Raw genomic sequence first — 72,089 nt, 5'->3', positions numbered from 1 at the left:
TAAAACACTTCACGACGTCAGAAAGACTAGTGCTTGTTGTTCTGTTGTCATGTACAAAGCATTATTTCAGCTGTGCATATATTGCTACTGCAGATAAGATGCAGTTACTCTGTTTTATATAGCCCAATTCACTCATTAACTCACCTTTGTAAAACAATTGTCTCGAAGATGTTAGATTTCCTTGAAACTCTGTTACCCATTATTTACGTATTCTGAAGAAATTACAAGATTTATCGCTCAGTTTGAAAGTTTTTTTTGTGCAGCGCTGACACTTCGCAAATGATTCGAACAACTTTGCTGGCTGTGGTATTGTTGCGTTCTATTTGCAGATAGAACAAAAGTGTGACGTCACTATAGCTTCATTTTGCACCAATCATGGTGGCACTCACAGCGCCCTCGGAAGTTCAAAACGCCAAGCATACATGTAGTACATCTATCTCCCACAGAAATGCTCTCCGACAACATATTGTAGGGTTTAATAGACTGTCTTTCAAGTGATTAATCTTTACAATGTGTTTAAAATGGTAAAAATGGAAGAATAAAGAAATTTGTAGTGAGGGCAAATCAATGCATATTGATTTTGGGGTATTTTTATGCAGGGCGTCTTCCTCGTAAAAACAAACTTATAAAAGCTGTTCAAACCATTCTACCCCACTTCATGGTACCCATTTCATCCAACTTAACCAACTTATCAAAATGTGATTATTGAGGGCGTGGTTTAGCTCATCCTCTGATACCGAAAGTTACCGTACGACGAAACTCCATAGGTTACAGACGCAGGTGTATAATAATACCATTTGCTCATTGGATGCAGATGTTACTCAAAACGTTTAGTTTTTACCTAATTAGAGTTTTTAATTCATTTTGGTGGGTTCTTGTAAATATTTCACACGTTTCCAAATCTCTTCAGTCTTTTTCTTATTTGAGGCAGTTTATCATTGTTCACATTACCGAAAGTTCCGTGTTTCATGGTCGTTGTCGGCTTCGAACCCAGGGCACCGTACTCCTAACGGGATCTTCTGATCGGTCGAAGTTCGATAGAGGGACATACGAACACGTAACGTTTCTAGTCTATTCTTTTCGTTAAAGATCGTGACCTTTGACATTCAGTCTGATCATTCAAAACATTTCAACATTGTATGTTTCCGGCGGTTACACTATGCCCCTCTTCCAGCCTACTACCGCCCATACAACTTCCTATTCATCGCTATTGCTCTGTTATGACCTGACGTCATTGATTGTGATATTTGACACTTCAATCCTCTATTCATTCAAGTTTTTGTATTATGCAGCTATGTATATATTTCGATATAGTTTCTATGTATATATATATCGTTGCCGTGAACGACTCTTATATTGTGCGCGCCGCGGTTTCTGTATCGCCACAAGTTTTTACCTTTGAGATATCTGTCCTGTATGCGATGAATATATTGTGGAAATTTACGCGGACCAAATTTCTGTCTCTAGCCTAGCATAGCAGCAGCCATTGACCCGGCTGAGTCTGAACCTAGCATCATTGTTGTGGTAAAATACACCTAATATGTTGTTCTTACATGCACATAGCCTGTGGTTAGTTACCCCTGCCTTCCGTGAATAAGTAATAAGGGCGAGACTGCCAAGTAACAGAAGCATCTCGCCCAAATAACAGAATCATTCTTACGAATCAATGTGCATGATGCGTGCTTGTGCATATTAGTACTTATCCACACTTAGCTGTGGGTCTATAGCTGTGTTGCCCTGGTGACGGGGTTATAAACGTAAAAGTCAAAACCAGCCCGTAAAAGGCAGAAATCACGTCCGAAAACACCACAGCTATGGACCCACAGCTAATCCACACTCTGCCTGCTCAATATTGCAATGTATTTTATCATATAGAATCGTCGTCAGAGGTTGATTTGGTAATTTTATGCAATTTGTCATAAATTGAAAAGTAATATTTGGCTTATGTTTATTTTGTGTTGATCGGGCCCACACGGACACCTATAATAGGTTGTTTCATAGATGATCTGCAACTCTGGTCAATAATGATCTCTTCAACAATCTTACACGTTTATCAAAGCAGCTTTTAAGCGATAAGAATACTACAACCCCAAGCCACTTATTTTAAATCCTCGGCCTAAATCCGATAAATTCACTCAAAACACGCAAACCGTATCCTTGTTCACATCAATGCTGTCGCAAAAACGTCCATCTACATAAGGCCAAAGTAATTAAATTCTTTGTTTTGCGTCCACTCTAAATGGGAAAAGGTACGCGTCTAAGCGGCTGAAAAACACACACAAGAAAATTAACACAATGTAATTTAATTGCAGCAAATAAAAAATTGTAACAAAATTTTCGTTCAGAAAGGCTAAGCGGTCATGTCCTAAAAATTCCTATTCAAATACACTGTGTGTGTTTTTCATGAAAACTTAAAAACCTAAGAGGGTGGTGACGCAAAACAAAGAACTTAATTACTTTGGCCTAAGTTAGCCTATAGAAACAAAAGAAACGAAAGCGATTCCCCACCCAGCCTTTGACAATTTTCAAAACTCGATCGCGTTAAGTTTAATTTTCTTATTTTAAACTTAGTCATCAAATTTGAATCTTAAAAAATACGTAGACAATAGCATAACGTTATTCACGCCCTCACGCACGGCTATATCCGAGTACATCGTGTGCAGCTGAGACGCGTAGCGAGGCGTTGAGGACAACACCGAAGCGTACGACGTACGAGGACATAAATCCTGGTGTTTTGTGAATAACCTTATCATTACACATCTTTTTAGCCCAATTCTAAAAGGAAAAAGTCTAAATTAAAGTTTTTTTGATGTCCGTTGCGCACTGCATGCACTGAGCGATCGCGAACAGACTGGGAACGCGTTCAGCGCGTCCGCAGAGCGCGGAACGAAATTTCAACCCGCGCTGCGCAGTGCACGTGATAGAAATTACAGGTCAGCAGCATAATGCTACTCAAGTTCGCAGGTTTTGGATTGACCACTGTGAAGTTAATGAACCATTGAAAGACCACTGTGAACTGTATGATCCATTGAATGTTTAGGAGTATATCTTTTGTTAAAAATACATAAGCTGCATCTTTTGGAATTATTTTTATGATTTTATATTTTGATTACAGTTAGTTCACAGAAATGTTCTTACTAAGAGATGTTTACTCAAATACCATTATCCACTGAGTGGGACTGCATGGGGAGGTTTCAGTAAGACAAATAACAAACAGGTGCCGCACCCAAATATGGCTGCCTCCATACAATTTCATGATAAGCAGCGTAAATGGTGCATGTACACAATTGAATCTTTACAAATACAACATGGTTCAACCCAATGAAAGGCCGGGAAAGGGATTCACTCCACTTTGACGAAAAATTCTCTGCTTTTCACATAACACTGAAAGATTTTGAAAATGGCGGGAAATTTCAAATGAGCATAAATCTGTTCACTTTCTTGCCTATTCTGGCACAAGCAAACTTTGTTGAGGCATAGTGAATGACTATATTGTTCAATTTGCAAATTGCAATGAATATCTGAGGAAATTGGAGGTAACTTAAGGTTGGACAAATTTCGCAGAGTTACAGCTCATGGACCTTTAAAATTTAAAACCATCTCTCCCTTTTCCCCGCGTTGACGTGAAGACGTTTTGAGGTCAAAGGTCAAATAGCGTCCGATAACACCAGTCCTTAAGTTATTGTACTCCGTGTTAAAGTTAAGTTACGGCCGATAACTAACCGATAACATATCGAACCCGAAAACGAAGTAAAAATTTACCGATAAAGTATTAAATCAACCGATAACATAATAATGAAGAGATAACGTTGTAATTTTTCTTAACAGATAACGTAGCAAAAATTTACCGATACACAGTAATTTTTCTAACCCATATCGTGTCAACAAATTTACCGTTAATGTATCAATGAACAGATAACGGATTAAATCAACTGATAACGTAGAAAATTCAACCAATACCGCATCAAAACAGCCAATAACGTATCAATTCACTGATAACTTATCTGATCAAGCGAGTCATGGGGAGCGATAGATTGATCTGTTTATAGATCGAAGAGGGTGGGTCATTCCGGGGGAGGGCAAACCTTAGATTCAGATTTTATACTTGTCATCTTTATTCTGCGTCATCAATATCGTTTTGGCCGAATTGAGGACGGGTGGAGTAATTCTAACCGTGATGGGCACATAGATGTTTACAAAGAATATAAACTGAGGCAATATTCATTCTCAATCACCGTTTATTGACACGAATGAGAACAAAAGAATATTATCATTGCAGAAGATAATTATAACTTAAAGAATAGACGACGGAATAAATATTAAAGACTTGAACTGCTTGACATCGGGAATTTCATCATGGTCAATGAATAAAAAATGTCAGTGCAAATGTCTTAAAATTCTCTGCTATCTTAAATGTTTATATCTTTTATCATGCAGTCTCTGAATCTCTATTTCTACATGTTTCCAACAAATGGTCGAAGTCAAATCTTATGTCCACACAGCCGCTGACTGTTTTGTCAGTTTATTCCTTGGAAACTGACACCGACCGTGCCGTGTTTTGTTACGTTTTCGATAAACTTGAACTTTGTGCAGTTTCCCAAACGCTGAACAACTTGGAGACAAAACCTTCCTGTGGAGATTTTGTTTGTGAGAAGGGAACCCTTGAACGTAATCTATTCATAACCTTGAATCGCAGGTTCTTGTTGTGAAAATTTTGCAATCATCACGCGATTACAACACGGAGTCTGTCTAAACTTTCCCTCTCACTCGATCTTGGCCATGGCTTTTAGTTTAGCGAAGTAATCTTCGAATGACCTATCCTTTTGGATGGCAGCTCTCACTTCTCTTTTCTGTGCACTGCGCATCCTACTCTGAGTGATCTTCTCCCTTCGTTCGGCCATCTCACGTTCGATGACCTCATCCTCGCCCTGGCAAGCTTTTCTTTCCTTGATCCATTCCTTGCAACTCTCAGCCGCTTCTGTCTTTTCAATGTTCTCAATTTTCTCCTTGAGACTTTCTTGTGCGTCTTCTAATATCTTTCTTTCGCGCTCTATCTGCTCCATCGTCTCCTGGTTTTGTATTGTGTCATACGCCACCAAGCGGTTTTTCTTCATCTCACTGACCATTGCATCTCTGATGTTCCAGACAGCGTCAAGAAATTGCTGCTGGCGTTGGATTTCTTTTTTCGCCTTCTTTTTAAAAAAGAACCTCTTCTTCTTGCTCTTTTTGTCAATCTTCTCCTCCATTGCAACAAGATGATCTTGCAGGGCTTCCCACTTCTGTAGCAATTCTGCGTACTTCTCCTCTTCGTCTCTAAAAGATGAATTTATCAAGAATTATATATATATATATATATATATATATATATATATATATATATATATATATATATATATATATATATATAATATATATATATATATATATATATATATATACAATAATATGAGATCACATCAAGTATGTTTGGTACCTATTACTCGGGTTTCACGCATACACGCGATCGTCAGATAGGTAGATTACAATAAAATCTACCTATCTGACGATCGCGTGTATGCGTGAAACCCGAGTAATAGGTACCAAACATACTTGATGTGATCTCATATTTATTGTAATATTGCTCTGCATCCTGCATCGAGCACTTTACCCCTCTGAGAAGATACAAACAAGTTTTGGTATATATATATATATATATATATATATATATATATATATATATATATATATATATATATATATATATATATATATATATATATATATATATATATATATATATATATATACATACACACACACACACATATATATATATATATATATATATATATATATATATATATATATATATATATATATATAGATAGATAGATATAGATATAGATATGGTAAAGTAGTACCAGTCGGGGGGGGGGAACCCAGATCGTACTACCATTTTTACCCGACGTCAACATTGTACTCCTAAAGTCACCATCGATTTGCTGCACGCCATGTTAATAACGTGTACATTGCGCAACGCCGAGAAAAATCATACGAAGGGACGTGCCTGTATTATCTTTCTTCAATTTGGAACCATATGTTTCATGTGTAAGCCTTGCAGAGCATCCCTTGCAGGGCATGAAAACGCCGCAGGTAAGCCCCAACACACGTCTCTGTCTTATTACAATCAATTAGAATTGAAACGGTATCCTCAAGCACTATGTCAAATTCATATTAGGCTTATAAAACTTGTATCTTTTCCACCAGACCGTACAGTGGGTTCCGCAGTATGGATCAGAGAGATGTAAACGCCAGATAACAATGACTGAATGTCGGGTATACTAGCAATATAGGTTATTTAAAGAATGCACTTCTGCAGAGAGAAATTTACAACACTACACGAAGTCTGAAAGACTTGTGATTTTGTTGTCATGTAGAAAGCATTACTTCAGTTGTGCATATATTGCTACGGCAGATAAGCTGCAGCTACTCTGGTTTGTAGAGTCCGATTCGCTCGTTAACTCACCTTTGCAATACAATTGTCTCGAAGATGTTAGATTTCCTTGAAACTCTGTTACCCATTTTTGACGTTTTCTGTAGAAATTACAAGATTTATCGCTCAGTTTGAAAGTTTTCTGTGCAGTGCTGACACTTCGCAAGTGATTCGAACAACTTTGCTGGCTGTGGTATTGTTGCGTTCTATTTGCAGATAGAACAAAAGTGTGACGTCACTATAGCTTTACTTTGCACCAATCATGGTGGCGCTCACAGCGCCTTCGGAAGTTCAAAACGCTAAGTAAACATCTATCTCCGACAGAAATGCTCTCCGACAACATATTTTAGGGTATAATAGACTGTCTTTCAAGTGATTAATCTTTACAATGTGTTTAAAATAGTGAAAATGAAAAGAATAAAGAAGTTCATAGTGAGGACAAATCAATGCATATTGACTTTTTGGGTATATCAATGCAGAGCGTCTTCAGCTGAAACGCTTGTTTCGACGTAAAAAAACGAAATAAAAACAGTTGTTACCTTCCGGCCCACTTCATGGTACCCATTTCATTCAAAGTAAGCAACTTATCAAAATGTGATCATTGAGGGCGCGGTTTACCGCGTACCTCTGATACCGAACGTTACTGTACGACGAAACTCCATAAGTTAGACGCAGGTATCCTTTGTTCAGTGAATGCAGACGGTACTCAAAACGTTTCGCTTTTACTTAATTAGTGTTTTTATTTAATTTTGGTGGGTTCTTGTAAATATTTCACACGTTTCCAAATTTTTTTAAGTCTGTTTTTCTCTTTGAGGCAGTTTATCGTTGTTCACATACTGACAGTTCCGTGTTTCCCGTCGTTGTCGGCCACGAACCCTGGGCACCGTATTCCTCACGGATCTTCTGATCGGTCGAAGTTCGGTGGAACATAGACAATAGAGGGAGACCCCATCTACTGTCTATGGATGGAGGACATACCAACACAGCGTTTCTCGTCTGTTCTTATCATTAACAGATGGTCACCTTTGACATTTAGTCTGATCATTCAAAACATTTCAACATTGTATGTTTCCGGCGGTTACACTATGCCCCTCTTCCAGCCTACTACCGCCCATACAACTTCCTATTCATCGCTATTGCTCTGTTATTATTGTAGATGACCTGACGTCATTGATTGTGATATTTGACATTTCAATCCTTTATTCATTTTCGTATTATGCAGCTATGTATATATTTCGATATAGTTTCTATGTATATATTTCGATACATATTTTGTAGTCAAATTTCATATTGAATAAATGATTTGTCGTACTTCCTGCCTTTCTGCCTATGCCGATGATGTTGAAGTTTTCGTTACTAGAAATGAAGATTTTGGTAACTTAAAGTCCACTCTTGAGTTGTACGAAAATGCGTATTATTTCTTTGTCTTAAAATATATTTACAAGGCTATTCCTGTTCGTTAAAAATCCGACATTGAAAATCATTTTTGTAACAAGAATCCAAACAATGCGCCAGATACTGTGTATTCTTTTCAGCAGCAACATTTTACAGAGCACAATTATTTTCTGTGTAAAATAGAGAAAGGTGCAATTTACAAGTACTTGATAATGGTTCATCATTATGCATGTTTACCAGACAGATTAGACACCATCTGGAGGGACATTTTGGGCATTCCACATTCCATCAAAGCAAACTTTGCTTCATGTTATTTTGATCCCATCATAAAGAAAGAAGGGGATTTACAATGGCGTATTATACAAAGAGTCTATCAAACTAGTTCTTTTTTGTTCCGTGCTGGTTTTCGTTCAGATGCAAACTGTTCTCTCTGTAATGACATTGATTCACTTTTACATACTTTCCTTGAGTGTACAAACATTCAACCGCTTTTAGATGTTATTTCCACTATAACGCCTCTTTTAGTTTTACCTGGACAAGTTGCAAACATTGCATGGTTTTTCATTAATCCTCCTGGTCAAAAGTCTGTATTTATTCATAGACGTGCAATGTCTCTGTTTGTTTACATTTCTACAATGGCTAAGTTGTCTATTCATTTAGCAAGAAGAAATGTGTTTAGGAACCAAGGTTCTGTTGATCCTTTGGACATATTTAAAAGTAAGATTTTCTCCAGATTAAGACTTGAATTTTGAGTATCATAGTCTTAATGAAAATTTACATTCTTTTAATATTATTTGGGCTTTTGATGATATATTCTTTGTTGCACTCATGAGTCTGAAATAAATAAATAAATAAATAAATTAAAATACTACTACTACTACTACTACTACTACTACTACTACTACTACTACTACTACTACTACTACTACTACTACTACTACTACTAATAATAATAATACCAGTCGAAAATGTTGATGAGATGGAAACCGACAAAAAAGAAAACATCAGTACCAAAATCTTCAAACAAACAAATATGGTTACACCAGAGATTATCCCTGCCGATAAAAACTGTGTTAGTGTTGAAGAGAGGGTAATAACCCCTCCTTCACCTCCCCCTCTCTCAGATTGTTTCACTTCCTCCGACTATCAGCAATTGAGTTCCATTCAGCTTTCTGATTCATCTCTTCCCGGTCTATCAACCCTCTTCAGTGAGGAGGGACACCCAGTCTCAAGATTTTTTGCCACTCCTCGTCAAGAAGAAAATCATGATGACACTGCATCTGTGAATTCAGAGCTATCAGATATTTTCAAAACATTTGAAGTTAACCGTCAAATGACGTCCTGTCAATTAATCGAAGAGTTCCTTGAGGATAGTCTTCACTCAAAGAAAATACTTACTTGCATCGACTTTTGTCCAGATCTTAAACTTTGCTTTCAATAAATATCGTAAATCCCAATCTTTGACTGGAACCCAAAAAGCACGTGTTCAGAAAAGTAATTCTAATAAGAAGCAGCACATTAAGACTTCGGGTAAACTCGTCCATTAATTTTTTTCGATATGTGTAGTCTTTATTTCATTTTACTGGCCGCTATGGCAACAATTTCTGGGTTGATATTAAATTTCGAGGTTGCCGAGAAACGCTCAAAAGATAAGAATTTTTCGATTATCTGAAAAATGAAGTTCCAACTGATTTTCATCTCCCCTAAGAAGCACAGACGTCGGCAGTTGACGAAAAAGTTTGGCAAGTTATTTTGGAAGGGAAATGTTCTTTTTTTTCATGGAAGAACCAATCAAGGAGAAGCTGCGATACTGTTCTCACCAAAGTAGGAAATTGACATCCTGATTGAAAAAACCTTTCATTCACCTGGAAAGGGATGACGATTCACTAAATGAAGATCAAAAGGAAATTAGGAATCTTACGCATTCGTTTTATCAAGATCTGTATACTCCGGATCAAATTGATAACATCTCTGAAAATTTTCTACACGATAATTTGTCACAACTTAAAGGATCAGTAACGCTAACGTTTGATGATTTTTTCATTAGTTTTATTCTGTATGTCAATTGAAAGTTCTTATTCTACTCCCAAAATAATGTTGAAAAACCCCACTATTCAGTTTGTCAACATATCGTCCATTTGTGTAAAATGCACAGTCTGTTATTGTTGACATTTGAATTCTAGTCCGGACCAGGATTCACTTGCCAACAATAACAAAGCAGTTTACGCATGTGCAGGCTGAGGTGACAAGATGAATACTATGTATATCAACATTCTTTTGGAAGGAGAACAAGAAATGTTGGTTGACATGAAAAACAAAATCAATGAAAAAATCATTCAAAGTTATCACTACCGGCCCTTTAATGAGACAGACTAAGAGATTTTAGATAATCCAATCACATGTGACGAACTCACAAATACAGTTAAAAACCTTTCTCATGGTCGCTCTCCCAGGATTGATGCTTACAAAATAAATTTTACAATACTTTCTGGTCAGTCATTGACAGAGACTTATATGAAGTTTTTGTCAGATCTGTTGGTGATGGGGAACTGCCATTGTCTTGTAGACAAGTACTGATAAGTCTTTTACCGAAATCTGGTAAGTTAAAAACTAAAATCCTGGTGGCTGGTTAGTCTTCTTTGCAACGATTACAAAATACTTACCAAATCCCTTTTATTTCGGCTTAATAGTGTTCTTGGTACCATTATTTATAATGATCAAAGCTGCAGCGTCCCTGTTTGGCAAATTAACGATAATATTGCCATACTCAGAGACTGCCTTCAATTTCCAAACACTAGAAATATTGCTGTCACCATAGTTTCTCATGATCGAGAAAAATCATTCGACAGAGTGCATCATGATTACCTTTTAAAGGCTTGAGAGGCTTTTGGTTTCGGCCAAAATTTCATCAACTACATTAAAATTGTTATACATCTATACAGAGTTTAACCGTGTCAATAACAACCTAGCTGCCCCTATTTCTTATATCGAGGAATCCGTCTGGGCTGTTCTCTTTCTTCACAACTTTACATCACTGCTATAGAGCCTTTGCTCAATAAAATCCGTTCTAAAAGTGACATCAAGGTCATACATTACCAGACCCCAATACCATTTGTACTTTCTCTGCGTACGCAGGTGATCGGACTTTGAATTCATAATAACCCGTAATGTTGATTTTATTAATCTTCACTTCTGGCTTAACACTTCCAACAAAGCATCCAACTCCGAGACAAAGTTTGGTAAGGCAGAGGGTCTTTTGGTTGGTTGATGGCTGGGAAGGAAAGACAGCCCTCTCAACATCACCTGGAATAATAACGGTCGTAAAAGCCTTGGCATTTATCTTGGTAATGATGAGCATTTTGAAAGCAGAAATTGAATGGTGCAGGTTGTTAACTTTATATTGATATGGACTACTGGAATCAATATGCTGCAAACATATTGTATTGTGGGAGTTTTGGTTATCAATAACTCTCTCTCAAGCAATTTGTGTACCGTTGTTCCTCACTTTGCCCTCCTTCTAGCACAGTCGCATACGTTCAGTCTTGCCTCATTGATTTCTTTTGGCAAGGAAACCATTGGATCCCAGCAGAAACATTATACCTTCTTGTCATTAAAGGTGGCTAAGGGTTTGTTCATTTACCGTCTTCTGTCAAGTCATTTTGTCTGCAGTTTGTTCAAAGATATCTCAATTCCGACTATGACCACCCTATTTTCCGTTTTGTTGGTTATGATTTCAATCATCAAGTTCAAAGCTTATGTTACTCTAAAAATCTTCTTGCTCTTGGAATTTATACCCCTTTCATTTGCCTCCCAAAAATTCATAATGACTCATTGAAATGTTGGCAATCACTTTCAGAACTTCGCGAACCGAACTTCTAGAGACCTTTCTTTACAACAAGAAAATCATTCACGCAAATACGAGAGAGATGTTAAAAAAGATTATTTCATCAACTCTGGCATCACAAAGATCGACAATGTAATTAATCATCAGCAAAAAATTATAGTTGACTGATACAGATATCTATTCTAAGACTGATATCCATTCTCATCGCAATGCTAAACTCATTTACAATGATTGAAGGCAATTCCAAAATAAAACACGATCACATCATACTTTTAGGACGCCAATACATTTCTGTTATGAAATTCACCATTCATCCAATACCTGCTTTACAACATCAAGAAAGGTGCTATTTACAAATATCTCATCAAAGTTCTCCAAACAGAATGCTCTGATACATGTTGGCGGAATATTTTACAATTCCCTGTCAATGTGATTCCAAATTTCAACTTCATGCTTTTTATTCTCTTTCACTTTCATCAAAAGAAGAAAACTATTTGTGGAGATTGATCCATGGTGAATACACAACAGGCATGTTGCTTTATAAAATGAGGTACTGTCCAACCCTAAATTGAGTTTTCTGTAGAGAGTCATACCTGTTACATATTTCCTTTCGGTAAATTTCCCTCAAAACAGGCAAACCGTATCTTCGTAATGCCGTCTCAAAAACGTCTATCTTCATAAGCCATAGAAATAAAAGAAACAAAAATGATTCCCCACCCAGACTTTGACGATTTTTAAAACTCGTGTTACGTTTAATTTTCTTATTTCAAACTTAGTCATCAACTTGAAATCTTCAAATCTTCAAAAATACGTAGACAATCGATAATATAAGGTTATTCACAAAATACCGGGATTTATGTCTGATCTTCAATTAAGGACAATACCGAAGCGTACGATGTACGAGGACATAAGTAATAACCTTATTATTACACAACTTTTTAGCCCAATTTTACAAGGAAAAAGTTAAAAAAGAAAGCGTTTTAGTGATGTCCGTCGCAAACGGCACTGAGCCATCGATCGCGAACAGACTAGGAAGGCGTTCAGCGCGTCCGCTGAGCGCACACAGAACGAAATTTCAACCCGCGCTGAGCAGTGCACGTGATAGAAATTGTAGGTCAGCAGCATAATTTCACTCTAATTCACAGGTTTTGGATTGACCACTATGAACTTCATGAACTATTGAGTGTTTAGAAGTATACTTTTGTTAAAAATTTAAAATCATATTTTCCTTTTTCCCCCGCGTTGACGAAGAGGTGTTTTGAGGTCAAAGGTCGATAGCGCCTGACAACACATAAAGTTATTGTACTTCGCGTCAAAGTTATGGTTACAACCGATAATGTAGTGACTAACCGATGACGTATCACACCCGATAACGCAGTAAATATTTACCGATAACGTATGAAATCAACCGATAACGTAGTTACGAACCGATAACGCAGTAATTCTTTCTAACCGATACCGCAGTAAGCTTAATTTCTCCTTATCGATAACGTATCAACAAATTTACCGATGACGTATCAAATCAACTGATAACGTATTGGATCAAGTGATTCACGGGAATAGATTCATGGGGATAGATCTATACCCGATCGCTAGATCAATCCATTGATTAATCGATAGCTCGACCTCTTGATCGGTCGATGCATTTGTTCTATCGATCGATATATATATATATATATATATATACGAATATATATATACATGTATATATACACATGTATATATATATATATACATGTATGTGTCTATCGATGGATAGATAGATCGATCGACGGATAGATATATAGAAAGATCGATAGCGTATCAAGTCAACCAATAAGCTTAACGTAGCAAAGTCAAAAAACAAAGATTCAAATCATATGATAATGCATCAAGTCAACCAATACAATATGAATCAACTAATAAAGTATTAATAAACGGAAACTAACTGAACATAAATGAGTCAGTAGTATATGAAAATGACAATAAGTCTTAACAATGTAACTCTTATCCTGGCACACTGAATTACAGGTAAATCTGGATTCATCGTTCAATTGAATTCTCTAAAATCAATTTTGCAAGTAACTCCTGTAAGCAAGCTAAGTCAATAGATTAAGTAGACAACATATCGTTTTTTCCCTTTTTATCCTTTCTGTCGCGAATCTCGTCAAGTCACATCTTATTATTACGAAAAAAAAATTATTCAGTAGTCGTACATAGTATAGTGCTGATAGAAAAAACGCCTACAAAAGTTCACTCATACATTTAAATTAGGTTCCCGTATATTAATCAATTAATCACTGATATGCTTACCTTTTTCAAATACACCCGATGGAGATTTCGACAACATGAAAAGTCGTCAATTGTACGAATAAATCATTAACATTTTGGTTAATTATAATACGCAGATATTTCTTTCAGGGACGTATCTAATATGTGTACGAAATTTGCGATGTTGGCTGTCGGTGATTGCGGCATTGTAATTGGTCTGTTAGAGCCAGAAAACAGTCCCAAAGGCAAAAAAAGGACTTTCGATTTGAAGCTAGTCCCATTAGATTGTTAAAATAGCACGACATTTTTGTGATAATCACATCTATAGGCTGCGTTCACAAATAACGATTTTGTTTTGGGGGGGGGAGCTGGAGGAATCGCGATTGAAATCTTATTTTTTTCAGATACCCCTCAATACCCTTAAAAAATGTCAAATATGATCAACATTTTTCAAGTCCCCCCCACTATCACAGGCCCACATATTTGTAAAGGATGTGCGCGCAGAAATAATAAACACGTATTGCGCCGTTCTGCTCACAGATGTTCAACACTACCTGTAGCTGTTATTAGCACTTTCTGTGGTAATATTCCCAAGGCCATAGTTTTCTTTCTCGGTAGAGTTCTCTGTGTAAACCAACAACCGCTTATTACCCTGCCGTTGTTTTATCAGTACTTGTACTATCTCTTTGAATTTTACCCAACTATAACTGAACTGTATAGCTACTATAGCAAGAGTAGAAACAACTTCCCAAACCTATTCCAGTTGTTTAACAACATTTAGATCAACTTAGTCGTTCGTACAACCATGAATGCAGTCGAAACACCATTGATTGGCCGCAGAAATTTGTAACAATTTACGCTAAACTGAAAAAATAAACAGAAGAAAAAGAAATTAAGTATTAGACAATGTGATCTATCATGTGACCTAGCAGTGTATCGAATTGATAGATTCATCGTTATGTCTATCCCTCTACCCAGCAATTTATAAATCGATAAATTGATCGATCGATAGAGCTATCGATCGATCTATCGATTGAGTGAGTGAGCGATCTATCTATCTATCTATCTATTCATCTATCTATTTATCTATAAATTGATCGATCTATCGCTCCCCATAAATCGCTTGATCAGATACGTTATCATTTAATTGATACGTTATTGGTTGTTTTCATGCGGTATTTGTTGACTTGTCTACGTTATCAGTTGATTTAATCCGTTATCGATTCATCAAATTGAAACCTGAGATTTTAGATTTTATACTTATCATCGTTTTTCTGCGTCATAAATATCATTATGGCTGAATTGAGGATGGTGGACTAATTCTAACCGTGATGGGCACATAGATATAACCAGATGCAATATTCGTTTGCGATTACCGTTTATTAACACAAATGAGAACACGAGAAGAAAAGAATTATAACTAAAAGATTAAACATCAGAACGAATATCAAAGAATTGAACTGCTTGACATAAGGAATTTCATCATGGTCAATGAATAAAAATATCAGTGAAAAGTTTCTTAAAATTCTCTGCTATCTTAAATTACTATATTTTTTATCATGCAGTCTCTGCGTCTCTATTTTCCAATATTTCCAACAATGGTGTCTAAGTAAAATATAACTGGTTTCAAATCCTAAGTCCATACAGCCGCTGACTGTTTTGCCAGTTTTTCCTTGGAAACTGACACCGCCCGTGCCGTGTTTTGTAACGTTTTCATTATAACGATTTAAAGAAACTTGAACCCTGTGCAGTTTCACAAACGTCGAACAACTTGGAAATAAAACTTCCCTTTGGAGATTTTGTTTTTGAGAGGGGAACGCTTGAACCGTATTCCATTCAAAAACTTGAATTGCGAAGTTCTTGTTGTGAAAAGTTGCAATCATAATATGCAATTGCAACACGGAGTCTGTGTAAAGTTTCCCTCTCACTCGATCTTGGCCATGGCTTTTAGTTTAGCAAAGCAATCTTCGAATGACCTATCTTTTTGGAGGGCAGCTCTCTCTTCCCTTTTCTGTGCACTGCGCATCCTACTCTGAGTGATCTTCTCCCTTCGTTCGGCCATCTCACGTTCGATGACCTCATCCTCACCCTGGCAAGCTTTTCTTTCCTTGATCCATTCCTTGCAACTCTCAGCTGCTTCTGTCATTTCAATTTTCTCAATTTTCTCCTTGAGACTTTCTTGTGCGTCTTCTAATATCTTTCTATCGTGTTCTATCTGCTCCTTCGTCTCCTGGTTTTGTATTGAGTCATACGCCACCAAGCGGTTTTTCTTTATCTCACTGACCATTGCATCTCTGATGTTCCAGACAGCGTCAAGAAATTCCTGCTGGCGTTGGATTTCTTTTTTCGCCTTCTTTTTAAAAAAGAACCTCTTCTTCTTGCTCTTTTTCTCAATCCTCTCCTCCATTGCAACAAGATGATCTTGCAGGGCTTCCCACTTCTGTAGCAATTCTGCGTACTTCTCCTCTTCGTCTCTAAAAAGATTAATTTATCAAGATGTTATATATATATATATATATATATATATATATATATATATATATATATATATATATAATGTTATATATATAATGTTATATATCTAATGTTATATATATATATATATATATATATATATATATATATATATATATATATATATATATATATATATATATATATATATATATATATATATTAAGTGGTACCAGTCGGGGTGACCCAGACCGTACTACTAGTTTTACCCGACGTCTACATTGTACTCCCGAAGTCACAATTGATTTGCTGCAGGCAATGGTAACAACGTGTATATTTTGCAACGCCTAGAGAAATCATACGAAGGGACGTGCGTGTATTCTCTTTCTTCAATTTGGAACCATTTTATTTCATGTGTCAGTCTTGCAGAGCACCCCTTGAACGACATGAAAACGACGCACGAATCCCCCAACAGTGCAACACACGTCTCTATCATATTGCAATCAATTAGAATTGAAACGGTATCCTAGAGCGCTATGTCAAATTTATATTAGGCTTATAAAACTTGTATCGTTTCCACCTGACCGTACAGTGGCTTCAGCATACAGATCAAAGAGATGTAAACGCTAGATCACAATGACTGAATGTTAGGTTCTAGCAATCTAGCTTATTTAAAGAATGAACTTCTGCAGACAGGAATTTAAAACACTTCACGAAGTCAGAAAGACTAGTGCTTGATGTTCTGTTGTCATGTACAAAGCATTATATAAGCTGTGCATATATTGCTTGTTGTTGTTGTTGTTTTATTTATTTAAGTGTCCTATGTGGACTTATTCACCATTTGCTACTGCAGATAGGCTACAGTTACTTTGTTTTATAGAGACCAATTCACTCGTTAACTCACCTTTGCAAGACAATTGTCTCGAAGATGTTAGATTTCCTTGAAACTCTGTTACCCATTTTTGACGTTTTCTGTAAAAATTATAAGATTTATCGCTCAGTTTGACAGTTTTCTGTGCTGTGCTAACACTTCGCAAGTGGTTCGAACAACGTTGCTGGCAGTGGTATTTTTGCGTTCTATTTGCAGATAGAACAAAAGTGTGACGTCACTATAGCTTTACTTTGCACCAATCATGGTGGCGCTCACAGCGCCCTCGGAAGTTCAAAATGCCAAGCAAACAAGTAACACTAACACATCGATCTCTGGCGGAAATGCTCTCCGACAACATATTTTAAGGTATAATAGACTGTCTTTCTAGTGATTAATCTTTACAATGTGTTTTAATTGTGAAAATGGAAGAATAAGGAAATTTGTAGTGAGGACAAATCAATGCATATTGGTTTGGGGGTATTTTAATGCAGGGCGTCTTCACCTGTAACGCTTATTTTCGACGTAAAAAACGAAATAAAAGTAGTGCTTACCATTCTACCCTACTTCATGATACCCATTTCATCCAACGTAACCAAATTATTAAAATATAATCATTGAGGGCGCGGTTTACCACATCCTCTGATACCGAAAGTTACTGTACGACGAAACTCGAGCTCCATAGGTTACAGACCGGCAGACGTATAGTGATGCCCTTTGTTCAGTGAATGCAAATGTTATTCAAAGCGTTTCGTTTTTACCTAATTAGTATTTTTACTTCATTTTAAATGAGTTCTTGTAAATATTTCACACGTTTCCAAATCTTTTTTAGTCTGTTTTTCTCTTTGAGGCAGTTTATCGTTGTTCACATACTGACAGTTCCGTGTTTCCTGGTCGTTGTCGACGTCGGCTTAGAACCCTGGACACCGTACTCTTCACGAGATCTTCGGATCGGCCGAAGTTCGAAGGAGTTTCTAGTCTATTCTTATCATTAATAGATCGTGACCTTTGACATTTGACAACCAGCAACTCATAGAGTTTGCAAGTCACAATGTCAAACAATTACTACTACATGACTGCAAGTGCATTTCTTTAGATTTGTTTGTGAGGATTTCTTTTCTCCATTGGTACAAAATGAAAGGCTAGCAAGCTGAAAGTTTGTGTGTGAATGAACGGATTGCAATTTATCTTCTGAATAAAAAATATTAAATGTTCTTCTTTTAATATTGTCATAACACTACACTCGACACTATGATGCGTAGACTGGGGCATCCATTTGATTACTCTTATTACATCTCTCTACATTCGAATCCTTCAGTAAGTGAGTATCTTGTCAGTGAGCTGGACGACACGGGTTTGGACAGAACGAATGTCTTCATCAGTCTTTATAAACCTGACGGTGAATTTAAAATGGCCGAAGGAGGAATTTGACCTACACAAAATTGCAGCGGGTGAACCAATAATAGTGGGGACTGCGAATACATGTGGTACGATGTAACTGAAATCATAACTAAGGTGCAACATCTTAATTATAAGGTTTTTTTTCTGGCAAAGCGTCTTCTATCGATGAATCTTTCAGTCTAAGCGATGAGTGCATCCTGTGAAATTGTAACTGATGTTTACGGACTTAATAGACAAATAATACTCGTGAAAGTCACTGTTTTACCAGATTCATCTTGATACAACTACAGCGACCGACCAATGTCTTTCATGTTTTTTTACATCTGCTTGTCTTTCGGAAACTTTTGCACCGAAAATTTATTTCCAGAATAATAACATTGATATCGCTTCAATGTCAAGGCTACTTACTCCTAGCAAGGCAAACATATTTTTTCCTTTAAAGTATATTAATTGTTTTTAAAATTGTAATAGAAGGGGCTGTGCAGTACGAATCCTTATTTCGGCGTGATGAAAGTGATATCAAATCAATAACGTCCAATAATTGCAACAACACACACTTATTGCAGCTAAGGATAGACCATTAAACTTTAGAGCGATGATATTGCAAAATTGGTTCGCGTCTTTGGGAGCGCACATATTTCATCATCTTTCAGTTGAATTTTGTTCATGTTCCAGTCAATGAATATGTTTGTCAAAAGCAGCAGGGATGTGCTTGTTTAACAACGGTTTTGCTGACAGACTTGTACTCACTTTTAGCGTCTCTACTCATAATCTAACGGTCTGTCCTCTTGTTGATCAAATACACAGGAAACATATGTATTTACTTCGAGAAAAAACTTTTACTTGACAAAATGTTTTGTAAATAAACGTAGAATTGTATAACTACTCTACCATTTGCTAACTAGATTATCTCATTTATACAAATAATTTTGAATCCCTTCCTATCTGATCCTTTTGTGAGAACGCTAATTGAGGCTTAACGGTTTTGTACACCGACAATAATGATAAGGTACAAATATGATTCATTCAAGCATTTGAAATCAAAATGTTTTAGAGTACATCACTATTACGAGCCAATTATTGAGAAACTTTCTGTAATTTCAAAAACTTGACATTGCTAAGAGTAAACATAGCTGACGTGGATTTTCAAAGCATCAATAAGAGAATACAAACTCTAACATGATTTTCAATATTAATTGAGAAATCGTGGAAAGAGATGAAAAGCTAGGAAAATAGAGATTGAATATGAATGATATGAATCATTAAGTTTGGATGTTTTAATCCTCAGTTTGTATGTTAATAGGCAATCAATTTTTATCGTTAAACTGTGGTTTGAGACACGAATTTTCAAAACTGCTTTGCTGAAAACGAGCCCTCTACGGTACATGAAGAAGTTTTATACTCGTTGGGAGAAGAATGCTTCAGCGTCTTCACTCGATAATACTGATGCTCATGGCAAATTCTGAGAGAGAGAGAGAGAGAGAGAGAGAGAGAGAGAGAGAGAGAGAGAGAGAGAGAGAGAGAGAGAGAGAGAGAGAGAGAATAAAGTGAGTTGCATGTGTCGTTCATTGATGATTGGGAGTCATAAATGCCCTCCTTATCGTTTATCATAATGATTTTAAAGCCGTTGTCTAGAAATAGCCTTAGTTTCACCACGTTAAAGTTGTAACGGAATAATCATTTCTTGGCCTTTCTATGGCATGCCTTTCGCAATCCCCCCCCCCCCTCGGTGAAGCCTGTAGCTTGTATGACATCGGCAAATGTTTGCTCTGTTTCAGGGTCATACAAATGACGATGAGAATTATTTTTTCATACGGAGATTCCTCTAAGTGGTATTAAAATATGTTTAAATGCCAGATACAATGTCAACATGACATAAAAATGATAACGAAATTTATTTATGAATGTATAAGCTTACTTCAAAGTAACCCTATGAATTTAATATCCGCCTTCTTGCTACAGAAGATTATCAAGTTCCTTAAAAAGTGAAGTATGACCTCTGAGTTGAATCTAATAGAGATACTTTACCGTTGAGGTCGATGGCACCACTGCCGTCAGTGTCAGCCACTCGAAGGATATCGCTGATTTGGTCATCAGTCAAGTCTTGGTCCACGATCACTGCCATTGTATCTTTGATTTCGTCAAGCCTAATGAAGTATAAGTGATCGATTATATTGTATTAAGTCACATTCATTATTTTCCGTCGCCCTTTCCTTGAGCTAGAGGGTCTCATCTGCATGTTTTTGTGATACGAGTTGATTAGGACAAAAAATTGTTTCTGGTCCTTGGCATTCAGCAAAAGTGATGCGGCGACGCGGTTTTCTTTCTTTACTTTCTTCCCTCTTTCATTTTTTATTCCTAACAAGGCACTATTGGTGCAACAGTTATTGTCTTTTATCACTGGCTGCATAATACTTCCGTTTTCTTTTTAGCATTTTTGGACATGCAAACAGGGATATCAAGAATAGCAGTACTGATGAGTATGTAACCCCCCCCCCAAAAAAAAAAAAAAAAATAAATAAATTAAATTAAATTAAACAAACCAAAAAATACGCAGGTTCTGAAATGACGCGTGCAAGGACCAGAAACGGTCTTGTTTGGCCTTACAGAAATTTGAATCACAACATTAAAAAACTGAAACAACCGACACCCTACAAAATCAGATTTAAATTGAGTTCGGGAGCTATGGACTAAACCAACGAGTCTCTATCTCGTGTTTTAAAGATATTAGCAATCCGCTATTTTGCCTTCCCAAATAAAATCTTGTATTGACAATATACTTTTGTATCGATATCTGTCAATTTGCGATACAATTATCTCCTTTTCAGTCTTACGTACATCAAACTGAGACACAGCTTTTCATAGAAAAACTTCCTTCGTTGCCCTGCATCAGATATCGATTTAGTAATAGTGCATTTCATGCTGTACAAAGCTGGAGATGTACGGGTTCATTGCAAGGTTAGTGAAAGACCTGTGTTGGCATATCAAGAGATATGCATTCTCTGGACGAGGAATTCTCGACAAGTCTTTCTCCTTTCAGGTTTCATATTATTATTCCCAGAAGTATGGACAGCATGTCAAAATCAGGTATTATTCATTTATTTACTATATTTATTGTTTACGCTTTTATTGAGCGCCCAAGTTACTTTACAGTAATTATCACTGGGGCTCATACAAAAATATGACTACAAATCACAAAAAAGTACGAGAAGAAAGAAACTACGGGAGGAACATTTGTTTTGATATATTTGTTCAAGTCACCTGGAAGGTATATCGATTAGCTCTCTGTGCGATTTCTGCAGGTAAGACATTCAAAGACTTTGGTATTGTGCGCATATTGTCCTTGGTCTTATTATGTTAGAGTAAATGGATAGACCACTAATAATGTTTTTATTAATATATACTTTTGAAAGACGTACATGATAAGATAGACCTAAACATCGATGGAGAATCTGGAAGCGTATCTCTTAAAAGGATACAGTCGTCGGAACTGCACTCAAAGGTCGTATGGGACCCATATGACCAATGTAAACACTGTATCCAAGGTACGATGGTGATTAATGAAAGTTAACACATGTCTGTCATAATCTACATCGTATAATTTAAATGTTGCAGCTATGATGATGAGGTGCATCTAGATATCGTGCACGAAATACATTGTTTGTAAACAAGAAACTCGCACAGGCGCAGTTCCGACGACCGTTTCCCTTTAAAAATAACAACAGTAGCATTCTTTGTTGTAATCCCAATGAAAACCATATAAACACAGTCTCTCCATGTTGGGGGGAGGGGGGCTGTGATATAAACTACTTTCATACTATAAAATGCTGGGTAAAAAATTTGCGAAAAATGTCTCATCTATAGGCTATCAAAGCTACATACCTTATCAAACCATCCTTATCGGCATCAAACATTCCAAAAACTTCTAGAATTTCTTCAAGTGAAGGTATCTGTTGTTTTTTCTCGCGGAGGAGTGCCTTTAAGAACTCCTCTAGATCAACCTTACCGTCCCCTGCGATTCAGTTAAGACAGGTTTAATGTGAATAGAGGTGTAATGTTGTAATGCAGCTCTGAAATTTGACATTTGACAGACATATGACTGACAGTGAAGTTATAGAGCAGATCGATAGGCTGCATTGAAGAGTGATTGTCATTGTCGTCATCAGTCACGTGATGTTCACTATGGTATTCAGGATTCCAGCAAGTCGGTGCACTGCGTTCAACAGAGCATTCAAAGGAACAGAAATATTCAGATATCTATAGTACTTAATAATATTTATTAATGTATAAGAAATGACACCGTAAGGTGATCAACTGTATCTAAAGTATGCTTGCTATCTAAAGTTTTAATTGCGGCGTCTTTTCACACTGTTTTCATGATATTTGTTTCCAATAAAGGTTAAATCATAGTGTTGTACTTCCTGAGAGATATTTATAGACAACATATCCAACTCATAACAGACATGAAATTTCAGTGCGTCGATTATAATTTACTTAAACTTTAAAAGTATGGCTGTTGTGTTAATTATTGTTGAATTTTTTTAAGTATTATTAAAAAGCTGAATAATAAAGTCACCATTCGATATACATTGTCGAAAATGAGTAAAACAAAACAAAATAAATCATAACAACATGCATAAAAACATGCCCCTCAAATCAGAAGCTAGGAGGGAATGGCGTAAGGAAGCAAAATTGATATCATGCTCATTGTATTCATTTCTATTGTCAGTAATTTACCGATCAGTCGTTGGTGGCGATAATCAGGTATCGATAACTTTCTTGATTTTTGTGAATTTTTTAAACAAATCATGAACAGCTCATCATCAGTCAATCAGCAATCGGTCAACTATTCACTACAGCCACATAATATATTTCCTTATTTCACGCTTCTCCAAGCTTCTGCTTTATTACAAAATATTTCTTATAAGATCGTCATACTCTCAAGTACCATATGTTTGCCACATATTGATGCATTTTTATACATACATACATACATACATACATACATACATACATACATACATACATACATACATACATACATACATACATACATACATACATACATACATACATACATACATACATACACACATACACACATACACACACATACACACATACATACATACATACATACATACATACATACATACATACATACATACATACATACATACATACATACATACATACATACATACATACATACATACACACATACACACATACACACATACACACATACACACATACACACATACATACATACATACATACATACATACATACATACATACATACATACATACATACATACATACATACATACATACATACATACAAACATACAAACATACATACATAAATACATTTCAAACTCACAGAACGTATATATTCTGGAATTTTCAGAGTGAACTCACACTCACCGTTACTTTCGTAAGTTTTCAGCGTATCCCAGACTATCTTCGGTTCACTAAACTTTTCAACAATAGCTATTTCTGAATGTGTCAATAAACCATCTTTATTCAGATCCAACCAACTGAAAAAATCTGTCGACATCAATAAAAGCAAAACATGTGTGAGTACAAACAAAATGCTGGATTCGACAATGCCACTTTAAGGATAAATCCTATGTCAGAGTAAAGCTTGACCTACAATACTGAACACGTTGAACGGACAAACTCGCCCTTTCTTACTTCACTGTGATAGGCCTACCAAGAGAACGTGAAAAACTTGCATGAAGTCACTCGGTGTACAAAAAGACGAGGGTACATGACTGCAAAAGTGTAAAAAATTACCCCTTTGCTAAATGGAACCAGATAATTTTGAGACCTTTCAATAGACAAAATGGATTTGTCCCTTTTCGACTTGCTTTCCTTTGACAAATCAACATTACCGAACTGTAAGGAAAAGCTGTTATCATTATCTATATGAAACGCACCGTCAATTAAAAGTTCATTGTAAAGCTTGCATGAAGTCCAACCTTCATGTACAGCCATGCATGCTGACAGGGAACGTGATTTTTTGGTACAGACCGTAAGATGTTTCACTGAACGTTTAATCTGCTTTGGGTGCAAGCAAAGTTCACAGTAAGTGACGCTACCCATAATTCTCCATGATCTGTACACACGGAGATCACTCACTGAACTGAAGCAAATATCTTCTGTACACAGAACAACTCGGTACATATTTCAAAGTTCTGGCAACATAGTTCTGATAATCATAATTTTTGATTTCTCACTGTGAATAATGAGAAGATCAACCTCTTTTCCGCGGAGGAGATAGCAATTTTGTAATTTTGTCGACGTAGATTTTTGACAGCCATACACAATATTTTCAAGGAAACTAAGGGAATAAGTTGCATCTGTGTTGGCAAAAGAAAGGGTATTGATTTTTTTAATGTTCGTAACAAAGGAAATTTGCATGTCTGACAGGTGGTATGATGTGACCATCTTAGTTGCTGATAACTTTATCTTGAAAAGTGTGCAATTTTTACCACTTCCAAACATCGACTTCTCATTCAATTTACTCTTGAATTTTAAATATAATCAATAATTTTGGAACATAGTTTCAACAAATAATCCTGAACTTCAATTGTGAGTTAAACATTCTTAAGAAACTGATAAAATTGAAAAAAAAAACCTTTAGCAAAGAATGTCTGAGTGAACAAATCAAGGGGAATTGTGGGTAGCCTCACTTACTGTGAAGTTGAGGTTGTACACAGTTGATCAGTATTTCAGCATGTTTCAACAAAGTCAAACAACACAAACTACTTTTCATTTCAAACAAAATTCATTAAAGAAGGTAAAAAAGGGCGATCTTCTGCATAAAAGAGTTTTTCAATATAAATTAAGGTGGTCAATTATGAGTTTATAGGGTCACAGAAAACCAATTTCTCTTCCTAAAATTTTGGTGGCTTTGATTTAATGTAATGTATGACCGTGGTAAAATCATTGAATCCAAGTTGAGATCAGAAACGAAAATTAATATTTCCGCATCAATAACATTAAAAAACCCAAACATATAAGATTGAGACAACCCTACTGTTTAGGAGTCAATGAACAAGTAACAAAAATAATCGTATTATATGCATATATATATATATATATATATATATATATATATATATATATATATATATATATATATATATGTGTGTGTGTGTGTGTGTGTACTGATTTACTTTACATTATCAACATGTAGAACATAACCACATTAGTGAACGATTGATAGTGGATTAGATTGTAGTATTTCCAAACTGCAGAGTCAAAAGTAGCTGTTTATGTGGTTGAATTTTCCCCGTAGCTGTCACGACATTGTCTCTCATTAGCTGTCACGACATTGGCTCTCATTGGAGATTCTTTCAATAACAGTCAGGTGACTTTATAATTGCATAACTCAATCAATTATCCTATCAAGTATGAGTATATTTTCAAACTTGACAACGTGATTATAGATGTTTTCGTTACAACAACATTATTGCCCTAATTGAAGCAATTTACCCCGTCTTAGTTTGACCTTCAAAAGTACGGTCGAAGCAAACACTCAAACAACCTATATCACTGATATCACTTTGTCGTTGCCTTATAGCAATGCACTCCCATTTAATAAGGGTGTTTCATATAATTAGTGAATTTGCGTGGGAAGCAACACATTGATTTAATAATGATGTCTTAAAATAAGATTTTACGACGTTTTGCACCATTTTTGGCCACTAATTTCGTTTTACAATCATTCACACTAGCTAATGATTTTGTTTTCTTGTGAAAAGATTATAGACATTGACTGAAACAAAATCCCAGATGTCAGTGTCTCACAATATAATAAGCCATGCATTGTCTGAGATTAAAAAGTTCATAATTGTACCGGATGAAATATATTTTGACACCATGAATAACAGATGAACGACAACGACTCGTTGTCAGAGAGCATGTAGTTTAAGAGGGTTTGATTAACATTTCGCCGCATTGTGTCATCACAAAATATGAAGTTAAATGTTTGAAATTCTTGCGCCGCGATAAACATATGATGTTGATGTTGGTTCGTTGCAATAAATTTAAATATCACACGAGTACACGAATAGTCAATCGTTTTTTGAGATTTCGAGGTAATCGTGAATGGCAAAAGTTCAGGATAGGCATTGATTTTATCAGCGTGTTGGCAGCATTGATCCGCGGTTACTTCGTAAGTGGTGCGTCGTGACTTTGAACACTGACTCATTCACGTTGGAAACAAAAGTGTCTTGTATCATCTCCCTGGAGACAGACAAAATCCAACTCTATCGATTTCACATTCTCCTCGGGCTTTCATCATTTGTGAACAGTTAAATATGAAAGTATTATGAACTCTTCATTCAACCAGTTCAAATCTTAAAAACTGCCTACGGCAGTGAACAGAGTTTTTCGTTTGGGTTACATTATACACTACCACATTTACATGCTGTCAATGACGCAAGTAGATGGATATATGGCATTTTGTGAGAATCATCGGAAATGTTGAAAAAGCAGTAACATCAACGGAACACTGCAAATAAACAATACAAACATAGAGTATACCAATGAAGTGACGTCAATATGGATGTAAACTTACCGATGAGCTCCAAGTAATCCATATTGATGGAATCATCAGATACCAACTTTTCAAATTTTCCTAAAAGGATCAAGACGTGAAGAACAAGGTGAAGATTTTGACGTCATCTTAGCATTCAGTCTTAGAGTGTACAAAACGGAAATTGCGTTGTGTTGACTATGCAACCACAGCCATTATATTCACAATTCTTTTCTTTTCTAGAAGCGATTTAGCAATGATGACTCGTTTGAATTTCTTTACTTTCAAAAATGATGTATGTCTAGTTTTTGGAAAGTAAAATTCAAAATAAAGTGCGATATTGAGAGAGAAAGCTAAGGCGTTCTAACAAATGCTCTCGTATTTTGCGTTTCGCTCACTTAGTGTTTGCATCAGCCATTCTTTATTCTTTTCCTCTAATAATCGAGTTTTGGCAGTGATGACTCAGCAAATACTAAATGAATGAAACCCAAATACGAGAGCATGTCTTAGAAGTAGCGTATATACGTACAGTGATACCCAGTCCAATTATCAATCGTTCGGTATAAATGGATGCCAGACTTGCATTTCTTCACTTAGACAACCGTATGCAAATGATAGCAATTCAGAAATCATAGTCTCTGTAGTGATATTTCTCTATCATCTATCAGCGAATCGTACCAAGGATAGTTTACTTTAAGGCACTAAATTCTTACTAAGTGTTCTCATATTAACAGCCATCTCGTTAACATACCCTGAAGATTATGCACGTATTTCTTCATTAATCACTTGAAAGTTGTTAAAACTATTTTAGAAAGGTATAAAATATAATGGTATAACATGAGCGATAAACGCGGCAAGATGGATAAAATTACTCACCATTTATCGCATTTTTATCATGATGGTCACTTGGAAACGTCTCCGAGTCTTCCCTTTTCCAGTTAAGTATAGAATTAAAATCAAATAAGTTACTTTGTGTCTGTTGAATCAAACAGAAAATAGCTAGCGATTGAAGTGTGAAGACAAAAACTGAAACCCTGTTCATGTTGCTAGTATCAGATGAAATTTCAACGCTATTTCTTCGAATCCACTTTAAAGTGTTCAGTATCGGCGTACAGACATTTTCCCTTTTATAGCTTATGCTACGTCACAAGTAGGTAGTGTCTGTAAGATCAAACAGGTTGTAGGATTAACAATAAGTATCAAGGGAACGTTACTTACTCCAACTGGTAAATATCACACTGTCAATTTTACAAAGGAAAAATGCGGAAGTTTGGTGATGACGTCATTGTGACTAGCCCCTTAGATCAATACTCTCCACCAAGAGTGCAGCAAAACAGACTAATATCTTTGTTTCATGTCCACCGTATGTTTGACACATTGACAAATTGAAAGCGGCCAAATTACTTGCATTATCAATGCCTGACAGCAAATTTCAAGGTACAACTTCCCACAAATAGAAGTATTTCAGAATCCTGCAATACAAATGACACTAAAAGAGAATTTGATTGAGCTGTTGCATGTAAGGCCTAAATCATTGAATAGTGTGTCTTTAAAAACAAGTTGTTAAATTAGTATGGCCAAATGGAAAGACGTTCAAAAAACGCATAACATTTTTTTCTGTACGTCTATGCCCAATTGATATCACAATAGTTAGGAGATGACTGGATAACTTAGCCCTGTATATTTATCAAAGCTTAACCTACCGAAAATATGTGGTACTGTGATGGAAAGTTCAAAACCAAAGCTGCCATCGGAGACACAAATCCTTAAGTGCAATGTATGGCCTATGTGACTCAGCCCCTAATTGTGGCATTACCTGAACACGACTTTTCAGGAGTACATCATTTACAGAGACCGTTATCTATTCAGTCATATCAGAATACGGAGTCGAAATGTGCACCTAGAACAAGGAGTTGAGATACGTACCAACTTAAAGAGTGTAAATTGCAGTTCAGACACGCAAAATGCCACAATCATCGTCCGATAAGCTTTAGGTGAAATTCTAGCGTAATATCTCGTACATGCCTAATTATCCAATTCAAGTTGGTTGACTACCAAAGTGGAATTGTATTTCATTGAGGATATAGGCCTACGATTTGTAAAACGAAGTTTCCGTGGCATTTGAGTGCTATTTTAAACACGAATGTTGGTTTCAATAAACTGAGAACAAAGGGGTTTATAGAAATTATCAGCGCCCCTAGTGTTTGCACATAGGACCAAATCGATTGTAAGCCGGGGCGACTTTGATGAGATGGCTTTCATTTATGACCCAGGGGAGACAGTAATGTCATCTTCGTCAAGCCATAATATGTTTAAAACCTCAATGGTATTTCAAGAAGGAATTTAGGCATTCATTAATTACTATTCTCCTTACAGGAGTTAGGGACAAAAAGCTTTCTGTACCGTGATCTTCACCTGACTGCATACTGTATTTCAATGGAGGATAAGATGAATGGATGGCTGGAGAGGTAGAATGGATGGATACATGGATTGATGGATGAATGAATGAATGAATGAATCAATGAATCAATGAATGAATGAATGAATCAATCAATGAATCAATCAATCAATCAATCAATCAATCAATCAATCAATCAATCAATCAATCAATCAATCAATCAATCAATCAATCAAATTTATATAGCGACAAAATGCATAGTTTGATAGAAGTTGGATAGTACATTACTGATTGATACGGTTGAACCGTTGGATTTTCCAACGAATCAGAATGACTTCCGTTTTGTCATCATTGAAAGGAGGGGGTCGTCGGAAATCTCTGCGACTCTCTTGTCTTCCAACAATGTATATCATGCACGGTATCTAGATGCATCACCTCAACATAGCTGTAACATTTAAATTGGATGATGTACATTAATATAGCAAACCTCTTTTAATTGTCATCAACAGCGATTACATTGGTCGCATTGGTCCCCTCCGACCTTTGAGCGCAGTTTCGAAGACCCCTCCCTCTGGGCGAGACTTTATTGTACCTTATGCAGTACGTGATGTAATGATTGAAGACAGTCTACGGCGTATTGCGATAAGAGAATGAAAGATACACCTAGTTGTCATCAGAACATTGGTGGAACTGTAAGTTGTATCTGTGAATTTAGTTGCGGGGTGGAGGGGGACAATGCAAATGGTGCAGAGGAGATGGTCAAGTACAAAACCTTAAGTGGCACCCAAACACAGAATTCTTACGATTCATGGATGAATGTATGGATGGATGGATTGACGAATGAAATAAACAAACAAACAAACAAACAAACAAACAAACAAACAAACAAACAAACAAAAAGAATCGAAATTTTATCATTGGATAGAAAATGTTAAAATTTATTTAAAATGAATCCCTTGACACGGTTCATTTTTTTGGTCATTCCTCAATATATGATCTCTATAGTTCAAAACAAAGATTCAAATAACTTTAAGAAAGTGATAATACATTTATTTCTTTATATTTCAAAATTTCTCTTTTGCAGTGAAGATATTTAGATTCAGTTTGTGAACGAAAATGAATTTCAAGACAGTAACTACATTAAGTGATCTGAATACCAATGCGCAAAACGCAATAATGACGATTAGATCGCAGAATGCACCATGATAAATATCAGCTACTGGTTCTACACGTTTGAACAATGTTTTAAAAACTCAAGATCGATTGTGATAAAGATTACTTACAATGGAGCAGGGAGATGAAGTGACTGACTAATTAATACATCTCTCAACAATACACACACGCTGGATTCTAAGTTGCGAATCAAAAATAACTGTTTTCGTAAATTCGGAATTTCTGTTCGATGAAAAGTCGATGGTGTTATTTCATCTGGTATTATCAGATCGATAAACTAAATTGATTGATGTTTGTCTCGTCAATGCTGAATGTGTCGTATTGTCCACTGTAATGTACAACATATCTTACTTACAGTTTTGTTTTAGATAATATTTTTTGAACAATTTTTGAAATGCTGTAATCTTTATCCCAGAATCTATAGTCGTTGGATATGATATTAATTTCGTGTCAGAGAATAATCTGAAAACTATTCAATGGTTTATGCAAATTTACTATAATATTCTTATAATGGAACACGAACAAACGCTATTTTAACATAGTAAATATTTTGTAAAATCACCCATGTACATGCTATCTGAGTAAAGTGCGTCCAAGCGTTGAAGTGATCGCCCATAACATTGTAGTGAATGAATATTACATGTCTATATATGCGATTGATTAATAGCATTTGGGTTGACGATTTAAATGCTTGGAACCGGCAGTCGTTGCTAATGCTTGAATTTAAGCCTTTGCTTCCGACTACCTCGTATAGTAAACATATTTAAGGCAATTGAACTTTGGTCGTCTTGGTTATTAAAATAACGTGGAAAACATAGCTTTGAAAATATTTTGTCGGATAACAGGTGTTTGGCTGACGTAGAGAATCTTATGAACTAATAAGGATAAGTGTAAAACCCTAGTAATTGAAGGGGTTTGTAAACTTAGTGATGGACCATACTTATAGCGTATGTAATGACTTTGTTATTTTGGGTCACGTGCAATTTCGTTGATGATGGTATCACTCACATCTGATCGCCTTAATAGGAAATTCCTATCACTTGTCACTAGCGCTGAGGTGATCTTGAAAAAATATGATTTGTATGTTTGAGGACAGGAGTAGTCCCTTGGTTCGTATCCTATGTTGACGATCAAATGATAGGATTTAAACCATCCCTGAGATATTAGACTATTGACAAAACTGAATTATTTCAATTAATCCTGAAACAAACCTTTGGAAAACTGACCAGGCGAAAGCTATGCTATAACTTGATTAGGGAATGAAAACTAGTATGTTCACGACAAATGAGAAACCTTCACTTCACTTCTTGATGCCATATAAAATCAATAGCCTTCTGAATTTCATCACCATGGTAACAATCAACGACCTTTCCCTGTTTCTCTGTTTATGAACGGTTTTTACTTATATCACTCCGTATGGCTTGCATCCCGCAATCTTTCTCTCTTTTTGTGTCTCTCTTTCTACCTCACAGTTTGTGAGTCTCTTTCTGTCACTGTCTGTCATATTGGTTTCTAGTTCCGTCTTTCTGTTCTTCCGTCTTTGCCTCCCTAGTCTTTCTAATTATCTGTCTGTCTGTCTGTCTGTCTGCCTGTCTGTCTGTCTGTCTGTCTGTCTGTCTGTCTGTCTGTCTGTCTGTCTGTCTGTCTGTCTGTCCCAAGAGCACTTCTTAATTGTTGTAAGAATACTCTGCGGACTTCTTTTTCAAGTGTGAAGTAATTCTAAATGTGTGATGTAAATGTAGGTCCCTTCAAAGAGATATTCTAAAACTGACCCATGAACGTTTACATCGATCAGAAATCTAAGCATTTGAAAGACAGCCCGTTATCGGCGGATCAGCCTGTCTGCCTTACGTTTTATTGGATGTTCATGTGGGCACGTAAGTGCATTTACGACTTGGAATAAAAACGTGATTGGACTCAGCACTTTATCTCGTTTCTTATCAGATGTCATTTATAGATCAACAGGTGCTCTCACGATCATATAAAAGTGCTCTTCAACAGCATTGATGTTTTTATCTGAAAAGAACTGACGCAAGTGTTTGACGACAGTTAAAGGCAGCGAGACTGCAGCTGTAGATTCACATTAACTGTGCATAGCTGTAGATTATCGATGTGTCTGTCTGTCTGTCTGTCTGTCTGTCTGTCTGATGTATGTATGTATGTATGTATGTATGTATGTACGTACGTATGTATGTATGTATGTATGTATGTATGTATGTATGTATGTATGTATGTATGTATGTATGTATGTATGTATGTATGTATGTATGTATGTATGTATGTATGTATCTATCTATCTATCTATCTATCTATCTATCTATCTATCTATCTATCTATCTATCTATGTATCTATGTATCTATGTACTCACGCACGCATTACGTATTTATGCATGTACTCGTGTATGTACACTGGAATCCATACATGTAGAAATACACATTGACACACGCGCGACTGCAAGAACAGCAGATGTTATGTGATTGAAATTACAGTTTGTCGCACAAAATATATGATTTTTAAATCTATGATTTCAAGATCATTAAAAACGACAGAGAACGGCCATATCTTTGAATTGCTAATTGCGTGGAAATACATTTACAAATGTTGAGTCTTGGCAATACCTTCCTTGCTATTTGCAATAAATGTAACTTGGTAAACCTTCGGAGTAATTTTGTCCCCGATATTCAAAGGCGAATATTGTATCTTTGAAAGTCACAATGTATTTCACGTCATCGTTATTTCAAGCCATTTCATTTGTGTTTGAATTATCTTCAACTCACAATGCTTTCAATGACAAAAAATTGACAAAGTGATTGGTGAGTCTCGCACAGGACACCATCTTCACAGGAAGTGCAACTGTTATCAGTGAGAGAAATCGATAAAGCTGTATAGTCAGAAAGAATACACAAATGTTAGGTAAATGTCATGAAATGGATGCCCTAACCGAGGCATCTAATTCTCTCTCTTGAGTCAATATTTTATCCGTGAGACATTTTTCTATCAGGAAACATTTTACAACTGAAAGGGCAAAGGTGATTAAACAGAACTTTATATTCCTACACTACCTGCGGAGTGTCACTTTGCAAAGTTAACGGTTTCAGTAAAATAAAATATGATGTAATATAATTGCAAGTATTACGTATTTACCCTCCGGTAAGAATTGGACTTGAAGTGTTTAACTTTCGAAAATGGATGAATGAAAATGCACGTTCGATAAGGCTTAAGCGAATATCAAGTTGGAGAATGATTCGTAGCTGTCATCTTTGACAGTCTGCTTGACAATATGTCTGTACTTTATGACCTGAACTACTCAAACATATGTTCGAATTTCTCAAGGCAACCACTCCCAAAGCATGAACTTTTTAAATGATTCCGAAAGACATATTACATAACGACAGAAATGAAATATTTGCATCTGGGTGAGAAAGGCTGCATTTGCTGCGATAACTGGGATTGCTAGGATATGTGACGATGATTTCCGAATGCAGGCATTGTCGTTAAGAAACCAGGTACTCTCACTGTAATACAATGTGTTATAATGAAATGAGGTATTTTGTGATTGAAAAAAGACATCCCTAAAACATCCTGACCATCTCACAATGAAAGTTTATTAGGACTGGTCTTACAGTCTGGCAGATATTTTTCTAGAATTTGTTTGTTGTTTTTCGCCTTGGAGAATGATTCATTGAGATAATTGTCACCGGACAATCGAAACAGAAAGAGACACAAAAATTGCTGATCTATTTTACCATGAATAATGAGTGTAACAGTCACTTCAACTGCATTCATTCAGTTTCAACATTGCTGCATTGACTGACGACCGGTAAAATTACACGCTTTGTTTCTGAAACTCACCATAACCATAACCTGCTAGTTAGGGGGTACCTCGTCTCTTTTTGTAGTCCTTGTGTAACATCTTTATTAAAGGGATGGGCGTTGGAACTGCGCTCAAAGGTGTAATGGGACATATATGGCTATGTAAATAACGTATCCAAGGTAAGCTGGCGATCTATGATCGTTAAACATGTTTGTCACAATGTACATCGTAAAATTGAAATGTTTCGGCTATGTTGACGTGATGCATTAAGATATCGTGACTGAAAATAATTCGTTGGTAAACAAGAAAGTCGCATAGGTCTAGTTCCAACGACCCCCAACCCTTCAGGTAGAATGAGTCGTAAAGGTCATACTGACATTGGTTTCTGATGACCATTTTCAGTAACATCTACTTCGACATTTCAAACTGTTAGTTAACGCCTACACAGTTTACATTTGAATAATATTTACCCAAAGGATTTAAGAGCAAACGTCTTCATCTAACCACAATTGACAATGTGTCTTCCCATAGTGTTAGAATATCACTTTGGTGAATGAACAGTAGCAATGATTGAGAACCCTTGAGACTTTGTCCATAATGGCAATCAATTTAATTTGTCATCCATTTAGCATTGACCTTTCCTGACTCGCATGTGTGCAAATATGTAAGAAGTGGAAAGACTTGATGTAAAAGGCTCTAGTTTTTAAGGACCTGTCTCTGAATATTGAGAAAAAAATAATAATGATTTCGTATTATTTTCTGTATATGTTGAATCACTTAACTATCATATGTGTAAATCGGATAATTATGATCTCCTCAAGACTAGTTTTATGTGAAATCCTAAGATTGTTTGCTCCGAAAAATGTTAAGCTTGGATACATATACCTTTTTAATATTTACATAAGCTTAACCAGTAAACATCGGTGATTTCCCATGGTGCATCTGTACTCGCATGTATACGGCACCTGATATGTCGACGGTTTCGTTAAATGTGTACTGTCATTGAAAAGAGTAAATACTTTGCTTTAAGTTAGGCAAAAAAAATAAATAAATAAATTGTGCTGTTCCGATAACATGGTTTTCAAAAATAGGGTAGGTAGGTCGGCAGGAATTTTTTCCCCCAAATATTTTTATTTTAAATAGGCATGTTTCAGGGGTTCAGGGCGGTAAAACACTGGCCACAACGTATACATATAAAAGGGAAAAAAAATAAAAGACGTCCTCATTTAAGCAAAAATCAAACGCCACGTCACGAACCCGTGATTTTACGGGTTTCTTTATTATTTTGTTTCTACTTCCCTGTTTACGTAGCTCTAAAAAGTTTAGGGTCACCACGTAAAAAATAGAGTAGATCGGGTTATCGGAACAACGCAATTTTTTTGTTCGGCCTTAGTATTCTTCGAAGAGGTTTTTCTGTGGATGTAATGTGAATGTTTCGTCGAGTTTGATATAAATTCTCGTCTTTCCAGCTTTATAGAATGTCACCGCTTCCACCTTCATATTCATAAAAATGAACCTCTTGCAAAATCAGATTTTGAACTTTAAACAGAATGATTCTGTTACAGATATTACAACTTTAGAGTGAGACATCTGCTATATTATAGATGTCGGATATTACGTAAACAAATTTGTATGAAATTAAAAATGATACTGCCACTTCCAAGTTTGCTACCGGATGTTATCGACTTTGGTGTATCAACGATACACCGTACTTGAGTCAAATACTAACCTTGTCGACACACTTTGTTCATGTATTGCAAGTATGGATGTCGGTTCGAATTATATACCATGAGCTTAATTTCAACTTTAGAGATGCACTTTGCAAAGAAAGACATATTGACGACTTTATAATGGAATTTCAGTATTCTGAGACAGAGAATGATAAAACTGTGATTCACAGAAAGTATAGTGAAAAAATTCGGATAACAAATGTCAAAGATCACAGCTCAGGTCATAGAAATTTACACTACAACTAGGGCATCCACAACAGTGTTCAGTTATAAGAAATACATCAAAAGATTTAAAGCCCCAATAGGTGCGAATTTTATGCATTATTTCATGATTTTATTTTCAAACCAAAGTTGGTTCGTGTAAATGTGCTAACTGAAGGACATGTACAGAAAGAAGTATTACTGCTCGCTGATTTGGACCATGCCTACGCGTTTTTAACAGGTTATAATAATTGGGTGTTCCATTTAAAACTGCAGTATTTACTGCACATACACACCGTGATCATACAAGAAACAAGCATGATACTGTTTACTTGAATGCACAACACACGATGGCCAACATCTTTATTTTTCTGTAATATTATTAGTTTTTGAAAATGTCGGGAAATCTAAAATTATGTTAAAAAGTTCGCATTTACGTGCCACTTTTGACACTTATGACAGTGTGATACACTTTTTCAGTCTTTAATGGGTCTTATTCAAACAAACTCTTGAAAACTGAGGATATTTTGAGATCGATCGATACACATTTACAGCTATTGGGGCTTTAATGTGAAACGGCAGAAAAAATGATCCAGATTCACATTCAGAAAACTTTATTATCTCCTCCAGAGAAATTTACATGTGGTTCTCAACACCAAACACTCAATGTAGCACAAAATTATAAAACATACCATAATACGCAAAACAAAGAAAGCTAAACTCATTTAGAATGACTTGGCTAAGTTGGCTTATTAGTAATTGAGCCTCGTTCTCACATATCTCCACTTTGGAACCCGTAAACGACGGCCTGATTGCAGGTTTTCATAAAATCTACTTACGACGAGATTTTTATCGTTTATAACTAGTAAAACAGCTTTTGCGCCGGATGTATAGATCACCGAGATTTAACTGTCTCAGATATCAACAATCTTGCTACATACATTCATAATTCTACCTAGAATAATTTTGCCACACGAACGCAAACCATCAAACCAACCTAAAATGAAAATGTTAAAACAGATGCAAGAAGACTGCGATCAATGCTTTTAAGATTGCAGAATTGACACGTACTGAGTGATGTGAGCTTCTGAAGGCAATAAATTCTGGACTGACATTTTGAGTTAATGTAATCAATGTCTGCTTTAAAATTGAGTTTGCCGTCTAAGATAGTATCTAAATATTTGTATGGAGTAACCCTTTCTACTGCAACATTATCTATCAAAATACTAGGAATAATTGTTGGTTTTTCCTGAAATCAATAACCATTTCCTTTATCTTTTTATATAAAAATCGAGATAGTTTTCCTTGCACCATTTTGAAAAATTCTCAACTTCACTGAAGTAGGTGGTATCTACTAACGCAGAATCATCGGAATAATTGATAAGTGGAGTGGATTCATACGGTTAATTATCGTTTGTGTAAAAGTGTTAATAATAATGTTTATTCAAAATAATGATGAAATGTCAAAGGTCACTTAATAATCAAAAATTGTGATGTGATGAAGACACTTTCTTTTAATGTTCCGTAAAGGTCACCATGTTATCATGGACAAAATATTCTATTTTGATACGAAAATAGTTGTATAAACGAGAGTGTTTGCTTTTAAATTATGTAATTTCCACTACGTGTGAAATACATTGTACATTAATTGAAGTATACTCCTTGAAGTTATTGATTCGTTATCTGATATATTTTCTTACCGCACAATTTCCGCTAATTATTTGCTTACCCTTTCCACTTAATTATTCTAACATTATTTACGGCAATATACATGCAGTAAAGCAAAGTTTAGAGTGGAACTTGAAATTACAAAGTACGTTATCAAAAACAAATATATATCATTACTTTCGATATGACGATATTGTGGCCAAATACGACACCTCGGTCACTCAATTAGCGACAGCATTGCCGGCTTTGACTTATAACAGTTATTCATATACTGTATCACTTCAAACAATTTAGACAATTTTTGGACCAATCCTGACGGGTGTAGCATGCTAGCAGGGTACGCTTACCCATTCCAGATACGTGGTATACCACCACTAACTATCAATGGTTCAGGATGGTCCTACTTAAATTTGTAAATCACAAATGTCCCATGGACCTTTTAATGTATTACCTTGAATGAAAATGATTATTGGACCAGTTTAATGTCATATCAATACGGGAACTCATCAGAAAATGAATAGTTCTGTTGTATAACTTTTTTCAGTTTTCAACTGAACAGATTATCAGTAGCTGTATTGTCGGGTACAGCCCTTCAGGGGGCGCTACCACACGAAACGTTTTCACATATGTGCCAGGGGTTTGGCCCCATTTTCGCCTCATATACACTTGTGATTCAGGAAAATTTAATAAAAAGTTGTGGCATTGGCCAGCGTTTTTGTTTCCTACATGATTGTCATCCATTTTTGCGGCAAACACAGAGTTTTGACGTCGGTATATGGACGGAAATGAAGACTTTTTGACCCGCTATTTTTCAGAAAAATGTAGATTTTGCCGAGATGACTAGAATGGCGCAATACGCATGCGCAGGCATAAAATGATACAGTGTATACACTTTAATTTTTCATCATTTAACAAAATCAAAACGGATGATGCATGTGAGTGATTAGATCAATACACGCTAAGATAAGAAACATAACCTGTGTGTGACCTACACTGCTACCCGGCGGTGGCAGTCCCCGGGTTGGTGGGTACCCATGCTTGTTACCCAAGTTTGAAAAGTGGCCCTTTTCCTAGAATATTTCTGAGAAAAACACCCCCTATTTGTGGCAAATCTGGGAGAAATTAGCTGTAAAAAACATACCCTTATTTTCGAAATCTAGGAGGTTAGTATGTTGACTTCCAGGGTTGACCCTGGAGGTTGACTTTGTATACATGTACATACATCACAAATGTTTGTCCTCACCTGATTTTAGTCACATTCATACACAATCATCTTCCTTATCCATTTGGATCTGGAGTTCTCTGCTGGCTCCTGTGTGACAATACACCTCCCATCATCTACTGTCCCTCGTGTTTCTAGGATTCTTTGCTTATTCTTCACATTGTCAGTCTTTTTTCTGGATTATGCATTTAGGGATTATGAAAGGACTACCCCTAATCTCGGAGGTTACTCTGAAAAAATACCCCTTTTTCTCGATTTCACGGACCTAGAATCTCCGAGATGACTGAAGAAAAACACCCCCTTTTCCGTGAATTTGGTAACACGTATGGGTACCCACCAACCCGGGGACTGCCACCACCGGGCACTGCTATGATATTTATTACCTATACAGGCGGGGGGTGTGAGAATACAGTATGTTTTGGATCGGGTTCGAACCCACAATGTACGGCACCCAGTCACCTTGAGTTCAGTGATCAGTATGGTATGTTGACTTGTCAAATTCAAACCTGGGTATGATAAAAAAATTTTGCCAACAATTCTTTAGCATATTCATCTTGTATTAATTATTAGCTGAACTGCTAACATAAATTGCAATCGCTGAGTTATCACGACGACTTCAGTGATATTTTTGTGTGTAAACGTTGCATTTTCTCGACTTTTATAAAGTGTACAGAGCTCAAGTTTGCTACCTATCAGCTCAATGAACAGAACCAAACTCGTGTTTAAAACAGCATTTTCCAGCAGTAAAGTACCATAAAATCTGTTGACGTCAATCAATAACAAAGGTTGCATTTAGAAAGTGAATCGTAGTACATGTAATTGTAAATCAAATTAACCGCGGGTCTTCACAAACATTTTAGGCAACAATTCTTGAATTTTTAATATAGTATAATTCTATGTTTTTATTAAAATCTGCTGACATCCATCAATATTATCAATTAAATTAAAAGTTGCACTTGAAAGCGAATGGAACGTCGAATGACGACTCTCTATGGCTATGCCCGCCGGTGGCTTTACGAAGGCCACTGCCTTTGACCATTCGGCTCTACCGGGAATCGCGCCACCAGCGGCTGTAAATTTTGGACGGATTTTTACGTTTAAAAGTCAAATTTCATAGCCTTTTGCATAAACATGATGACAGAAAACACTCCTCTATAGTTGGCCTGGTGTCAGACATGATAGTAAAAGTAAGCCAAAGTTTGTGCGTTGCTTTGTAGGCTTTAAATCTGACCTTGCGTTTTGAAAAAATGACATTTTGCTGATCGTTCATCTTTACCTCAAAATTCACCCCGATTAGGCCTCTGAGAGCGGTTTTCGAGAAAAAGTGCGCCTGAGACGCTTTTAAGGGAGAGTCATGACTTGAACAGAAGGATGTGATGATACTCGAAGTTCCAAACTTACTACAAAGTTGTTTAAAATTTTGATAGTGTTAAAACAAGTTATAATACCTGTTGACCAACATAACTAAGCTACTTCATATCGCGCCACATGTATTTTGATATAAATTAAGCAAATTCAGAATTTTTACTTAAGTAAGAAAGTAAAAGTGTCTCTGCTAAAAGGCCCATGAAACAAGACATATAATTTACAAAAGCAAAACCTTTTTTTTCCCAGAATTAATATCGGTGTTCCCGTGGTAACAAATAACTTCTTTCATTTCGTAGATTGCATCAATTTATTTGGAAAGCCAGATAATTATGTCATTTAAAATGAAATTCATTATCAATATACCGTAGAAGTTTCGAGGCTAAAGATAGAAGAACTGACTACCTGTTCCACTCTTATAGCAAAGGATTGTATAAAGCCACGACAAGTAGTCTCACTGTTGTCGAGAAGTGAACGCGGTGAAACAAAAAAGACAATATTCTTTCTGTCAATTCAGAAATTGCTTCTATTCAGGTCAAATAAATCATATTGTTGGTAAAACAATGCATATGTAAATTACTTACACAGATGTTCTATTGTACCAGTGAGTTAGTTTCAGCAAAGTTCAACGAAAGGTCATCGATTTTCAGGCTTGTATATGGTGAATCCGAATAGGGCTTGGCAGAGCCCTCTTGTTTTTCGTTCGGGTTTTAGTGACGATATTATTGTCATTGTGGCTTTTAGGAACCATAGAATTCATATCGATCATAGAATTGTAAAGGTATTCTGCGTTTCTTGACTTTAGATCTGCTTTTTATACGGCACAAAATGGACGAAATAGTCCGTAGATGTAAAAATACATTTCGTTATAATTTACTTGCCTTTGAGTGTACTGTAATAAGAATTATAATGCAGCCTGTTCATTTCCTGCTCTCGAAGTGCAAATGATGTACGAATGTAAAAGGATTGAGATACATTTATATCGTGTCTATCATATTAAAATGTGCATAAATAAATTGCAAGATAACAATCATTTGAATCACAAAGAAATAAGGAAGAGTCTTTTTGTTAATTTTGGAAATCTTTCCACTTTCTTGAAAGTCAAAAACAGGAATGGATTTTTGAATTTCTATAAAGGTTGCCTTTTACATATGAAAGAAAATCGAATTGAAAAAAGAATAACGAAAGTGTCTGTACCTGCCAGGTGCTTTTGTTCTGATCGTGAGCCTGGTCGGGAATCGCGCCACCAGCGGCTATGGATTTTGGTAAGATTTTTACGTAAATAAATTAAATTTCATGTACATTTTCTTTGTGATAACGATAGAGCACGCCCCCGTACAGCGTCAGACATGACATTAAAAGTAAACCAAAGTTTGTGCAGTGCATGGCAAGCTTTAAATCCGACCGTGCTTGTTTTAAATTGAACATTTTACTTTTGCTTAATGTTCGACTAAAAATTCACCTCGTTTGGCCCTTTGAAAGTGGTTTTCGAGCAAACGTTAGTGTACCTGAGACGCTTATAAGGGAGACCCATAATTTCTAAATAGCCTGGGGTGCGATGATCGGGAATGTTCAATAGTCACATCCAGGTCTACACAAATGCTTTGTTTCACATTGTGCTGTCTTTATTTGATGTAAGTTAGCCATATGACAATATTATATATTTTATCACATGAACTGGCCCGAATCTCCATCTTTGTAACGTAGAACAGGACGGATAAGAAATCCGAGTTACCCGTTGTGCGTCATCAACCGGAACTTTTTTCCTGCATGGTACCGTTCATACATGCAGGCGTCGCGACACAAACAGATTTGCCGTGCTAGCTCGCACGTTATTTTTACAAAAAGGTGACCCGATAAATCCAAACATGGAAGCATGAAATGCATATTTGTCAAACGAAATTCCAAGTCGCTAAAACTATAGCTTTTCCCGATAATCGAATGGAGATACCGACGATCGTTTTATTTTAATGGCTCAGTAACGTCGCGGCTCCAGCCGAGTCGTGTAGGCTCAATGTGGACGTCGTACCTGGCGATCTCGGTTGGCGATAAAACCGAAACCTACACCTCAACGTCAGTTCAACTGAATCAATGAGTACAGTATAATCTTCGGGGAAAGCGACATAGGAGGCACAAGCCTAAAGTCATTCGACTAACAACGATCAATTTCCTTAATCACACAAAAACTCCGTAAATTCTCGCTCGAAATCAAACTTGCAGCCCTGGGCTTGCAGCGCGGCATAAGCATATAAGGCTGCAGCGAAGACATAATCTGTCGAGCTGTGTGCAGCACTGTGGAATCCGATGTACTTCGAAAGTTGACTCAGACAACACTCAAAACGGAGTTTCTGTCAAGTAACAAAATTATGATATATCCACGGGCGAGATACGTGTCACTGCAAACATCAAAGTCCGTAAGACGAAAACATTGAGGACCGAGATCGGCACAGGCGCTTGGCACATTGCTTGGATAATAATCGTATTTAATATGTAGAATGTCTATATTGAACCTGATTATTCAATAAAAGAATCACCCTACGCGATATTAGTGTAGGCCTATAGGCCTACACGTTGACTGGCATTGTACCTATGGCTGCCTGGCTCGGGCACGGCGAACGCACTGCATAATCATCAATGTGTAGAATGTCTACATGACTTCATTATTTATTAAAGAATAACGGTGCGTGATATTACTGTACATGTCAGCTTGCTTAACCGAGCGGCTGTAGAGCTCTGCAGGGCTTTGGACCGGCTTTGGCCTGTTGTCCACTGCTGCACAGACAGGAAGTCGTGTCTGTGCAGCAGTGGACAACAGGCCAAAGCCGGTCCAAAGCCCTGCAGAGCTCTACAGCCGCTCGGTTAAGCAAGCTGACATGTACAGTAATATCACGCACCGTTATTCTTTAATAAATAATGAAGTCATGTAGACATTCTACACATTGATGATTATGCAGTGCGTTCGCCGTGCCCGAGCCAGGCCAGCACATAGGTACAATCGCCAGTCAACGTGTAGGCCTATAGGCCTACACTAATATCGCGTAGGGTGATTCTTTTATTGAATAATCAGGTTCAATATAGACATTCTACATATTAAATACGATTATTATCCAAGCAATGTGCCAAGCGCCTGTGGAGATCGGGATTGACGAGTTGACACCGGCAGAGACCGGTGACGGCGGCGTTAATTTGGCTTTCCTCTCGCCCTTGCCCATAAATAAACGTTAATGGTCAGCGCGTCGTCCGTTATTTCTATAATATCATTCCGAAAGAAAATTAACATTGCCTCTCCTCATAGGCAAAACATCCTATGAATCGTTTGCGAAGCTAAACGTGTTTCTAGAATCATGCGTCTTGTCCGATCTTATTGTAACATTAAACCTCTTTGATTTCCCGTACTTTATGTCTATTTATTTGATAATAATATTAATCATATCATCTATTACCAAATTAGCTCCATCTTACATAAATGGGACTTGGGAGTTTCAAGATGAGAAATGCCCGCTTACTGCTCCAAAAGACTGACATCTATGACTTTTCCATTGTTTTGCTGTGCACGTGTAGCCAAAGAAATACCACATATAACTGCTCAGTACTCCCTTGAAAGCTAGTGAAGCTGAGCAAAGACAAAGTATAGAGCCGTCAGAGTATGGACATTATGCAACCAGAATGGTATAGTTGATGAGTACCATTTTCAGTTAATTTGTCCGTTTAATGATAACCTCTGATATTACCCAGAATGCAATAAATGAATCCGACCTTAGCAATTTCACTATTTTTTTGCATTCGACAGTTTCGAATGTGATACTCAGTAGTTCAACGTGAACTCAGAAGGAAGACTATCGGATTAAGATTTTGTCCGACTGGTTAAAACTTTATCCGACTGTTTGTATACTGCAAACTTTAGACGATTTTCCCTGTCTTCCTTTCACTTATCTGTATTTTGGATCTTCATAATGAATTTCAATAAGCAAAGTAACGCCCTTTACGTACGGACCGGGAAACTTTAGAATTAAAATAAAACAGTAAAAAAATGTTGTTCACTTGTGCAATAATTCACACTTAACCGGAACTGTCGATCAAATCATCCGACCAAGCGATTTGAACAAAACGGAACAGGTGTTATTATGGTCCAGTATTTTCATGCATTAACTCCGAAATTTAAAATGTTATGTATGTACCATTACATTCCTTCGGCAACAGCTTGTATCAATATGCAATTAATAATTGGTCGATTAAAATTCAATTTTAACTCTAAGTGAAAATTGCATTATTTTACCTTTTATGATGATGACAAAAGAATGTAAACACTGATGAAACAATTGGATTTTGTCAACGCATGATCTTTTGTTTTGTCCATTAAATTGTGTCGAATGATATGTTCATGTTGAAGCAATGGGTTTTCTAAAGACCTGTATATCGAGTCGCAAGGGAGGCAAACCCATTATCTTTGCAAACAGGCTGGATGGTGAACAAAAATAACGAAATTAATGAAATTCACACATTCTCGCTTCAAACAACGAATTCAAAGTTAAGCATAGCTTTGCTCCGCAATTGAATTAAAGCAAGATTTTACGGTAGACACTGTTATCAAATATATTTATTCAATCTCGCAGCGTTAATTCAGCATCAATAATAGTCAACGCCTTCAGGACGAATTCAGGTTTCATGTTTTGAACTGAAAGACAGAAGAGAAATAGAACAAAAAATGTTGAAATTTGCGTAACGTTTTTGTTCTATATCTGCAAAACCAAGTTTATGCTGAAACCGAAGCTACATCAAATTCTGCAACTGGGACCTTCCAGTGCACTAAATGTACAATAAGGTCGACATTGATTCTCGATTTGAACCATACAGGATACTCTTTCCAAGTAAAGTTTGATGCAATGACGTTTACTTGTTTTTCTGTATTTTGCAATACGATAGGATCCGTATCAGTTAGGCGATGAAGATCGGGAGAAATCAGCGTACACGATGAAAATAATGAAACTTCACATAAATATCATCGTAGAACACTTCCCTTACCATTGCGTCAGTCTGCGTAGGTAATACGTGAACTGAGAGGGCGTACTTCAAACCATGCGACGTTAATGTCATTCTGCTATGGTAAATTTGAATAAAAGTGCACTGGACTGGAGTGGAACGGGCAATTAGTGTTTTTGTTAATGCATCGTTTTCTCTTCTGACAGATTGTGGATAATATAATTATTTAAAGTAATTAAACGCCTTAACTTGAAAATTTCAACTTTTGACCTGTTTGCTTAGGAAACTTTTGACTACTCTCTGTCATAATGAAGAGTAAAAATATTAGATCACCAAAAAAAGATTAGGGTTCGAGAAATAAGGTCCTTTAATTTCTATATTTGAAGCCCATAACGGCCGCTAACTCGATCTTAATTTTAAAGGGAAAAATCAAATTCTTGATTTTTACAAAAACCAGGCGTTGTAGTCTGCATAAGCTCCGCAGGGATAAAAGAATCTGGAGAAGTAGCAGCCAAAATATTACTGTGAAATATTGAGGATGTAGAACATTAAGACGCATTCTCCCTTTAATGAAATAAATAAATATTAATAATTTCATATTAAGATTAGTGTAGACTAAAGATGACTTATGTATCGTTGTTCAGTTCATAGCCAATCACGACCTCTCTTAATTACTTTCACAAGAGAGAAATACAAGACCTATTTTCTCTGGCGATCAAGATTTCCTACCAGTGAGTCTTCAAGCAGTCCATGTAATCGTATAAATCTGCAGAGTCAGTTTTTAACCCACTAACCTGGAAGAAGCGTTCAAGAAGCGGAAAAAACGACATGAAGTAGCTAGCTGTGAGAGGAAACGTCATTTATGATTTACATCGCCTCAAAATGCCATTAAACCTAAACGGACAATAGCGCTCGCATTAAAACTAGTAAATGTATTCTTAATTTTTCAAAAATATATTAAAATACAGATTAGAAGTCTTGCCGCACAAGGAACTATGCACGATTATCAATAACAAATCACTTTTGAATTGTTTCGGACCAAATTCACTTTCCAATTTCAACGTTGGACACAGGCAAGCTGAATACTGAGTAAAGGAAGAGAAATTTCATCGTCGTACAGAATAAAAGTATAGGAAAGACATCAAATATTGCAATTGGAGTCTGTATTTTTCTCATGGAAATCATAATGCACACTCACACACATATAAATACAAAAATCAACGACACAGCTGTTTTTAATGGTAAAGTTGTACAAAACTCTTAACATTGGGAAGTGAACAGCATGACGATATCGGACAAAGCCCTGCCTGTCAACCTGGCCCTGTAGCTGAATACATTAGCGACTTATTAAAATATTAGTGTCATTTACTGCGACGTGTCATGACCAATTAAACTGTTTATTTGAGAAATTAACACGTCCGTCACCTCACCGAGTCTATAATTTGCAACTTACCTAATGAATAGGTCATCATCAAGAAATATTAGTTTTACGATAAAGATGTGGCAAATGGCTTAACTCTGCCATGTTAAAAGTCCAATAAAAACGTGAAAAAGCTCAGTCTGATAGGGTAAAAACAGATCGGATACAAAATACATTGCTGACTTTAAACGGACTGATTGACCATATCATAAAACGCTTTGGATTTAAACTTTCTAAAGTTCAATATTTTGAAATCTTATAGTATGAAAGATCTAACTTTTATGAGTAGATCAATTTATGAGTTAATCAGAAGAGGGCAGGAAAATTAAAACAGAAGGAGAAAAGAGTCCTGGTTTGGCGGCTTTTTAAACATCGTTTTTGGAAATGATAAAGGCATTGAAAGTTTCTATAATATACATATTAATTTTCATTTCAAACTGTTGTATGAAGAATTGACGTAAATATAAATGTTAACAGCAAACGTTTTGTATTGTTTGAATTGAAATATGACAAATACAGAAAATTTCACTGTACGGGAACACAGAAATCCCAACTGAGAAAGTAAGTGTAATTTTATCTGCAATTACAAAATGAGAAGTGATCTTTGAGCAGACAATTAATTGTTTTTATTATTTAATACAACCTTACAGATCAAATGAACATTATTGAAATAACAGACGTTGAAAATTTCAGCTATTCCGCATGCTTCAAAATGAGTCTACAAAAGCAACATACAATAAAAATCATTAATTCGCTAGTCCTCAATTTATTACTCATTTTCAGTTTAAGGTAGCATGCGCCCCGGGGACAGATATTCGGGCTTTTAAATTCTGTTGATTCTAATCCGATCTATCATTTGTTGGGGCTCATTATAACCTCTTCACCACAATTCCCTGTAAACAGGTTCCCACTCACCGTTGATAACAATGGATTTGGGCCAAACCATGGTGTTGAAAAAGTTAAAGCTCTTGGTGGAAGAAAGTTTTCACCGTCTTAGTTTTTCGGAAGTCAAAAATTTTATTTCCCCATAGAGTCAACATAGGGATGGCGGCCATTTTGAATTTTAAATATCGGGAAATCTCAGGTAATTTGTCTCTCTAGTACAACATTTTGCACGGTGACTCTTGAATGTTATTGTTGATTTGGTAAGAGGATGGTGGAAAGAATAATTGAGGAAAATTTTAGCGAAAATTTACGTCTTTCACTTATGAGACGCTTACTACCTTAAGGCAACAAAGAGTCTGACGTAACTTCTTACTGACGGCGTTTGGTTGTAGGCTTTTTGTATTCCGAGTAATGGTGTAAGAAACAATAGAACTGTTTAAATAAGATAATTTTGAACACCTGTGATATTGCTATACAAACGTAAAACAAGACCGCAAACGTTTAAACAGATTGTGATATCGTTATACATATTAGTAAAGATAAAATGACATAACGTATATTGACTAATTACAGCGTAATTAACGTAAATGTAATTAACCAATCATGATTAGTCACGTGAATTATTCTTTCAGATCGTTTATATAAGAATGCGCTGAGCAATCCGTCACGACAAGATATCACTGTATGTTTGATGCTTCTATACATTACTGCAAGATTGGACATACATGTAAGTATTGAAATTATCATTACATTTCTGGGAAGCGTGATAAGTTAAAAGGTCTGGCATCGGAAAGAAAACATGTGTTTGACTTGATCGAGGGACAGGTCAAAGGTCAGATTTATCATTGACCGTTTTCTAACAAAGTCAATAGTTTCCCCTTGTCTCTTCCGTATATACGTCGTTCCTTTATGTAAACGATGTATTAAAATGGCTTTACCTTGGCAAAATTTCATTTGATAAAACTATGTGGAGGATTATTTGGAAAATATTTTTCATCTACGACAGTCAAGTAGTTAGCAGCAAAGTAAATAGTTTCACCTAAAATAGTAAGTAAAGGACATCTCCAAGCCAACGGACGCGTGCAGGGACGGGGCATGCTTTATTCCAATGTTGATATAGTCTCCGCTTGTAAAGGACATTAAATACATGTATATTTTACATCTGAGACAGTCGATAATTGGAGAATCATGACGACTTTATTTGATGATTATGATGGCAACAAAATGTCTAATTAGATACAAAAACAGTGATCTGGTTCAGCTTATCAAGAAATTTGAAATGAAGGCAATACTCATGTATATAAAAAGCGGAAAATAAGTCCATGCAACTAGTGTCAGTCTTAATATTCAGGCCAAGGGATGTTATGTATAAGCATATGACACTAGAGGTTACATATACATGTAACTGTATTTTCAATTCTCTAAGTTTAGTTTATCAACGGACAATGACACAATACATTCTCTGTATCTGCATAGCACATTGCTTTCACGGTAGAGGCATGTCGTCTTTTGACCATCATATGGTCTCTTAAGAAAATAAATCAGGACTAATTAAAACAGTTGTGTGGTCAGAATTGTACGTGATTTTTCACAGAAATTAGCGTATCTTTGACACTGCCCTAACGTCTGTTTTCACCGATCTGAAACAAAAAATACAATATTAGGAAACGATATTGTTTTGAGTGTATTTTCATCTGATTTCTTTGTAGATATTAATCAAGGATGAATATGAATTGGTTGATGATGGCGTTGGGCGTTATGTTTTATTGTCGGCCCTCTTTGGCAGGTACGATGTTGCATCATTTCGCAGTATATTTGTTTGCACCATTGATGGTGAGAATTCTTCCTTTTCAAATGTACGTTGCATTTCTTCCAATTTTTTCAAAGTTCGAACATATTCTTGTAGACTAATGTGGAGATTGTAAAGTGCTTTGATGCGAAGTCTTATAATTGTCTAGAAATCCATCAGATAAATCCTACAGAGACAATGATGATGGAACTGAAACAAGAGAAAACTGTTTCCAGAAATCTTCGTATCTATCGATGTTACAGCAACTTTCAAAGTTGTATTTCCTTCTTATGTTACAACGTGACAAACATCGCTCTTAAGGTAGTAGGCACCTCCAAACTGAATGACCTAAACTTCTAAGTAATAAAATTATTTCAAACTATTAAGGTAACTATTTATCATTCTTTGAATATGAAAAAATCAGGGGACACAGTGCAAATTTCGGTAAATTAATAGAAAGAAATTGCATAATAGTTTTACACTTAAATTTGAACATTCAAGTTTCGACTTACACAAAAGTAAGACAGTGAAAACCTCATGAAGTCCACGAACTTGAAAACGCGCCAACGCAAGCAGTGCACCAGAAAAGAATTGTAAACATTGAGAATCTGAACGTCTGTCTTTGCGGTGCAATGGACTTTAACACGCCAACCATATACCATTTTGACTATATCTTTTTGATAGTGCAGACGTCTAGAATTTTGGTTCTGAGCTTACGCTATCAATAACAACTCAGTTTCAGACAACCTTGCTTTGGATAAGCCAGTCTCTGGCATTAACCTGGTTGGCGGTGGTGAAGATACTTATCAGTTCCTGGTAGACGGCAATAAAGATACTTGTGCGGATTCTGGTAGATTTGTGGTCGGTCCGGGTTTCCGAATTGACTTGGGAGATGAATACCTAATCGAAGGAGTCCAAATGACATTTGCGTCAACGTGTGATTCAATTTCAAAGTATGGATGTAAGTTTTGTTGTTTATCTTGACCTGCCTTGACATTAATATCTCTAAAAATGCAATGCAATGCAATGCCTCTGACGTACGGACGGACCTCCTTTCACATATCCCGGCAACTGCTACAATTCTGTTTTTTTTTTAGTTTATAGAGGTATCGGTACTCTTAGTATAGGACTTATCAAATCAAAGCATAGAGGTTTCCATGTCAACGTCTCGAAACCCTGCTCTCGGGGCTTATAAGCCATGATTTTTAGTTTGTTTCTCTCGTGGAATACTCCTTGTCTGATTTATCAATTTTCTATAAATGCTAAAAATAGTTGCATGTTTAAGCAAGTCGATAGCAAAGAAATGTTATGCATAATCATTCAAAATTGCTCATGTTATTTTTAGGTTACTTTTTTAATACCGTGGTCGAGGTTAGTGAAAGCGATAATTATGACGAATCCAAAGAATGTGTTTTCCTGGAAAGTACTAGGGGGAAAGAGAATGGAGAATTGTCCCTGGAGTGTTCCGATGGTCCAATCACAGGCAGATACGTCACACTGAGGAAGAAAACAGAGGGCCTCCGAACGATTTATTTGTGTGAATTACAAGTTTATGGTCAATCCCTCAACCCAGGTGAGTTGGAAAATGAAATACATCAACAAACACGCACCCAACGAAAGTATTAACAACGAAATGAAATAACAGCAACAAAGGGAAGGAGCGTACATAAATACAACGGAAGATAAAATGATTCAACATGACGCAGTATACCTCAAATCGCAAAAAAATGTTTTTTGCACATCTCTTTTACTTTATGAAATTCTATGCATCGATCTTTAACGTCTCTTTAACCTTTCCGTTCCTTGTTTTTTCTACAACGCATGTGCAATGAACTCCACAAACTAAAAGAGGAAGTAACCGAAGTAAAAGCAAATGTTGAACAGACAACCTTAGCAGGTATGGAGAATAAATAACATGCAGCTCATAGAGTCTGTGTAACTTTCAAATGAACTGTTTACTACTTTTCTGACATTTTCTATATATTGGAGATAATGCTTTTGGACGTCGGTAATGTACAAAGTTTATCTGGACCGTTTTGGCCTTTAGGAAGTTTAAAGCTGTTGAAACAAAATGCATTAGTCACATAGGCGTTACGTTGTCATGCAATATATCGTGCAATATTACGATGTCGTGCAATATATCGTTTATTTACGTTTTTATCGATAGAAAACTAATGAAACAATATATCAAATATTGCGTAGGTTGAATAAATATGATAATTATTTTACACTGAATCGTTATTAACCGTAATTATATGGTTCAGAGAGGGACAGTATGACATCATTTTGACGTGAGACCCCCGTGCCAATTTTATTATGTTCGAATTGCGTACGTCATAGTTGTAATCAGTTTAATAATTTTGTACACAAAACGTACTTTACAAGGCTAAGTGACTCCCTACGGCAGTGAACATGGCCATGTGGAGTTACTCTTTTCAACTAATGTATTTTAAACATTCCCAAAGGTAGGATTGTTTCAGCTATAATATTCCATGGATAATTATGCCTCTGGGACTTTACAATGAACTCTTAACTTTGCTACGAAACCACATATTGAATTGCACAAAAATGTCACAAAATGAATAAAAATAATTTTCGAGCTTTGAAAGATAGATCTTGGATCTGGTCAGATGCCTGCATTTTAGAATTAGAATGAGTTGTATTGCCAATATGACAACTTTACGTGCGCAATACGTATACCAGACTTATCTAATTTTACAACTGTTTAACTGCATGCAATAATAATCAATACTTTTGCAAGTGTGAAAATTTATTGCATATTTCTTTAACATTATTCAGAATGCGAGTTAACAAAGACTTTGGTCAACGTGGCTCCGGGTAAGAAAGCAGTTCAGAGCTCCACTGCAGGAAGCGATACAGCTGACAAAGCCATTGATGGAAATAAGGATAGTGACTTGCAGATAGGAAAATCTTGTATTCGAACAAAGAAAGAATTCCAGCCATGGTGGAAGGTTGATTTAGGATCTGCGTATGACGTATACCAGATTATCATAACCAACAGACAGGATTGTTGTCGTAAGTTTATTTTCCAGCCTGCATTTGTTTCTCCGTTACTGTCAATTTCTGTCTCTATTTCTGTTTGTCTCTCACCATCGCTGAACATGAATTCTGTACTTTCGATGTTGTATCAAATGTAACTACGCAGCACATGCCAGTCCTTATCACCTTTACCATCAACAATAGATTTTAATAGCTTTAAAACGGTAGCCTTCCATCTATACAGAACACTCAGTATTGGGTAATTCGACAGAGATTTATACTTCGGAACTACTATCTGGTACTAATAACTTACTTTATATGGAGATGCATCAGAAGATCTCCTGATTCTGATACAAAATTTGTGGTATTCCTGTCACCATGAAACGAGTAAAATCAATGAAGGTTTTTTGTATTAGGTAGGGTAAATTCTCTCTTTTAAGTCGAATAATATCGATCAAATAGTACGTCAAAGTTCATAAGCTTTATCGAGTCTCGACCTGGCATGATAAGGTGCAGGAACACTGCTGTAAAGCTGGTATGGATATACAACGGTATTATATTCAGTAAGACAACATTAGATATATATTTTGCCAGGTTATTGTAGTTAGCAGTAAACAGGAAATCACATGACGACGAAATACTAATAGATGTATTCTATCATAACAGATTTTCGCATCAAGAACGCTCAAATACGAGTTGGTAAGAGTCCAGACTTTGAGGACAACGAAATCTTTGGTCAAGTAGACACTGATGCTGGCGCTGCAGTGGAAACCATCGTTATCACGCGTGGATGTTACACTCCAATGACTGGCAGATACGTCAGCATACAGTTGGTTGACGTAAAACAAGTTCTTAATATTTGTGAAGTGGAAATATTGGTCGCTTGATTTGTAAAGATCAAATACGATTGTACAATACAATTGTTGGCAAAGTCGCAACAATTTAAAAAAAATCCACTCTGTGCAATATACCATCACTGTATTCATGAATCATTTTGGTGAAAAATCTGTAATGCTTGTTCTAAATGTATGGGACAGTTGTAAACTTGTATGCATACGTGTATTGTAGCTATTTTCATTCATATGATTTACGGATACACTGCTCTGTATTTAACAAATATTGATACAATTTCAAGCATGTATTTTAGAGTTGCGTGTCATCAAAGCCACCGTTTTACTGGGAAAATCAAAGCGTTCAGCAGCTTTCCACAGATGAGTTTCTTCTATTTGCGAATAAAGGTCGTGGTGAAAGTAACTCCATTAATAGTGTGACTCTTTCTGAAGCAAGTTTGTGAATATGTGTTTGGTCAGTTATCTGACATTGTATGAAAGCAGCGATGTTTCTTACTTAAACAAACCAAAGAGGTTAATTAGAGTAGTGTTAGGAATGAGTCTGGCAGCAATTATGATATTAAAGATGGTGCCGATTTATTTTTTTTATTGTTGCGATCATCGATGCATCTCACAGAATTAGTTGATTTGACTCCTACATGTTGTCTTCGATGCCTTCACATAGATCAGTAAAAGATTGACTGACTCAGTCATGCTCTCTCTCTCTCTCTCTCTCTCTCTCTCTCTCTCTCTCTCTCTCTCTCTCTCTCTCTCTCTCTCTCTCTCTCTCTCGTCCATTAAGGAAAGCAATAAAGGTGCTACGAATAGAGTCACCTTAAAATCACATTCTGCCGATAGAATTACACAACCTATGAACGTCATGGTGAAAGGAAAAATCACAACGCATGATTGGAATGATTCTGCAATGTCGCTACGGCAATTTTAGACTCAAATGTATCTGTGGAGATGCGTATGTAAATAGACAATGTCAACGACATACTATGATTCTCATGTCATCCTTACGTCATTAATTAACCCATTAACTCAGTAGATGAGAGTTCCCCGCTATTTTTACCGATATTGGCTAAACGTCAGACATGTACTGTGAAACGATGAGTTATATTGTTGCCAGTTATATACGGCAGGTTGCAATTCAAAGTCTAATTGTGCGTTTCTATAAAACAGTTTTGGACAAGATGACAGTCGATTCTGGACTAAAGTATTAACAACTTAAAAATTAAATTTCGTCCTAAGTAGTGGTGTATCGGCACAATAACGATTTTCCGTCACGTCCTCTTTTATTATAGAGAATACGATTTCCCAAACAATATTCTATCAGGTGATAACAGTTTTCTTATTTGTCAAATTGGAAATCATTCATCATGTTTTTGTTTTTCTTGATGATATTGGCTAGTGTAATGTTTATACTGTAGAGTAAATTCGTTCAAGCTTCGAATGCGTCAATGGGGTAACACATATCAGAGTGAGAGAAATAAATGGTGACATGGTAATTGATCGAGTCGGAAAAATGGACTCATCTTGTTTTTTCACGAACATGTATTCATTAGCTTGAATACTATATATGTATTTTATAGTAAAATCTTGGAAGTGTCAGCTGTGACGGTGTCAATGGTGCAACGGAAAGATTAATTTTGACCGGGACAAAACTCTTTCTAATGAGAGCAAATCTATTCAAATAATTTTATTGTTCGTCAGCGGTAAACACTACAGACCTCATCGGAGATCATAAAAATGCAGTTGTTTACACCAAAACAATCTTACTACCTGAAAAACATTTTGGCTTCCTCGAATTGGTTCGATAATTTCGATATAGGTATTTCATGTCAAAACCCAACACAAATGCACAAAGGTCATCCCACTTTCTAAATAATCCTCATGAGTTCCAAATATGTTGTCATAATACCAAATCAATAAATAGTAGATCAAGATTTTAGAGTAAGGAAAATACTGTTCCAGTTGTTAACTTTTGGTCAAGACATTTCACTCATTCAAAGATAAGATTCACCTTTGCGTCCATATCTTTTTGCGACAATTAACATATGACGTCATCATCGAAATCGACATTGTACCAACGTTTTTTCAGTAAATTTTAAAGTCGTAAAAGTTAAATTTCTCATAACTTAACACTACAATTAGGGAGACAGTGTTTTAGCAGAGGCGCTACTGACTGCAATTGTTTACTCCGATTGTATGCATATCTACCATAATTCGATAACAAGCGACAGCTGTCGTTTCTAATTTTACAGAATAATGTTGGTTACCCATCGTGGTGTTTGCGGTTTCTGAAAATATTAAACATTTGACAAGCATAAACTGCTTTTTGCGAACGATTTAAACGACAGTAAGCTAAGTACTTACATGTCAGCGCAGCCATTATTCTATAATGCGTCATTCTTTGATATTGTTTACGTTGAGTACCTGCTGTCACTCGTTTAATTGAAACCCTGTTGTAAACTGCCATCAGTGAATTGAATTGAAGAGTTAATTGAATAAATTGCAATATCAAAGGAACTTGAATGCTCGGAATACAGCTTGCAAAAAATAAAGTGTCATTGGAATTATGTCTGGCACGCAAAGAAATGTATTAACACCATATTTTGTTGTCTTGGTGTTTACACTTGACAAAGCGTCTTAAACACGATCAATATTTCTGTAGTGCAGAGCAATGGATAGCTCATTTCATGATGGATCCATGGGGAGATGCAGTTAATTTTGGCTGACAACCGCTATTACCACTTCCCTTACGACATGATTATTACCAATAACGCTAAATAAAGAAAAAGTATCTTGTTATTGGAGCACATTTACAGCATTATTGCTAGATGGCTTCAAATAGCAGTAACTACAAATATCTGGATCGTATTACTTTCAGTAAATGAAGTCAACACACCAAGATGTTGATTGTAGCTAGCACAACTTTAAATTTTTATTCAATACGGCAAACGTGACACTCCACGTCTCCAATCTGTACGTCAGTATGTTTCTGGTGTAAATTCTCTACAAAGTTATGATTACTCTTCTTAGCTTACATAACTACAAAATTATCATTATTATACAATGGTCGTCGCGTGGAAATTTTCCCGCCAGTCTTTGATTGTTTTTTAAGATTAAAAAAGAACATGAAATATCCCGTCTCGATTATTCTCATTAACAAATAATTAATTAAAAGTATGACGCTATCTCCTATCTCCTTTTGGCACGATTTTGAACAAAACTCCACACGCCTTGGCCACGTGAGGGACGCTTTGAGAGAAAGTCTCTACAAGGGAGGGCGTTAGATTCTTGTAGTTCCCCTAACTACGAGCGCATCAATAATATTTTGTGGAAATATTTCAAGTGCGTCAAACTCTTCAAATACCAGAATTGAACTTAAAATATATCTTTTCATATCTTTATCCGTTGTTACAATGTCTTGAGCTAGCAAGTTTGTAGGATCAACACAGTAAGTTAAGTGGTTCATTTTATCAAATATACGCACTGTTGTGTCTTTCTCAAGGTGCTAATATTAATAGATCTATCATTTTGTTTCAATCAGTTACAAGGCAATTTAAAGAATGTTTCATCTGAATAATTCCTGTCACTTCAAATTTTTGAAAAGGGCCAGTAGCGGTTACTTTTAACTTACGACTGTTTTGTCAAAATCTATTCTGTATTGTCAACTGGAGTTTATTGTCCTACTCACCAAGCTTAGTTAATTATGTTCAGATATTCAACTCAGCCTGTACATGTATAAACTGCATGTTATTGTTAACAAGTGAAATCTCCTGCGGACATAAATTCAAATGTTAACATTTAAACAGTGCATTGCATGCATATAGACACTGCGACAACAATCTAAAACTAGCTGCTTGGCATTTCAACATGCTTTGGGGAGTAGACGAGAATTTGATAATTAGTAAAAATACCATCGAAAGTTTTGGCCACTGACCTTTAAGTATCTGAGGTTTATCGTCTATTCCCGTGACAATTTTAATATTGACTACATATACTATAATGCCGATACACAGTTGTAATCTCATTCAAGATCCAAGTAACTAGCGTTCAATTGCCATTAATACACTGGGGAAGAGAAGACATTAGCAACTTGAATGATATGATGGTCTTTATGAGTCTTTCCAGCAAATTCGAACTAATTGTTTTTTTAGGATTGCTTCTTTGGGTATTAGTCCGTTTGAAAATCCTTTATTAATTCGCACTGAATTTCATAAATGCATTTAAGTCATCTAAACCGGCATTGTCGTTTTAAAATGCAAATCTAAGTAACTAGACGACCCCAATGTGCTTTTGTTGTTATGCTAATGATCACGAGGTGAAATGGGCGAGAAAAACAAACAGATGACGGATGCACTTAAGGTCTCGTTATATGACAATTAAGATAAAAATGTGACTAATTACTGTATACGTCTGTCCTTCTAATTACTTGATTCATAAATTATCGAATTTGGTCTATATTTTACTTGGTCACTTAATTTCATTTGGTCACTAAATTTATCTCAAATAAAAAAAATCATCGTAGTAATTTAAGCAGGTAAGATATTGTAGATATCAATCTAATGAGAAAACATGGATAAAAGTCTTGCAGAACCAAATTTTGGATACAATGTTTTCACTTTTACCTCAACTTATTGTATTTCATTAAATACGACTTTATCAGGGTAAAAAACGGAGATCTCATAAAAGTATAAACGATAAGGATTAAAAGATGTAATCTTAAACACCAGTTCGGAAAATTTTTGGAAAATGGAACTGCAGAAATGACCAAGTGAGCAAATAGTAAAAAAACAAAGAATCACTGTACTCACTAATTGGATAGCAGAGAGAAACTTATCGAGAATTGAAATGTACTGATGATAAGTTGAAAGACTAACACGTACCTTGCATAAAATGAAAGATGGGGAAAGTTACACGAGTGATTTACACACACCACACTGGCAAAGAAAAAGAGACCAGAAAGATTAAAAATCATTTACAATATACAGAACTTGTGAATTACTGATGAGGTAAAGTGTGAAAATGATAAGATGAGAAAATCTATCTATCCATATATCCATCCATCCATCCATCCATCCATCCGTCCATCTATCTATCTATCTATCTATCTATCTATCTATCTATCTATCTATCTATCTATCTATCTATCTATCTATCTATCTATCTATCTATCTATCTATCTATCTCTCTATCTATCTATCTATCTATCTATCCATCCATCCATCCATCCATCCATCCATCCATCCATCCATCCATCCATCCATCCATCTATCCATCCATCCATCCATCCATCCATCCATCTATCCATTTATCTATCCATCCATCCATCTATCCATCCATCCATCCATCCATCCATCCATCCATCCATCCATCTATCCATCCATCCATCTATCTATCTATCTATCTATCTATCTATCTATCTATCTATCTATCTATCTATCTATCTATCTATCTATCTATCTATCTATCTATCTATCTATCTGTGTCTGTGAGAAATTTGTTTAATCTTACATCAAGTAATTTTATCGGCCGGGGTAGACTGTTTTTTAAAAAGAGAATACTGTTTTGAACAAGGGTGTCTTACATTACCTATACATACGTACGTTTAATAGCTGCAACAGCTACAACTAACATAAATATTTATATTATGTCACATTTAAAACCATTACTGAATAGAGGAAATCAGACACCGTGGGCAGCAAATCCCATCTTTGAACACCGTAAAAATGTTGATGTTTTCGTAGATACAGATACATAATGCGTACACATTCTGACCGCTGTCAATCATTTTAATTCAATTAAGTGGCACATCTACCAATCGTAAACTGCCACACACAATATCACCTCGATAAATGGTGTATAAAACGGTGTTGCAAGATATATTTTATCAACCAGACGACCATTGTATGCTCCAAACCGTCTAATATTCAAGGCCCGTACGTAAGTATCAACTATGTTAGTAAATTAGTCTTACTTTACTAAGAACAGTTATTACGTTAACTCTGCTGCTATTCATTCGGAAAGTATCTTGCTATTTCTGACCTGTCTCTTTAGTGTTCTCATATAGCTAGTATGACCAGTATTCGCTTCATTACGTTTCTAAAATCACTAGTAAAAGCATGATACACCGACTAACCTAATAATTGTTCAACGTTCATCGAATTGAAATACATAGATTAAATATCGACAATGTTCATCATCTCCTGCCCCTTCTATGTGATCATTTCTTCAATGAAAAATCTTGGCGAAAGAGTTTCCTTTCTTTTCAATTTCTGTTTTCAAACACTACCTAGAGTAGGAAATCGGTCTGGCAAAAGACTAGATAGAAACACGTTTTGTACTACTGTTGAAATGTTGTAAACACGCACTGTAATTCCCTTGACTGCTAACAAAAAGAGTAAGTCATAAAACATGTGACTTCAAACTGTCATGTCAATGAAGGAGAGACTTGATGCCAAAGATAGGAAGGTAGTGTGTCCTTATGTAAATCGATTTGTAGACAAGCAATTAGACACACAAAGAATTCAGCCTGAAAACTAAAAATCTCTGATGCCAAGCTGACTTTAAGGAGAACTTTCCTTTTATAGTCCAGTGGTTTTACAACATTTTTCGATTCCGACTTTACTCTTCTGACGAACGCTAAATACAAAGAATAGCCACTACAAGTATAGAAATCCTGCCAAAGGATTGAATCTGTTGTCATATTTCCTGATAAACAATGTAAGGTCAATTATTTCAGAGTCCTAACGGGAGGCAAACAAATCATACAAGGCATTTGTTTGTTTGTAATATTTGTTTCAGCTTCATATCAACGATGGATCGTCTTAGAATCATTGTGAGCGTCGGTGTTGTACTTACATTTTGGCTTGCAACCTCTACAGGTATTATGTTTTGTTATATTGTATTCCATAAGTCATAGTTGCGAGAAAGTATGGAGCCTTTGTTGTATATTTTAAACTGAGGAAAATACTGAAAAAAAGGTTGAATTTGCATTCTAGTTTGCTGGCAGAGAATTTACTGGTAGACAGGACGATACACGGCTACGAATATCTAAAAATTTACATTTCGAATCGTCGCCGATGAATATTTCTACGTATTTTTAAGTTTTTTCCTGACAATGTGCAAATCATACAACTGCGATTGCCAGTTCTCTACTTCCGTAACAATGTACGTTGAGTAGGATCTGAAAGCAACGAATTTAAAAATGGTTCCCTTCTCCATTTTTAACTTTTATCAAACGCTTAAAATGTTTGAAGGGTGTAAAATTGTTATTGTCTACTATTTTATTTAAGCCAACGGTGTCGTAAACTGGGCTTTGAATAAAGAAGTGAGAGGAATTCACGTAACTGGAGATACTCAAGACACTTACAAGTTCCTGGTAGATGGTGATACTGAGACATGCGCAGATACTGGTCCCTTGATGGTTGGTCCAGCTTTGGAGATTGACTTGGGGGGCGAGTATCTCATCGAAGCCGTCAAACTGACATATGCACCAATATGTGCGACATCGATGACAGGATATGGATGTAAGTATCGTTGGCTATGTATGATGGATGGATGGATTGATGGATAGATAGGAATAGACCGTTTTCTATTTATTTATTTATTTATCAATGGTTATTTATGAACCAACAGGTTGCCTCCAGTACAGGTACATTTCATAAAGAAAAAAGAGATAAAAATGACAAAGAAAAACAAAAAATATAACCACGACAAAAATAAACAATAAAAGCTAAAGATATACTAAGACAAGAAAAAAACAAGTGAAACAAGTTACACCATGTATAAATCAATTATTAGCTGATGTAAACTGCATTTAAATATAATAAAATTACCAAAAATTAATAAATTTTGTCCATGAAAATAGTCTCATAGAAGTTTTGGCTCCGTGATAAAAAAGCAAATTTTAAAATGTTCTTACGATAAGATGCTGATCTAAAAAGAAGAGTACGACGCAGAGCTATAGGGGGAGTATGAAAAGTAATTTGCGCAAGTACATCAGATGCGTTGTAATAAGAATTTACAATTTTGTACAGGAATGAAGTATCTAAAAATCTCCGTCTGCTCTGCAATGTGGGCAGCTGAAATGTTTTACAAAGGCTGTAAACAGTTATATGTTTCATTAGAATAGGTATGTGAGGATCGGTAGCAAAGATATTTTATTAATTTTTCTGGACTTTCTCAAGTTTCATAATCGAATACGTTTGGTGAGGAGATCAAACATATATATGTGCACTTTATATAGTCTTCACATGTTTACAGCACTTTTACAAAAATGAACGCTTGCTTTATATGCATTCATCTCCGAATTCCAGGTTATTTCCATACTACTGTGATTGAGATCAAAGGAGGTGATAAGTCCGCCGAAGTCAAAGATTGCGGACATCTTGAAGATGATCGAGGAATAGAAGCTCAAGGAGAGGCATATCTAGAGTGTACACCTGGTCCAATCCTTGGTAGATATGTCACAATCAGGAAAGAAACAACAAGTCGCCGTTCAATTTATCTGTGTGAAATGCAAGTCCTTGGGAAATCAATGAAGCCAGGTGTGTCATTAATTAATGACAAGTTTCTTCCTTCGAATTCGGCAATGATTTCCTCTCATATCTGATTACAAAGTTTTTGTATATTCGCTTTTATGTTTTGCCAACAATTTTACCAGTTGAAAGTAATAGCGTCGTTCGCAAAGCCGCAAATAAAAACACATATCTTGTAGCAATTCTGTTATCAAGTCCCATCGTTTTAATCAAGACAGGTAACATTGCTATCACTGGTAAAGGGGTACCTAGGAGTGCCGTTCTGTTTGCTGTTCTGTGGGCTATCGCCGTAGGAATAACGCTGATTCGTAATCCTTTGGCCATCCTTGGATCTCTGTTTGTTATCTCATCATACCGTTCTAGGTTGCTCAGGGCCAACCAGTTATACACAAACTGTTAGCCTCTTTATGGTACCCATGACATTCCACCTGGTTGTCTTTCGTCCAGATACGCAAATGAATTGATCCTGCTCCATTAAACTTAAACAGTACACGTATGGGGCGTGTCTATGCATCGTTATCAATTCGTGTACTTTAATATAAAACTGTATTTTTCCGTCTCATGTAAATGACATTCTTTTTTGATAGAAATAACAACACAGCAAGCTGAAGAGGGACCGTTAAAGCTGCTTAGTCTATTATCAACTGATGGTAAGGGTACTTTTTTATGAAAAGTGAATTTCACATTGCCAGAGCTATAACGTAGGTAGTGATACACTGTATTTAGAAAACATGGCGGAGATTTAGTCAGCTTTTAAAACATCGTGTGAAATACACACACTCCAAGCATTGCGCTCTTCTCAATTTCATCAACATATCGTCTTTGTGAAAAATGCCAGTCTTTGCCTGGTTGCACGTTCTTTCAGGTTTTGATGGCCTGGGTTATTTCAATGATGAATAGATATTCAATACGTCAGCGATTCAAACGTTGGTTTCAGAAACTATGACTCTGAATAAACCTGTTCCTAGACAATGACATGTTGGCATTGTTGTGGCTGATGATGAAAGTGTCACCCATGCTGAATCTGGCATCCTAGTTGTTGGTCCAACCTTACTAATAGATTTGCGTATGTTCCAAGCATAAGAATCTGAGCTTAATAGTTGGATATTTCAATTGTGATTTCTCTTACACTAAAACAAATTTGCACAATAATTATAAAAATTAAATTAAAATATTTAATAATGATAAAACTGCTAGAATCCCCGGCCTTTTCACATAACAATAAATAATAATGATCATTTCACAATGGAATGTTTCACAATGGAATGTTATTGTTGGATGACTAAAATCATGCGTATGTCGCAATCTTTCAGACAACGTTGCTTTGAATAAATTAGTCAGTGGTATAAATCTACTTGGAGATGGTATAGACACGTATCAGTTACTGGTGGATGGTAATACGAAAACCTGTGCAGATTCTGGTACTTTTGTTGTTGGTCCAGCATTCACGGTTGACTTGGGAGGCGAGTACCTCATCGAAGCCGTCAAACTCACATACGCACCAACATGTGATACATCTCTGACAGGTATGGATGTAAGTATTATGAGGTTATTACGAAAATACCGCAAAGGATGCACGAGGACATTGGCGCAGCGTATCGCCCGACGCGAAGCGGAGGGCGATGCGAGGCGCCAATGTCCGAGTGCATCCTTTGCGGTATTTTCGTAATAACCTTATTATTATACATCTTACATTCCTGATCGGGGCATCAAAATGTCGGAGTAGTGACCATTTTCGTGCAATGTCAACAATTTTTCTTCCGATTTTATCGCGCCAGTGTGGAACGCTACCTCGGACGCGCTTCTGCAAGTTTTGGAGTGTGTGCACTACACACATACGTACGTACAGAGCGCGCGCGAGACTTGTTCTGGCACTCGTCCAAGCACGGGCACTCTGTTGTTCTGAATTGATAGTCTGAATGAACTAAACGGCTTATATGTAAATACGAACTTTGATGATAACTGTGTAAGAAATTTATAACAGAATGCCGTTCAGATTGAAATGCCGACTTAGCTACAAAACCAGATCAAGGTCGGACGTGTCTACGTGAACGTCACAAGCGACCACATTGACCGCATTCTTTCGATGCTAAACGCCGCGGCGGAACGACGCACGCATTTAAATACGCGTACTATACATACGCTCGCGCGACCTGCGCTGTGTACGTGTCGTTTCACATAATAATATATATACACAAGGGTATGCAAATCATTTCTGGACGATATTATTTACCGATGATGTGAGTCGAATTCCGTCGCGAAAACGACGTATGAAATTTGAAAGGGCATCGTAGCACACATCAAGTTATGAAAATGACAGACATGTAGTAGATATTCGAAATATGACCGACAATAAATGCATCGCTAATCCTGACTATGTGCGTTACAAATTGCCGTTATCCGGTAGCGACTTTGGATGTTCGAACGTCGCAAAATACGCTAATATAGCAAATGCCGTTCTGTGGTTTCGTCATGCGCAGAAGAAAGGACATATTTTTTTTATTTCTCTTCGTAGTAAAAACCTTCCAATATAATATTCCAAAGAAGAACATTTAAGTTTTGTTTTCAGTTTTAGTGAAAGCCTTTCAATAGAACCCGAATTCCCGAAAGATTTTTTCAAATGTGCATTTCTTTTTACTTAGTCTGTTTTGGTCGTACGGAACGTGAACAAGCCAGGCAGGTCAAGGGTTACATTTTCACATTTTTTTTCCTTTATTTTCATTCTATACTTTACTTTCTATCGTCAGTGAGTTACATTGCAAAAATAAAAAATGTGTTTACCTTTTGCGGACGTTTTAGAGGGTAATAGTATCTGTCCCCCCTGTCCCCCCTTTTTTGTAACGCACATCGTCAGGTTCCATGTTCATATGAGCATACCCTTGTATATATATACATTTCTGAGGCCGGGACAGCAGACGACAGTTCAGAGGCGCTCGCGTGCATAGCTGTCGTCGCGTGCACGTTCCATTCCAGCCACCGCGCTCATGTACGCGGCAGTCATAGCAACGTACCATCGTCATTCTCCGCCGCACTTGGAATACGCGCTTCATGATTGCGGTAAATACGCGCTGGTAAGAACTCTGCCGTGCATGCCGCGCCGCGGTGTAGTCTGGCAGAGACCCTGCGATTCTGCGGTCTTCCCTGTTCATGCTGTTGGAACACGCGCGCGCCCTTCAGAGACGCGACGCGAATCCCAGGGTCTGGACGTTCTTGCAAGCGACCGGTCGGATTTCTGCCTGATCCGGGTACTTCATAGAACTTCACAAATCCGTTTATCAAAAAAAAAATGGCAAGTACCATAGCCATATAAAATTAAAAATGAAAAATAAAAACATAACGCGTGTATAAGTTTACCAGCTACTAGAATATATTCTCTCCGCCCAGTTAGATAGGTGTTTCTTTTGACGTCACTACCCTTATGAATATTCATATACTTGCAAGAACTGACAGTTGCTGTGTCTGGCAGCGCGTGCTCACAGCTGCACAGCTGCCTTCGAATGCAGGCCCACCGTGGGCGCACACAAAACAAGGCACAGCGACTGTGGAGAGTCTAGCCGCGGTGCAGAATGACCGGGTGTGAGAGAAAGAATAATCAGTTGGGTGAACCAGCAGAACGCGACTGTTTCTTTTGTATTAATAATACCTCATTTTTGTTGAGGCTTTTATTTTTTTAAAATCACGATGTAAATTCTCCAGCGGCAAACGGAAACTAAAATACGAAATCATGTTTACACGCTTATAGGCCCTACACCATCATTTAAGAACAACAGAATGCCCGTGGTCCAAGGGGTCCCTTGAAACCGTTCTACAGTGAACGCGCAGATACAGCCGCAGGGAATGGGGCGCCTTCAAACCGTGGGTGCGTTCGATTATCTTCCTCGAGGCACCCTAGGGCACAGGGACGCGTTATCTTTCGAATGACGAATGTTGGTACTATGAGTACCCATTTTCGAACATTATGACTCGATCTTTTACAACATTTGTTTTCCGTGTTTGCTTGTTCACAATAACATATCAATTATTAATGAATATTTATATTTCCGTCTGATTATAAAAATAGTATTTTCAAGATTAAGTGCTTTGCCACTGTTCTTATATAAAACACCAAGGGTGGACACAAACCGGACACCTCAAAGAAAACTGCTCTGTACGTCAATCATTTCAAACGGAAACTGTCATTGGACAGGTGGCGCGTGGTTCATCGGAACGCGTACGGTCTGTACGTTACCATGTACGACTCGCGCTCGAACCTTAGTAAAAATCACTGAAATTTAAAAAAAATGACCCAAAAGATATTCCACACTTCGCATATTGTTAGACAGGCACTAGTTTTAATAAGTTGTACGCATATGTCTTACTTTAATGCCATGAAACAGTCGAAAACTTTGCGAGATCCACACTTCCGGGTTGAAACACTGGGACGTCGTTTGCAATGTTTGTATTTGCACATACTTACGTCATAGGAAAGCCGGCACTTCATAGCCAATCAGCACTCGAGAAATCTATTGCGACATCGCGACCTGTAATTTGCATACAGAGCAGTTTTCCCTTCGTTCAAGCAGCGAAATTACACTCCGTTTCAAATGACAAACGCCCTATTTGGTAATGTTACCGGAAAAATTATTTATTTGACGTAAGAAATGGCCATAACTATTGGTTTTGTTGGCATATAACCCGTTACAATGTAGATTTTCCCGAACGGTCCAGTTCGGTGTCCACCCTTGGATTTCTTATGAGTAAGAGTGTGTGTACAACTATTCATAGTACCCAAATTCGCAAGAGGTTGCAGCGTGCGCATGACACAGCTGGGAAAATAACGCGTCCCTGTGCCCTAGGGCGGCCCGGGGCGACCCAGTTTCTGTTCGATTATCGTGTGACGTCATTGTCGGGGTACCTCGGGGTGGATTTCACCGCCCCTGCTCGTCGAGTCGGGGAAGTGCGGGGCACTGCATAACAAATATGGCGGACGACAAACAGACAACACTAGTGCTCATGGAGAAAAGTCGTATGTATTGGTTGGTACAGTTAATCAAAACAATTGACGTGACATGGTGGAGTTGTTGAAAATGAACAAGCAAAAATATAGCTATTCTGTGGTGAAATCTTTGATTTCCGGGTGTATTGTTGTTGTCGTCTGACATTTGTTCCCCCCCCCCCCCGGGACGTTCGATTTTCCCACTTCCCCGGGAGCCCCACCATAACATCATGACGTCACTTATGGCTCCCCGAGGATCATAATCGAACGCAGCCCGTGCCGTACGGAACGGGCGCGAGTTCCGTAATGCTTTTTTAGCGCACGCTAAATTCTATTGTTCTCGATGGTAGATGTATAACAATGTAGCTTATGTTTATACAGAGCTGTTTAGTTAGAAAATCGTTGCTCAGATTTTACGTATGGTGCAAACGAGAAGATCTCAACACTGTGTCAATCTAGTCGTTTTTATGTACGATTGTAAGCTATATATCTTGCATGCGTAGGGTGATCATAGGATTGATTTATGAAATATCTTTGTATCTAAAACACCACTTCAATTCGCTATCCACCGAGACCTATATATATATATATATAGAGAGAGAGAGAGAGAGAGAGAGAGAGAGAGAGAGAGAAGAGAGAGAGAGAGCACTGTTCTTGAATACAGAATACTACAGCAATTACTACCTTATTAGATGTATCTTTGATGACCAGACAGCTGTAAAGCAGCTGGTACTTGGGAGAGGTCGGGGTGGTTCTCCTCTTTGTGATGTTGAAAATTTCCCACAAGTGGAAATTACTCCCGTTCGTTGATCATTTATTGGGCAATTTATTTCACTGATCATCATTTTTGATGACTCTCCGTCTGATTTCACACGGAGCAAATGCTTCTTCTACTTTTCTATATGATTTAGGTTACTTTCACACAACCATGATCGAAATCAGCGGAGATGGTGAGTCCCCCGAAGTCAAAGTTTGTGGACATCTTGAAGATGAAAAAGGAGTAGAAGCTAAGGGAGAGGCCAATGTAGAATGTGAGTCTGGTCCAATGGTCGGTAGATATGTTACAATCAGGAAAGAAACAACGTCTCTGCGTTCAATTTATCTGTGCGAATTGAAAGTCATCGGCAAGTCCCAGAAACCGGGTGAGTCATAAGACGTGTCAATATCATTTTTTGATGGAGCATTCTACGTTTTAAACACCTAACTTAATGACATTCACGCATATTACTTCTATAGAGTATTTACACAATCTGACGGACAGATGTGGTAATTTTCTAGTCAATGACCGTCATCTTTTGTTGTTAAAATATACAGTACAAAACAAAGCCGATTCTTTGTTAATGTTATCAAATTTACAAACATTAATTTCTTAATGCTGATAAATATTGGTCTTTCCGTCTTTTCTCTGTTTGTCGTCTTATCTTTCCTGTTAATGAAACCATAGAAGTCAATTCGGTTAATCTTCAATCAGTGGAAAATGAAGGTGAGAAAAAATAACTCTGTATACGCAACAATGATGTCAGGATGTATGTGTTTTGAAGTGTGGTGGAAAGAGACTGGTCTTTAAAAAATCAGATTTCATTAATTCGTATTTTCTATCAAATCAGTTTTAGTTTCTAAGATAGAATAAATAAATAAATAGATAAACAAACAAACAAACAACATGCCAATGCTTCTCCGATATCAATCATAAACTGACCTTTTTTAAGAAGCTAACGTAGAATTCGATAAGGGGCATTTTTAGTTGCTTCTCTTTGTGTTTGAAACGTATGATGTTCAGTTAACTTCCAGATCATCTAGCAGTCATGAACTGAAGCATGAAGGGTTAACGAACATTACAGGTAGCTTCTGTCAGCGTTGAACAGGGGACAGTGTCTTAGATTGATATAAATGTGAAACGAACCGTTTTTGGCCAATATGAAGTTTATACCAAGTTCATCGTCGGAAATGTCCTGAACTTGCAGAGACTCAGACTATACGTGAAATCCTGTGCGACATACATTCTACAATAGAGTACACACATCTACTAATCGTTGAGTCATAATTTATAATAAAGATCGCTGCAGTGGCTAAGCAATAAATAATACTGTTCAAAATTGGAAGCTTGGCTGATCATTTTCACTTCCAAATTACTGAAAAACATGGAAGCTGAAATATACAATAAAGCAAGACAGAGTGATAACAATATAACTTGTCTTCATAAGTAGACCGAGATAGTTACACAATTCATTGCTACGACATCAATCAACGCTTTGTTGACTTTATCGCCACCCACCAACAACATACAACTTCTGCACAGAGCATGTACAAACAGGGTGCGTTTGGGCGCACTGTTCTCGACACAAGAACGGTGCTCGGATATGCCAACAAGACACCGCCTGACATGCTCAGAATAGCCGTGTTTCATTTTGAGAAAGGCATAGTGTTTGATGCTTGCTTGTCGTGTATTCAATCCTCAAAGGGATATGTTGCAGAAATCGTTGTCCCTTTTCCCAATTTTAAAGTAATCCTTTCTTATATCGTCCAGATTGCAAGTTACCAAAGCATTTAGTCAACGTTGCCCTAAACAAAAAGGCAATGCAGAGCTCGACAAGTGGCAATGCCTTGGACGGTACAGCTGATAAGGCCATTGATGGAAATAAAGATAGCGACTTAAAAGAAGGACAATCATGCACTTTAACGAAGAAAGAATTTGGGCCATGGTGGAAAGTTGATTTAGGAAGAGCTTACGATATATATCAGATTGTCATAACAAACAGGCAGGATTGTTGTCGTAAGTACCGGTATATATTTATTTGTAGGAGATTATCATATATACGCAGAACCATTGCAAGTGTTTTTCCAGGGGAAAGAATGCTGAACAGCGTTTAAGTTCTGATTTCAGCTTGCTATAAATTTTTAAAGTAAAATGCCCTGCCGAATAGGCATTCCAATCTATCTGTCTGTCTGTCTGTCTATCTATCTATCTATCTATCTATCTATCTATCTATCTATCTATCTATCTATTAGTTATATATCTAATATATATATATATATATATATATATATATATATATATATATATATATATATATATATATATATATATATTATACTTCGTATTGTACATTCACGGCACCTAAATTTTTCATTTTAATTGCTTTTAGCTTTTCGTATCAAGAGCGCTGAGGTACGCGTTGGTGACAGCCCAAACTTGGAGGACAATCCAGTGTGTGGACTGGTATCTTCTGATTCGTCGGCTACTGAAGAAACCATCGCCATCACGTGTCGGTGTAACACTTCCATGACCGGAAGATACGTCAGTATTCAACTAGCTGACAAGACACAAGTTCTCCATTTATGTGAAGTGGAAGTACTTGTTGAAAAATAAAAAGCAAAAACCAAAATGACCGACGACTGTCAACATAAAATTTGCATTGATGTACCGATATATTATGAGCATACGTATCATAGTGTTCTCTCAGTTTGGATGGGTGTATCTTATTGGAAGCTTTAGATGTTAGATGTAATAAGTAAAAAATTGAAGAAAACGAAATTTTTTTTTTAGATTTTAGAAATCATGCCTTTAGAGTATAATATCCGCGGGAACAAGACTAGTACTTATCACAGTAGTTATGTCACTAGATAAGGGAATTGACGAATAAAATTAAATATTTATAAGTAGTTAAATAATTAATTCTGTATTATTTACAATTGATTGACTCTCATTATAGAGATGAATGAGACTAATATTTCTAATGACGAAATTCATATTCTGCAACAAGCATATACTTACTTGCATTAATTTTATCTTTATGTCTATTAACATTAAAGAAAATAAATAATCATAATGAAAGTCTTATGAATGTTAAATAAATTGTCTACCGTGTCTTGTCTGTCTTGGAATATACTTTACAAAGAATCCAAATTAATATGAGCAGAGTGGATTTTGCTGGGCGTTTCTCTTTGCGTATGTTGCTTAAAACACTTTGAAACGTAAAGGACAGTTTGACACTTAGGGAACCAACAAAATTGAAATAAAAGGTCAATTCAAAATGAAAAAAGTAATTAATCTCAATACCAAGCATCCATAAAAGACTCACATGCCGTTAACGTTACCATATCTAAGTGAGAAACTGATGTGAAAGGACAACACAAGTAAAAACAGTAGTTGTGTCAGAATTGATTTGATGGCCGTAGGTGGCGCTTTATGTTAGCAGCTTCTATGCAATAGTCACTACAATTTTACAGGGTTTCAGTGAACTCAAGTTTAGGTAGTACTGGCCTCGATATTCAAAGCCTTCAACTTTTGCTCAAAGTTTCCATAAGAAAGCTTTAAACCGTTCCCTTTCGTAATCAATAGTCCAAATTCGGGGCCTACAGTGTTCGACATTTTGTAGTTCATATTGCCCAATATTTTGCCGACATTTGAAATTCAAAATGCTGCAATCCTTGTGTTAACTCTACGAGGGAAATATGATTTTCAACTTCAACAAAACTCACTGAGGACTTTATTTACGCCATGAGCTTCAAAATGAGCCGCCACAAGTGATAGACCACATAAGTTTTGTAAAAGCTTGAGAATACCAAAGTCATATTCTATCTTAGCGTAGTTTGGCTTGTCTGGGTCAGGATGAGCTGTGCCAAGTGAGTGCTCAGAAAAGTTTAAAATTACTTGCCTCTCTCTGTAAGAACGATCATTATAAGGTACACATGCCCTAACACGGGCACATGGTGACATCGAAGAAATTGAAGTTCTGTGGATGCTCAGTCTTTCGAACACAAATTCGAACACCAAGACGGTTTACTTGCACTCCTTTTTATCTGTATAAGACCGTGGAATGCAATAATGTTAACGAATTCACTGAAGCTGGAG

At 36.5% G+C, this 72,089-nt stretch overlaps 7 protein-coding genes across 8 annotated transcripts in view; 3 read left to right on the top strand and 4 right to left on the bottom strand.

The window, feature by feature from the left end:
* The window catches only part of LOC139123785 (inner centromere protein A-like), an 889-nt gene extending 689 nt beyond the window's left edge, over positions 1 to 200 (bottom strand). Inside the window, exon 1 of the mRNA XM_070689941.1 lies at positions 145 to 200. Within this exon, the coding sequence (XP_070546042.1) occupies positions 145 to 200 (56 nt within the window). The remainder of the gene's footprint in view (positions 1 to 144) is intronic.
* Positions 201 to 4,763: 4,563 nt separating this feature from the next.
* On the bottom strand, positions 4,764 to 5,246 carry LOC139123774 (uncharacterized abhydrolase domain-containing protein DDB_G0269086-like). The gene has a single exon (XM_070689930.1). It carries the CDS (start codon positions 5,244 to 5,246, stop codon positions 4,764 to 4,766), a length of 483 nt encoding a protein of 160 aa, XP_070546031.1.
* Positions 5,247 to 15,885: 10,639 nt separating this feature from the next.
* Positions 15,886 to 16,368, bottom strand: LOC139123764 (nucleolar protein 58-like). Its single transcript, XM_070689921.1, has one exon. It carries the CDS (start codon positions 16,366 to 16,368, stop codon positions 15,886 to 15,888), a length of 483 nt encoding a protein of 160 aa, XP_070546022.1.
* Positions 16,369 to 19,507: 3,139 nt separating this feature from the next.
* LOC139146778 (uncharacterized) lies at positions 19,508 to 28,455 on the bottom strand. Its single transcript, XM_070717782.1, has 6 exons — positions 28,111 to 28,455; positions 27,277 to 27,336; positions 24,114 to 24,236; positions 22,567 to 22,696; positions 20,713 to 20,831; positions 19,508 to 20,146 (listed from the first exon to the last, which is right to left on the bottom strand). The coding sequence occupies exons 1-6, from the start codon at positions 28,274 to 28,276 to the stop codon at positions 20,115 to 20,117; spliced, it is 630 nt and encodes a 209-aa protein (XP_070573883.1). The 5' UTR covers positions 28,277 to 28,455; the 3' UTR covers positions 19,508 to 20,114.
* A 20,301-nt stretch (positions 28,456 to 48,756) lies between these two features.
* On the top strand, positions 48,757 to 53,790 carry LOC139146752 (uncharacterized). 2 transcript variants are annotated; one of them, XM_070717780.1, is made up of 7 exons: positions 48,757 to 48,818; positions 49,801 to 49,877; positions 50,617 to 50,841; positions 51,226 to 51,453; positions 51,730 to 51,777; positions 52,680 to 52,916; positions 53,547 to 53,790. In XM_070717780.1, the coding sequence occupies exons 2-7, from the start codon at positions 49,814 to 49,816 to the stop codon at positions 53,765 to 53,767; spliced, it is 1,023 nt and encodes a 340-aa protein (XP_070573881.1). In that variant the 5' UTR covers positions 48,757 to 48,818; positions 49,801 to 49,813; the 3' UTR covers positions 53,768 to 53,790. The 2 variants fall into 2 exon arrangements, with proteins under 2 accessions (XP_070573881.1, XP_070573882.1); XM_070717781.1 differs by lacking the exon at positions 48,757 to 48,818 and adding an exon at positions 48,906 to 48,923.
* A 5,713-nt stretch (positions 53,791 to 59,503) lies between these two features.
* LOC139123755 (uncharacterized) lies at positions 59,504 to 65,839 on the top strand. The gene is made up of 7 exons (XM_070689910.1): positions 59,504 to 59,662; positions 60,524 to 60,603; positions 61,015 to 61,248; positions 62,038 to 62,268; positions 62,847 to 62,909; positions 63,573 to 63,793; positions 65,726 to 65,839. The coding sequence occupies exons 2-7, from the start codon at positions 60,537 to 60,539 to the stop codon at positions 65,837 to 65,839; spliced, it is 930 nt and encodes a 309-aa protein (XP_070546011.1). The 5' UTR covers positions 59,504 to 59,662; positions 60,524 to 60,536.
* Positions 65,840 to 66,157: 318 nt separating this feature from the next.
* On the top strand, positions 66,158 to 71,045 carry LOC139151686 (fucolectin-like). The gene is made up of 5 exons (XM_070724638.1): positions 66,158 to 67,264; positions 68,146 to 68,376; positions 68,679 to 68,717; positions 69,762 to 70,007; positions 70,381 to 71,045. The coding sequence occupies exons 1-5, from the start codon at positions 67,219 to 67,221 to the stop codon at positions 70,602 to 70,604; spliced, it is 786 nt and encodes a 261-aa protein (XP_070580739.1). The 5' UTR covers positions 66,158 to 67,218; the 3' UTR covers positions 70,605 to 71,045.
* The last annotated feature ends 1,044 nt before the right edge of the window (positions 71,046 to 72,089 follow it).

Source organism: Ptychodera flava, chromosome 2, assembly GCF_041260155.1.
Source record: "Ptychodera flava strain L36383 chromosome 2, AS_Pfla_20210202, whole genome shotgun sequence".
Classification (NCBI taxonomy): Eukaryota; Metazoa; Hemichordata; class Enteropneusta; family Ptychoderidae; genus Ptychodera; species Ptychodera flava.
The sequence above is the reverse complement of the archived record's forward strand: the minus strand, read 5'-3'. Positions and strand labels throughout refer to the sequence as shown.

Bases quoted from the DNA above. Each gene is read 5' to 3' on its own strand.
- LOC139146778 (XM_070717782.1), bottom strand. From the start codon at position 28,276: ATGAACAGGGTTTCAGTTTTTGTCTTCACACTTCAATCGCTAGCTATT. The intron at 24,237-27,276 runs GTAAGTTTACAT...TGATGTCGACAG, and splicing joins GGATTACTTGGAGCTCATCG to ATTTTTTCAGTTGGTTGGAT. The intron at 22,697-24,113 runs GTGAGTGTGAGT...ACTGAATCGCAG, and splicing joins GAAAACTTACGAAAGTAACG to GGGACGGTAAGGTTGATCTA.
- LOC139123755 (XM_070689910.1), top strand. From the start codon at position 60,537: ATGGATCGTCTTAGAATCATTGTGAGCGTCGGTGTTGTACTTACATTT. The intron at 62,269-62,846 runs GTGTGTCATTAA...CTTTTTTGATAG, and splicing joins TGGGAAATCAATGAAGCCAG to AAATAACAACACAGCAAGCT. The intron at 63,794-65,725 runs GTAAGTATTATG...TGTGTCTGGCAG, and splicing joins CATCTCTGACAGGTATGGAT to CGCGTGCTCACAGCTGCACA.
- LOC139151686 (XM_070724638.1), top strand. From the start codon at position 67,219: ATGGCGGACGACAAACAGACAACACTAGTGCTCATGGAGAAAAGTC. The intron at 68,377-68,678 runs GTGAGTCATAAG...ATGAAACCATAG, and splicing joins CGGCAAGTCCCAGAAACCGG to AAGTCAATTCGGTTAATCTT. The intron at 70,008-70,380 runs GTAAGTACCGGT...AATTGCTTTTAG, and splicing joins AAACAGGCAGGATTGTTGTC to CTTTTCGTATCAAGAGCGCT.
- LOC139123764 (XM_070689921.1), bottom strand. From the start codon at position 16,368: ATGGAGGAGAGGATTGAGAAAAAGAGCAAGAAGAAGAGGTTCTTTTTT.
- LOC139146752 (XM_070717780.1), top strand. From the start codon at position 49,814: ATGAATATGAATTGGTTGATGATGGCGTTGGGCGTTATGTTTTATTGT. The intron at 50,842-51,225 runs GTAAGTTTTGTT...TGTTATTTTTAG, and splicing joins TTCAATTTCAAAGTATGGAT to GTTACTTTTTTAATACCGTG. The intron at 52,917-53,546 runs GTAAGTTTATTT...CTATCATAACAG, and splicing joins CAACAGACAGGATTGTTGTC to ATTTTCGCATCAAGAACGCT.
- LOC139123774 (XM_070689930.1), bottom strand. From the start codon at position 5,246: ATGGAGGAGAAGATTGACAAAAAGAGCAAGAAGAAGAGGTTCTTTTTT.